The sequence below is a fragment of the Erithacus rubecula genome, assembly GCF_903797595.1.
Source record: "Erithacus rubecula genome assembly, chromosome: 5".
In the NCBI taxonomy this organism is placed as follows: domain Eukaryota; kingdom Metazoa; phylum Chordata; class Aves; order Passeriformes; family Muscicapidae; genus Erithacus; species Erithacus rubecula.
The window spans coordinates 6,048,789-6,119,046 of record NC_136687.1 but is presented as its reverse complement, the minus strand read 5'-3'; the positions used below and the strand labels follow the sequence as shown (position 1 = coordinate 6,119,046).

At 41.2% G+C, this 70,258-nt stretch overlaps 4 protein-coding genes across 8 annotated transcripts; 3 read left to right on the top strand and 1 right to left on the bottom strand.

Annotated features, from left to right (window-relative positions):
- Positions 1–7,711: 7,711 nt before the first annotated feature.
- On the bottom strand, positions 7,712–27,340 carry TACC3 (transforming acidic coiled-coil containing protein 3). The gene is made up of 16 exons (XM_079306590.1): positions 27,256–27,340; positions 23,455–23,635; positions 23,189–23,331; positions 19,794–20,870; positions 18,565–18,664; positions 17,953–18,124; positions 16,901–16,947; positions 15,958–16,091; positions 15,250–15,361; positions 14,409–14,561; positions 12,021–12,097; positions 11,887–11,930; positions 10,789–10,949; positions 9,407–9,513; positions 9,086–9,206; positions 7,712–7,872 (listed from the first exon to the last, which is right to left on the bottom strand). The coding sequence occupies exons 2-16, from the start codon at positions 23,632–23,634 to the stop codon at positions 7,807–7,809; spliced, it is 2,694 nt and encodes an 897-aa protein (XP_079162716.1). The 5' UTR covers position 23,635; positions 27,256–27,340; the 3' UTR covers positions 7,712–7,806.
- A 1,861-nt stretch (positions 27,341–29,201) lies between these two features.
- Positions 29,202–38,837, top strand: TMEM129 (transmembrane protein 129, E3 ubiquitin ligase). Its single transcript, XM_079305314.1, has 4 exons — positions 29,202–29,603; positions 30,632–31,106; positions 33,398–33,557; positions 35,975–38,837. The coding sequence occupies exons 1-4, from the start codon at positions 29,399–29,401 to the stop codon at positions 36,221–36,223; spliced, it is 1,089 nt and encodes a 362-aa protein (XP_079161440.1). The 5' UTR covers positions 29,202–29,398; the 3' UTR covers positions 36,224–38,837.
- Positions 38,838–42,128: 3,291 nt separating this feature from the next.
- Positions 42,129–53,310, top strand: LOC306802414 (uncharacterized protein). Of its 5 annotated transcripts, none has more exons than XM_079306632.1 (12): positions 42,129–42,239; positions 43,733–43,849; positions 45,061–45,165; positions 45,516–45,647; positions 46,329–46,478; positions 47,283–47,417; positions 48,001–48,117; positions 48,518–48,625; positions 49,662–49,775; positions 50,118–50,231; positions 50,964–51,156; positions 52,012–53,310. In XM_079306632.1, the coding sequence occupies exons 1-10, from the start codon at positions 42,187–42,189 to the stop codon at positions 50,221–50,223; spliced, it is 1,137 nt and encodes a 378-aa protein (XP_079162758.1). In that variant the 5' UTR covers positions 42,129–42,186; the 3' UTR covers positions 50,224–50,231; positions 50,964–51,156; positions 52,012–53,310. The 5 variants fall into 5 exon arrangements, with proteins under 5 accessions (XP_079162758.1, XP_079162757.1, XP_079162755.1 ...); XM_079306631.1 differs by having other exon boundaries at positions 47,280–47,417; positions 50,981–51,031; XM_079306629.1 differs by having other exon boundaries at positions 47,280–47,417; positions 50,981–51,156.
- A 1,111-nt stretch (positions 53,311–54,421) lies between these two features.
- SLBP (stem-loop histone mRNA binding protein) lies at positions 54,422–63,068 on the top strand. The gene is made up of 9 exons (XM_079306386.1): positions 54,422–56,097; positions 56,561–56,692; positions 58,332–58,436; positions 58,964–59,023; positions 59,267–59,398; positions 59,928–60,077; positions 61,308–61,392; positions 62,085–62,192; positions 62,760–63,068. Exons 1-9 carry the CDS (start codon positions 56,054–56,056, stop codon positions 62,766–62,768), a joined length of 825 nt encoding a protein of 274 aa, XP_079162512.1. The 5' UTR covers positions 54,422–56,053; the 3' UTR covers positions 62,769–63,068.
- Positions 63,069–70,258: the final 7,190 nt, after the last annotated feature.

Below are 70,258 nucleotides of genomic sequence, written 5' to 3'. Positions count from 1 at the left end.
TAATTACTTTGTTGGTTGCCAGGAGGATAAGGTTCCTATAAATAATATTCTTTACAATGCTGAGAGACTGAACATTACTGTGAGCACACCAAGTAATTAAGCAGACAGTAATGTCACACTTGGACAGGCAGAACAACCAGCCTTGTCTAGAGCAATCAACCTGCTTTGCTCCCTGTCCATCCATGCAAATCAGCTGAAAAACACCTGGCACACATGCAAAGTGCTTTCCTGTAAGTGGATCAGGAGTTCTGGTTAACTGTGAGTACTGGTTTTGGCTGGGATAGAGACAATTTTCTTCACAGAATCTGGTATAGGGCTGTGTTTTGGATTTGTGCTGGAAGCAGAGCTGATAACCCAGGGGTGTTTTGTTATTCTGAGCAGGACTCACACACAGCCAAGGCCTTTTCTGCTCCTCACCCACCCCAGCAGGGAGGAGGCTGGGGGGGCACAAGGAGTTGGAGGGGACAGAGCTGACCCCAAATGACCAAGGATATTCCACACCATGGATGTGGCATCAGGCTCAGTATATAAAGCTGGGGGAAGGAGGAAGGGGGTGTTTGGAGTGGTGGCATTTGTCTTCCCAAGTCACTGTCAGTGTGATGGAGCTTGGCTGTCCTGGGGAGGGCTGAGCACCTGCCTGGGGAAGTGGTGAGTTTATTTCTTGTTCTGGTTTCTTGTGCATGCACAACTTTTGCTTTACCCATTAAACTGGCAACATCCTAGGCCATGAATTGTCTCTCTTCCAATCTTCTGATTATCCCCAAACCTCCTGGAGGGCTGAGGGAACAGCTGCATGGGGCTGAGTAGCCAGCTGGGGTTATAGACCAGAGAAGGATTTCTGGGAGCTGCTGAGCCCCAGTGGGGCTGTGAGGGGCACTTCACATCCCTGGCAATGCAGGGCATGGGGGCTGAGACCAGGCTGCCTGACAAGACCACTGCTGTTATCTCAGACCTCTGAGATGAAATTATCATCATCTGCCCGTGAACTTCTCTCCTCCACAGCACATGAAGATTTTGGGATGGCTTTGTGTACTCAGGAGACAGTTGGACCCTGACTAAAAGTCACACACTGTTTATTGCAGAGGGCTTTGAAACTCTCCCCTGGTGGAAGTGGGGAGCAGTGAGTTCTCTGCAGCCAGGCTCATCCTCAGAGATACCCCAACAGCAACACCAGAGAGCAGCTCCAGCTCTGATTACACTTGCCACAAGTGGCATCTTGCCCAGCCTATGCTGGGATAAAAATGAATAGATGGATTTTAAAAACATGCTTAACTTCCTAGCAGACATGCACACATCATCTGCTTTTGATGTCCTTTGGTAAGACAGCAAGGAGTGAAACCTACAGATATGTGTGTATACATACAGACACATACACATCTATATGTGTACATAGATGAGCAGAAAATAGACAAATATGCTGCCAACATTTCCAGCTGCAGTTCTTTTCCTGATCAGGTTATCATAAATGCTCAGAATAGACCTGATCCTGGAAATTAGGATTAAGTATTCCTAACTCCAAAGCTCTCCAGGAGACTCCTTTTTTTCCAGATGGGAATATTCCTCTCTCAGGAGCCAGCCAAACACAACCAGTGTTTACTCTCAAGTGTACACAGATACTTCCTAATTTATTTTTTGTGTGTGTGTGTGGTCTGAACTGACATAATCTTCTCAGTCCATACCAAGAACTGCTCGTGGTACATTCACACCTGGTACAGCTATTTATCAGCCACACACATTTCTCTGTCACCTCATCCCACATCACCAGCTGGTGTCACCACCTCCTTCCACCTCTGAGCTCTGTCATTATCCAAGTGCTTCCCCAGGGCTCCTCGAATGGGCTTTATGGTTAAACAGGACAACAGTACTTGGGAGAATGAATTACAGATCCCTGCCAGACAAACAGACTCCAGGCTGCACTTTGCATAATTGCCACTGCAGGGAGCTCAGGCTCCAGAGAGGTTAATAACTCTCACTGCTTGTGAAGAGTCACTCCAAGCACTGAAACATCCTGAGCTGGAGTGATGGATTTGTCAGTACCAGCTGCCCTGGGCTCTGTAAAGGGATGCCCATGAGATGCTTCTGCCTGGCTCATGGTCCTAACAGCAGCCACACCTTACAAACTCCTTAAAAGCAATCAGATTACAGAAAACATGGAGTTGTGTCCACTTTTATTTTGAAACATCACATTTTGCTCATTATAAATGTGATGTTTTACCATGTGCTTTAAGAACAGACACATTTCTACACTGCTTGTCACAGGTAATGCAAAAAGCACCTGAAAATTTTAGATCTGTTTTCTCTTTGGAAGGGGGAGTTCTGGGCATCACCTTCATTAAAGAGTTAAATCTACCAGCCCTGCTGTCCCAGATTCCAATGATACTAGAGATGGTCTAGAGACTTCAGATTTGGGACCCAGATATGAGTTCTATTGTTTGGAAACCAACTGCTGATCAAAACACTGTTTTGAAAAGGATTTTATTTATTTACAGAAATCTCCATAGAAACTACAGCAGAGATTTTTTTTTAACCAGATGTGATGCTTCATTGTTAATTAGTTCATCTATTGGAACAACAGCTTTCTTAGCATGAGATCTGGGCAGCTAAAATTTGAAGTGCTAGCTCCAGGCTGCCCCTCAGATGGAAAATATTAGCAGCACACTCAGTTTTTGGAATTGAACACCTCAGGTGTGTGGTGTAAAAGCAGCAGATATTTTTAATCTCCAGACACCTCCATGGGAAAGAGAGGTGCAGAGCACCAAAGCGGTTTCTCCAAGAGCATGTTACTACTCAGCACTCAGGTCCCTGTGCTCAAATTCACCTCTCATCACCATAGTCATCACACCCTGAAATGAACTAAACCCCATCTTTACTGCAATATCCAATAAACAACATTATTTACTGATATTAGGGATTATATCCAGTGACTTTCTACATGTAAACTCTGGGGGCCAGGGTAAATATCAGGAAAAAAATCAGAGTAGCAACAGACGATGCTGTGACTGGGAAAACAAAGCAGTCATGGCATCTGAGTCTCCTCAGCTTAGGAGCCAGGCTGGATGTATTTTTAGACCTCTCTTCCAGCCCAGACATAGCTCTCCCATGTAACACCAACAAAGCCTTCAAACAGAACAGTGAAGCGTGATGCCATGATCATAAATATAATTATCAACTGTCAGGCACAGGCTCTCACAAAACTCCTCAGTGTAAACCAGGCTAACACTTGTCATTTGCCTCCCAAGCACAGGCCAGTTGGCTTTGCTAATGGAAAGAAAGGCAGGGAATGGTGTTCAAAATGCCAAGAGACAGACAACCAATGGAACTTCCTGCATATTGGAATGTTGCATAACTAAGTTTCCCAGAAATGTTCAATCTCTGGACCTATCATCCACTCCTGGTTTGTTTCATTGCTTTTGTTTCTTTAATGCTACCTGCCCATTAAACTGCAGGCAAATCTCAGACATGGGACTTTGTTCTATTTTTAGCTGCTGCATTTCCTGGAGGAAATAATGAATAACTGGTTTGAAGAACTCATTCAAAATGAAATGGTTTCATTGAATTTGACATACACATTTACTTGTATTGAGAGGTGGTCACATAGGCTCTTGATTTAGAGAAAAAAATTATATGGCACTGGAGAGAAGGTGTTAGAAGAAATGAGAAAGTAAAAAGCAAAGTAATTAACTGGGCTGCAGGATGCAATGTTGCTTACCAAGTTTGGAAAACAGAGATGAAAAAACTTAAATGACTCATTAGCTAATTCTGTGCCATCCTGCATTTCCTCCAGAAGAATCTGAAGTTGGCCCTGGCACTGTACAAAAGTCATCAAGATTGGGGCTGAGGTGATACAGGAGTTAGTACTGGAAGGGCTTGAAGATCCTCCCCATGTAGTCATGTGCTCCAAGTTTAAGTGGATTTAAAGAGAAGGAGGGAGGGAGGGAGATTCACCACATTTTCACCATCTTTCCTAAAGCCAAACAAGCCATATGACACTGATGAAGACACTTGGTGCCACAATAGGTGTCAGCCCCACTGAGCAGCCACAGCTGCTTCTGGGCCACTGGGACTCAGTCAGGCAAGCTGGTCCCCAGCCCCAGCAGCTCCTGCAGTGCTCTGACAGGGGGCCCTACTCAAGGGACTGTCCCCTTACACACCCAGAGCCAGCAGAGACTCCAGGGAGATGAATAAAATTACACCACAAACCTCTTGAGGGCAGCAAAACTTAATTGTGAAACCCTCTCACAACAAGGAGAAAAAGCAAATCGGGGTTTGACACAGGTTCTGTCTGCAAACTACAGGAGACTCAAAAAAAGAGCCATCACCATCAAAAACCTGTCAGCAGAAGCTAAAATGCAAATAGCTGATGTAAGCTGCTGTTAATTTTACATGTACTATCATCAAAAATAGGACAAAGCTCATAAGGAACTTTCTTCCACTGGACCAATACAGAGGATTTCGTTTGTCTGTATTAGATATGCTGGAGAGGAAATCTGTAAGAGAGTAGATGCTGTGACTGATGAATTTGTCAAAGTCAAACCACACAGATCTTTCAAAACCATAAAAGGATTAGCCATGTCATGATCTACTGACTTTTAAAGAGATGGAGAGCTCCTCATACAGCCAAAGTCAGCATGCTGAAATTAAATGCTTTTACCATTGGTTTTCTAATGGAAAGCTAGTACTAATTTCCCCTTTCTGCTCTAAGATATTCTGTTTGGTTTTGTTCAGGCAATAAATGCATCCTCCAAACTGAGTTAAAAAAATAAAATAAAAAAAAAAAGACTTCATTATTTCTCCGATTTTCTTCTGTATCTTAATTTTTACAATAGGGAGGAAAAAAAAAATACTTGCTTTGCTTTGGAGGTGTAACTTGCAACCTAAGAAGTAAAGCTGTATGTTCAGTATTCCAGCTGAAGTCAGATTCAGCCCTTGCCTGGTTTCAATTCCACACCAAGGTGATTCCTGAAATTCCCTCATGTGAAACTGGGATATTTCTTTGCATATTTTGTGCTGTCAAAGCAGCACATTAGGACTGGAAAATTGGTCAACATACAACCCACTGACTCTAGAATCAATCTGGAGAGATTCCCTGACTCCAAAGAGGTTTAAGCCACAATTTTTGAACAGCAGTCTTTGGCTGTGCAAGAGACTGAAGTGTGTGCTTGGACCATGATGAACATCCTGCTGAAAATTGGTTTTGGTGGAATAGGAATGGAAATGGCTGAGAAGAAAGTTCAGTACCTTTGCTTCAGTCAAAAATACATCCTCCTAAGTACTTCAACTGGAAACAGGCTGTCTGGAACTGCCATCCTCTGTTTGTACAACACCTGACAACTTTTCATATAACTAGGAAATAAAACGAAGTGGACACAGGCACCAAGCAGTATAAATTTTCTGCCCCATAACCTGCTTGCAGAACAGGCAGCTCATATCAATAAGTAAATGGCAATAATGCAAAAAACAAGACAGCTTAATTCTTATCTTAGTAGACAAACACTAATTAATCCTACTGAAACCCATGTGCATTTTCCACACAACAGTTCACACAAATTGACTAATATGTATTTAGGCACCTCCATTGTAGAGGTGAGCTCTGAGGGGGCTGTCCAGCATTAGGATAGGAACAAGAACAACTCTAAACAAGGAAGGCAACTCTTAGATGATGCTTTCAGGTAGGAATTACAAAATACCAAATTCTTACAGATGGTGTGAATGTTAAGTTTGAAGTGCACATTGCACCTGCAGAGAAAAATCAACCTTTCTGAGCAGTTTAAAATGCAGACATTGCACCTGCAGAGAAAAATCAACCTTTCTGAGCAGTTTAAAATGCAGAGGCTTTCCCTGCTGCCAGCCTTTAGCAAGGACAATAGCTGTCCAAGGCAATGCACTGAAGTTAAGCCTCAGGGACTCATACAGACACAAGCTGCTCACTCATCCTGCTCTGAAACATGCTGAAGCACCATGCCACAAAGCCCCTATTTCAAAGGGCAGCAGCTACATCTTGTGGAAATATTTGGGATTGCAGGCTTACCCCAAATAAACATCCCTTCCTCCCTGAAAAGCTCTGCCCTTTGCTACCCCTCTTTTTATGCACAATGTACAAAGTGAACCTGCAGAACACATTAATGTATTGTAGAACAGCAGCTTCAACCACTCACTACCCCTTCCCCCAGCCCAGTGTGGTTCATCACATCACAGCAATGATGCAAGACCAGGGAGCAAAGCACAGCTCAGGCCTCTAGGATGAATGCTGAGCCCTTGCTAATTGTAACCTAACAGCAGCAGCAGCTTCAGGGTCAGCCTCCTGTGATTTGTGACTAACCAATCCTCAGAACTGTTTAAGGCCAGGCTGCCTGGTACCCCTGCCCAGGACCAGGGGTTGGAATGAGACTATCTTGGATGTCCCTTTCAAACCATTTTATTGCAAATCTAGTGAAAAATCTGTTTCTGTTAACTAAGACACTTCCCAAATTAAACCAATTACAAGATTTCTCATCAGTAGGGCTATCTACAAAGGAACAGCCCAAGGGAGTCCTACAATCTGAAGCTGAGGCAGGAGACAGTGACCTTTGGTTTTGTATACTCTTCTATGCCTCTTTCTTCTCTTCCATCTTGCCACTTTCCTAAGATATAAATTAAAAAGTGCAGCACAACTTCTTCAAGAGCCAGGCATTTAATATCATTGCCACTGCTGTCACCCTCTGACATGAGTGCAGAAATCACAAAGAAAACCCCACAAACCTGAAGCATGTTGATTAACCAGCTTTGATCTATAGGGTGTTCCTGCTACCTACACTGAGCAGTAGCTGCCTCAAAGAGGAATTGACTCTGCACTTCAAGGCACTGCTGCTCATTTTTCTACCTGCTCAGGCATACTATCCTGATTTAAGGGGAGGGCTCCAAGTGCAGCTCAGCACACTCAGCAGCAACAGCCCTTCTGAGGAAGATGAATCTACAAGTCAGGGAAGTGAGGGAACAGCCTTCCAAGTAATTTTAGAAATCAAAAGCTGTAGCTTACACTGAGATAATCCTGCTGCTCTGTCAGGTAATAACAGCTTATCCAAGGTGTCTGCTATTGCCTAGGGCTGACTTCATCATAACCTGTGACCTGCAGCCCACAGCTCTCCACTACAGGCAGGACCAGGGAGATGAACAGATTTTACAGTCAATAGTGTCAGACAGACTAATGACAAGGAAAACCCCAGAGAAGGGGAGCAGCAATCAGTCCTGCCATTAAAGCCTCTGCTTACCTTATCTGCAAAAACAAAAACAAAAACAAAAAAAAAAAAAATCACTCCAGCTCCTCATGATAATAATATAAATAAACTAATAAAAACAATAACCTGAACCCACAAACCAAAGCCAGAGTTAAGTTCCAAAACTTTTTACATTACTAAATACTTTATAGCATTTGTGCAGGTTCAGTTTTACATTTTGTAACTCTGGAATGGCTTTAATTAAAGTGATATAGGAGCACGTGCAATTTAGAGAAAATGCTCATGGCAACCATCCCCAGCAAAGCCAGGTCAAGAGTATAAAACTTGGAAGTTCTTACATATGGAACAGATTGAAGATACACTGATCAAAAGTTTTTCCTTTGAGCAGTGTGTGAAAATGTTAGGAAAGATATTGTTAAGTTCAATTGCTGCTTCCAGAAAGTAAGTTAATAGATGTTTCCTACAAAAGATACAGCCAATAATATGGAAGACAAGTGTGAATCAAGAACTTTATTTTTTTCCCACATACATAAAAAAGTGAACACACAAGACAAAGTCAGAAAATAAACATATTTACAAGACAGTTAAGATATCAGTTTTTTCCCATCTTCAAGATCAAGTCATCACAGATTTTCGTTAATTCTTCAAGTTCTTTAGTCTGTGGAAGAAAGAAAAAGGTGAGCTTCAGGTGTGTCCAATCTAGGTTATAACCTTGCAGTCAGCTGAATTGCAATAAGCCCTGTTTGCCAGTATATGCAATAGAAAGTCCATTTACATGATGGTGCAAATTTAATGTAAAGGACAGTCTACTATGCCAAAAGTCACATGGCATCCTTAGGAGCCTCAGGAAATGAGGCAGAATCCACTACACTGTTTCTGCTTCTTCCACAGACATTCCCATAATATGGGGAGACCAACTGATCCAGGGAAACAAGACTTTCAGGACTCAGCCTTTTTTAGGTACACCAAAATTCAAGACATGGACAGTTTAGATTTTAATCTTCACAAGACACTCTGTAAAATGATACCTTGATACTTTTACTGACATGTAGCAATTTCCAGTTTGTAGAATTGCTTATGGAACAGTTAAACCATTCTCATAAAAGCTCAGAAAGTGTTACTGTATTTATAAGACCAAACCTAGTTCTATGTTAAATGGCTTGTTTCATCTCCCCTGGTACAAGCCCACTGTTTCCTCTGCTATGCAAATTTCAACCATAAACCTGAAGACTCACAAACACAGATTTTTTCCATAAGAATCCATCACCATTATCAATTTTTGAGTTTTTAATACTGGCAGCAACAATGATGCAGTAAAACTAACAGCATGCACTTCCAGCAGTAACTTCTAATCTTCAAAAAGTTTATTCCTTTGAAGGGTTCCAACAAAGGATATGCCTTTACAAAACATTTTAAGACTTAATATTGTTTTATGTTACCTAGGTAAAGTACAAGAATTAGTACCCTAAACTTGAGTCACATGCAGTTAAATATATATTTGTGCTAACAGCTTACAAGTCATGCTCATGGACAAGCTGATCCAGACAGTTATCCAAAATTTACTCCCAGATTCTGCTCTGCATCCTGTGTAACTTAATCACCACCACCTTCAGTGATTCTGGTAACCTCCTGACACAGGAGCCCAGGCTGGTTTGGAAACAAACCTCATGCTCCAAAAAATCTCAACTGTAATGTCAGGACTTGTCTGTATGTTATCTTAGGTTTCAATGCCAGTTTCCAAAAGCCTGCCAGGACAGCAGCCATCACAATGAGGACAGTTAGCAAGGTTGCCTCTAGCCCTGATACAAGGGAGCTCTTACCCTAGTTGAAAGCATGGTTAGAAGAGACTCACCCATGGCATTGTGACTGACCTTTTGTTCAAGGCTCCTCTCCAGAGACTGGCTCCTCATCTGCTCCTTGCGCAGAGTGGCTTGGAGTGCCGCGCTCTCTGCGTCCGCTCTGCTGCGAACCTGCGCGATGGTCTCATTGCATCTGAAACAGGTACAAGCTGTGTCTGCATCCCCCTCAGCACAGCAAAACTCACAGAATCACACTAGATGCTTGTACTTTGGATTAACCATCAAATGAAATATGTTTAAGCCAAGTTTTGGCACTATTGAACCACATTCTGCAGCAACTGTGAGAACTATGTGCCCCACTCCTGGTACTTGCCTTCTGGACATAGTACTTACTGATCCAGCTTTTCTTCAGCATGTGCTTTGAGTGCCTGATATCTCTGCTCCTCTTTTTTAATTCTAGCCCAGAAATCTTCTAAACATTTCTTCAGAACTTCTTCATTCTGTCCCAAAAGCCAAAGAAGTTCAGTTAGCTGTTTAAGCTAGTAGATTGACTGCACCTCAGTGGCAGTATTTGCTCACTGAGTAACAGGAACAACTATGAAATCCCACAGGCCTGTATGGACTAAACTGCCTTCTTTCAACTACCTTGACTTTGCAAACATTTATTCACCCTATTTCCCCACAATGTATTATTTAGTAGCAAACTATAGTAAAGAAGGTCACTAAATCAGACATTAATTGGTTTTGTTTGTTTTGCTCTTTTTTTAAGTCAAGCTTTGTATTAAATTGCAACTGTCACAAGAATAGCTAGAAATCCAACTTCTCCAAAGAATCCATGGAAACATTCAAGCTTTGAACCCTGATGTAAACAAATCCATCACTAACAGCAAGAAAATTACCTGGGTAGTCACATTATGAACAAATTTTATTACCTGTTGCAGGAAGTTGGAACTATTTGAAACAATTGCTAAGACTAATTGTCAGGTTTTAATTTAGTAACTGTGTTTCCAAGCAATGTTTATCTCTGCTCTAAGGAAAGGAATTCTGAACTTAGGGCGGAGATAGAACAGACAAGATGAAGGAAGCCTGACAGGTTAGCAAAGAAGAAACTGAAGTTGCTACAGACACTATGTCTGTTTCTAAAACCTAGACTACTACAAAGCTTCTAACAGTCAAGCTTCTGAGTTTCAGTAAACAGGAATATTAAATGACAGCTGAACAAAAAAATCTGAAGGCACTTTTTTTAAGCACCAACTGAATCAATTTTAATGCATTTCTTGGAATAAGCTCTCACAGCTTATATTCCTCATTAGCTTCCTTCCTCTAAAGGAGCTGCAGAACAAAGGCTTGACTTCAGCTTTAGAGAAAACCCACAAGCATCTTAGTAGGGAGCACCTAATAATCTATTATTCTGACTTGTAATTGCACATCCTCTTCAGCATCCATTCAATATGATGTAGGGGAAATAAGCTGCTCTTATGCAGCAGTTGCCACACAAGTGTCTCTATGATTAACAAAAAAGATGTGTTGCAGCAAGAAACAGCTCACTTCTGTTTGAAGAAACTTTGCCTTCCAAGGTATTATCTTACTTTATGTCAGTCACTAAACACAACAAATTAGTAGTTTTTTATAATCTTTAAATAAAAAAATTAACACCTATTTTTACAGATAGTCCTTGTACTACCTAACTAATGGCTGCTCTAGAAATTTCACCAATTCCTCTCTACTAAACCTCGTTTATTTTGGAAGGTGTTATTTGCATTAAATCATCTTACTTTCTGGTAACCCAGTAACACATCCTTCTGCTTTTCAAATCGTTTGAAGAGATCAGAGAAGGCCTTCTCAGTAGAGTTCAGATCTGAAAGAGCTTGCTGCTTCTCTTCCATCAGCTTCTGCATTTCTTTCTTTAAGCTGTCCTTCTGCTTGTCAGCATGTGCTAAGGAAAGTGGAGTTAACCCATGATAGTTATTGCTTTAGCAGAAAAGCAGTTCCACAGTACAGACAGATAATCCCACACTTTCAATTCTTCCCCTTAAACAGCCTCTCACCTATAAAGACAACATGTCTGTGCTTTTAAGTCTTTGTATCTTTGTTATATATTACCTCACACCAAACTTAAGGCCATTAAACACCATAGCAATGTGCTTGCCAAAAGCATTTTTTCTCCTGCACTGTAGTTAAAATACTCCACTTGAGGTTACCATAACAGGAGCCTCAAATGTTGCGAGAGAAGAAAAGAATCCAAAAATGTTTTTCATTAAACATACACAGCAGCTGGAAGATCTGGAGGAGACTGGGATAACAAGTCAGACTAGCACAGCAGACTTTCAGAAGAGGTTTGTGTTACCACACCCAAGCTATAAGCTATGTTTCCCATGGTCTCAGAGGAGAAGAGCTGGCAGAAATGTGTCCAATTCAGCATTGAGCTAAAAAAGTGTAGCTATGCAACAAGAGCTTCATTGGATGTCTTTGCTAGTTTTAAAGCCACAAACTTGACTAAACCAAAAGCCCAGGTCTGTCCAGCAAGAACTTCTAGTGATACCTAGACACTTAAATTACGCCAGATAATAAACAATTAAATACAAAAGTGCTGACACTGGATCTGTCAGTTTTAATAAGCCAGCAATTCACACTCCAATGGAGAATAAGAAAAAGTTGTGTTCATGCCTGATTCAAAAAGGCATCAGTTACCTATTGAGTGATATCATGGATATATGAATATGCATATAATTGTTAGTCTACTTTGTCTTAAACCTTACATCTATTCTGGAAGCACCTGAAATATTAATCAGAGTACTAACTTCATTTAGTAACTCTGCACTAAGCATGCTCCAGCCCCCCCAAGGCGCTCAAAGTGTAAATATGGAACTTACCCAAAAAGTCTAGTATTGTCTGCTCAAATTCATCAAATATTTTTCTAAAAACCATGAAAAAGAAAAGTTGAACTTAAGTTAGAAAAAGCATCTGGAATAACTAAGTAGATATGAAAGTCAGGATGTATACATACCCCATTTCCCTGTAGTCCATACAAAGTTTATCATACTTCTCATTCAGCTTCTGAATCTCCAGCTCTCTCTCTTGAACCTTTGAGAGTGAAAAGGTAAATTTTTACTTTTTGCACAAAAAGAGATGAAAGATTTGATACTAAAAACAGTCTGAAGGGCAGCTCGGGTATACTTTTATCTTAATACAGAGAGAGAAATAAGTTCTAATTGCTTAACAGAATCAAAACGGTTGAATTACAAACTTGACTTAAAATTTAGAGTAATACATAGATTTTGCATATATGATTCACAGCACACTGCCAGTATCTCTTCAAGTGGCAAGATCAGAGCCAACTCAGCCAACTGACCTCTTGGCTGCTCTCATTCAGTGTCTGTGTAGGTAACTAGCTTGAGAGGACACAGTGGGCTAAGCAACATAAACAACATGCCCTCGAGAGACACACATTTCCTCTTATTTACAGGGCAGACCAAAAAAAAAAAAAAAAAGCACTTCACCACTTCAAAACCTGCTAATATTAACACATGAAAGAACAAATACCAGAAGCCTGTTCAAGATCAAATTACTGTTTGCAGTAACTTATATCCAACAGTAAATCAAGGAATGTGAAAGGGGGAGGATTAAAAGATGCCTCAATTTCTTTGAGAATAATGATACCCATTTCACATCAGCTTAACTAAAGTAGAGCTCTCAGTAACAGAAGCAGCACAAATGCTCTTTGCTAAACACTTTGTGCAAACCCCATAACACAGTCCTCAGGACAAAATTGTGTTTAAGAACTGTAACACCTGATTGCACTGTGTGAGGCCTTCAAAGACAAGAGGCTCAAAATACATAAAATAATTTGGAATTAAAAAAAAAATGAAAACATGATTACTGCTAGTTTTTTCACAAAACTACATAGTAAACTATAGTACACTATTTTTTCAGTATTTCTTCTAGAGCAATCTAATTTTGAATATATTTCAATATTTCAAGTGACTAGTGAAAAGAGAATGTACAAACTACCAAGAGAAGTAGTGACAGCTAAGCTAGAAAAAGAATGTTACTAAAACAAAAGTATGATGATGGAAACAAGTCAGAAACTTGCACTTACAAGCTCAAAAAAGGGTTCAGTAGATCCCAAAAAAGCAAGCTTTCCTAAGTGCTGTATTTGCTCAGGAGGAAAACAGCTTTTCACTTGCCTCCTACTAGCAAGTTGTTTCACAGACCAAAAAAAAAAAAAAAAAAAATTGAAATTTAGTCTGTCTTCCTTTCAGGTTGATATTGTAACTCCAGGCCTTTTTATTTGTGGCTGACTCCAGCTGTTTTATCAGTCACTTTTACAACAGTGTTTGCAGATTTAAAGTAGTTCTTTCCAACACAAAAGCACTTTTAAGACATTAAAAGCTTTACCCCCTGCTATTATATAGATTCTTAGTTTTAGATCAATGCAGTAAAAGCTGTCCCCTGAGAAAGCCACGTTTGTTTTCCTGTCCTAGACAATATGCTGGGTGAAACTCACCTCCTAAATGACAGAAAGTTATTACTAGAAAAAAAAAAATCACTGTACTCTAAAACAAAAAAATAACGAAACAGCAAATAATCATAGATTGTCTTTGTTTGGGGTCCCTAGTGCCACTGCCTGGAGTAAAGCAGTCTGGAATTTTGAAAGCTCCATTTTTGTTGAAGTGAAACAATTAGCTTTAAGGACATTTATGCTTAAATACTCCTCTTACATTATTTAGTCTTTGTAAGGTTACATAACTCAGTCATAATGAATCAAGCACTTAAGTTTTTGAAATGAGTGGATACATAAGTCTTCTTGCACCAGTCAGAAGATGGGCTTTTAAAGGCAATTTCTGCAATTACAGAACAGGCTTAAAAATCTTACCACCTCCTTTTTCCCCTCCTTCACTAATGTTCTTCTCTGAAGTGAGTACCAGATCTCACCTTCACCTTATTAGCTGGACACACTGTTGTGCATGCACATCCCACAAGAAAAGAATTGATGCTAGCACTGAACTGGCACTACAGTTTTAATCTTGTCTTAGGAAAATTATACAAGTCACTCTCTTCCACTGGCATGAAAATGTATTTCCTGCCTATTGAATAAATATCAAGATCACTGACATTAAGCCTAACTATCCCATCTGATAACATGGGCCTTTTAATAGTGACCAGATCTAAGGCATTACATGACTAATAATCAAGTTTATCCTATTCCCTTAAGTGCTAGCTCTAAAGAATTCTATACCTACAGCATCTATCGAGTCCACAGCAAGCTTTTCATAATGAGTTACTTATGTCTGATGAAAAAAACCTGCAAAGTAGAGATTTAACCCAGATAATCCAAACAAAAGAACCTTTCAAGGCTATGCCAAGTTCCACTTTAGAAGAGGTTGCACCATACCTCTCTCTTCACCACTGCAACAGCTGCATCCATGTCTTTTTGGCTATATTTTAGCACATCTATAATAGCATCCACTGCAGTGTTTGTAGAAGTGTCAAAAGAGACTGGAGGAACATTATTACTCAGAGAGTCTGGAATCAAGGGACCAGTGTCCTGTGAAGAAAAATACAAAGTTTCAACAGATTCCTATTGTCATACCATTGATTAGGTGTACACACATTATTCAATTCCAAGTCAAGTATCTCAAACACACAAGATACCTCTAGAACTTTGTTAGCATGAAACTTTCTTACTTTGAAGTCAACCATATAGCTCTAAGAAATACCTACAAGGTAGAACCAGAACTGCTGTCCACCAATTACAGTTGTCAGAAACAAAGCAGATCACACCATGCTGTTCCTCACAAGTGAAAAAGACTATTTCAGGATGAGCTGCTGTGGGCAGTTCTGTTCAAACTATAAACCACAGCTGTAAGAGCATCCACTTTAACCTAAATGTTTTTCATCCCATAAATGCAGTTACTATATAAAGCTTGTTTTTTGTAATTTGACTTGCTTGACTAGAGCATTCTTAATAAGAGTTCAAATTCCCTTAGACCATGTGCAATGGCATCAGTTTCCACAAAAAAAATACTTTTAATACCTAAGAAAACGTTCATCACAAAGTTCAATTTTGACATAAATTTATGAGTATCCTACCTGGTTTAAAACAACTGCTTAAATAAACATTCATCATATTCTGCAATCCCAAAAATATCTGCCTAAGTCTTAAATGCAGAACCTAGGCTATCCCCTTCCCAAACTATCAACATGAAACCTGATAGCATTCCAGACACACTTACAGAAGTTGTAAATGTCCCCAGAAGATCTAGTCCTTTTGGCTTTTCTTCACTCTGAAGACTCACTAGAGGCTTTCCAGCATCCTCAAGCATGCTACTGAAATCAGCAACAGGACTACAAATGAACAAACATAACACCATTAAACTCAAGTGCTGTCTTTCTTTGCAAAGCTCTTTACCAGCAATAGTCTGCCCAGCAGGGCCAGGGCAGTGACTGTCCCCCTGTAGCCAACATTGAAGCCACACCTTGAATCCTGTGTTCCATTTCAGGCATCTCACTAAAAGGACATTAAGGGGCTTGAGTGCATCCAGACAAGGGCAAGAAGCTGTGGAAGGGTCTGGAGCATCAGTCTGACAAGGGACAACTGAAGGGCTCAGTCTGGGAAAAAGAAGGCTCAGGGACCTTCTCAGTCTCTGCAGCTTCCTCGGGGGAGTCTGTAGTGATGTGGGAACAGGTCTGGATCAAACAGCCTCAAATCGCACCGGGGAGGTTTAGATCAGATATTAGGGGGAATTTCCTCACTGAAAGGGGATCAGGCATTGGAACAGGGAAGTCACCAGACCTGGAGTTATTTAAAAAATGTGTGGATGTGGCACTTGGGGACATGGTTTAGTGGTGGATGCCCCAGTGCTGGGTAACTGTTGGACTTGACAACCTGAAAGGTCTTTTCCAAACTAAACTCTGATTTTATTTACCAAGTCAATACCTACCCAGGCTGAGACAGAGCTGTCACGATACTCTCACTTGATTCAATAGTACCACAAACTGGTTTTCTTGGACTGTCTCTCAACAGAGGGTCAAACTTCAAATACAGTGACTGCTTTCTCAAGGCTGATTCTTTGAACTGAAGGGAAAGAAGCATAAGTTGGCAGATCTGCTGCTTCAGAACACAATACACATCCCACCCACACACTAATAATCCTCTGAAGAGTGGGTGAGCCTATTCTTCAGTGGCCAGAGCACTGTTCTCAGGAGGAAAATTACATAAGAACTCTGTGCCCACATGCTTATGACCTTATGTAATATCAAGAGAACTCAATCTGCTCACAAAGAGAATCAAAAGGGAAAACATTAATGAACTATGCCAAACGAGAAAACACTGAGAAGGATGTTATAAGCAGGAAAAGCAGTGTATGCCATTTTCTTTGGTCATAAAATAATAAGGACCAACAATGCATGACCAAAACAATTTCAATACAGTACATTTACTGTTCAGAGATACTCTTATTCCAAGCAGGAGAAAGAATAACTAAGTTGAAATCATTAAAACATGACAAGCCCCACTTAGAGACATATTTCCTGATACAGGTCATAAAAGCAAAGAGAAAAAAATACTTTTTAAACAATTATTCTGCACTTTCAAAGCATCATGTTCCAGCAGTGAAACATCATTCACTTCAGTTTCTCTGCTATTAAAGAAAAATAGCACCTCTGCACACTGACAGCCAGAGACTTTTGATTTTCAGTTGAATTGCTCATAACTCTATCACCTCCCACCCAGCCTCATCACATTCCTTTGGAATAGATAACTATTTCTGTGGACAATTCAAAGTGAAGGTAATTCATGTAAATATTTAAGGCTTGACACTTGAATCTTTGCTTTACTCTCCACACTGCTAAGAAGACACACAAGATATTTAATGTTCTACTTACTGATGAAGACCCAAACTGTTCCAGATAGTCTATGCCCATTCCAAAAACTGGAAAAAGAGGAAACAATACAATGAACATGCAATACCACCAAATTGTCCTACCACAGACAGAAACAAACACATGTGTATAAAGCAAATAAATCCCTGCTCTCATTCTCATGACTTCTAGCTCATTTGTTCAAAATACTGTCTTTCTATTCAGACCTGAAAAAAGCAAAGATTTCTAAGCTACACAAACTTAGAAATTTCCATGTGCTCCCAAATATTTATAAGAATACATAGGATTTAACACAGTTGAATAACTTCTGTTGTTCTGTGGTTAAAGTGACAAGCACACTCAGATGTTGTCACACAGTGGCCCATGAAAGAGCAAGATGGCCAATCTGACCATTACAATTAGCACACAGCTCAGAAGAATGAAGTTATAACCATTTCCCAATACAGTGATTTCACTCCAGTATGAAGGTAAGTGACAGACTGTGCTGCAGTCAAACCATTTGCTCTCCTTCCACACAACACTCCTACCAGGAATAACCCTTCCAAGTGATTAAGTTCACAGCTATGTAGGAAGCTCTCAAAACAAGCATTGTTGTGTGAATCATCTTTGTCAGGAAGATCATTCACACTGCAATATGAAAACAGTAATGCTAAGGCCTGCAGTACCTACAAGACTCACAAACACAGAGCTGTACAGCTTTCAAGTTCTCAATTTACAGTCTTTAAACCCAGAATTTATTTTAAGGGAGCAATTTTTCAGCACAGAAATTGCCACAAACTCTAAAAAGGTAGTTTCTGTACCAGTCTAAACCCCATCCTCACAGGCAGCTGAATTCTAACAGCCAGCTTTTTGAACTTAGCTTAAACCAAAGGAAGTTAGGAACAGGCTTAGATACATTTCCCAGCACTGTTAGTCATTGTGGGTTCTGGAGTCCTTTCAGAAGGGTGGAGTGAGAAAAAACATCCTAGAATCCATAATAAAACTTAAGTAGAAATATATATATACACATTATTGAAACAATACATTTTCAGTCTGTTTGAAAGAAATGCCTTTACCTTCTGATGATGGTCTGAAAAGCTCTTCAGGTTCAGCATTAGCAGTCTCACCTGCTGTTACTTCAATTTCTTTTGCAGACATTGACTTTTTTCCACTGTCACTGGAAACCAAATTATCTTGAGAGGGGACAACATTAGCTGGAGATATTTTAGGTGGGCTCATTTGCTTCTCCTGATGAGAAAAACAAAATCCTTTTAATTGTTAAATTTTTTTAAAATACAAATGAAAATAATTTTACTGACAAACCAGTTTGATCATTAACTGGACAGTCAATATAATAAGAAGTCACAGGGATAAAAATTAAAATACCAACACGGAGCACAGCTCAGAAACCACTCTTTTAAAGTTCACACCCTTATGTTTGTCCTTATATGAAATTGCTGATCAAAAAAAGATACTAAATACCAAGGTACCAATTTGGCTGTCTCTGATGTTACCTCCAAAACACAGGTCTGCACAGTTGGCATTCCTTCTAGAGCTGCTGAAGATGCATAAACACACTAATTCTTAGACAAAACATCAAAAATGGGTTTCACAAGATTAAGTCAATTAAGTCAGAACTGTTTCATGGAGCAACTTGGTAAGAACTAGCTATCTTTCCTATACCTTACCACATCTCTTTTTCCTGGAAGTTCAGCTTCTGCTTGAAATCCTGGCTTCTCTTGTTGAGCTTTTGGCATTTCTTCTACTGAACTCTCTTCAACAATTCCCCTAAAGAAAACAAACAAATACAATAAAAAAGGTAATTAAATCAGTATTTACGTTGCACAGTTCAAATTCTGTATTGCCAGATGAACTGAACAAAAGTAGCTTCTTTGAGAGATTCTACAGCCATAGCACAAGAAGTGTCACAGAGGGTAGGGACGTAAATTTACTGTCTTGCCTGGTGACAACTTATGTGACAAAGCTCTCCCTGCATTACAAGTAGTGTTTCCTGAGAAGCAGAAAGTCACAGCAGCATCACTTCTTTCTACTCACTTAACACTGCTCTTATTTCCATTTGTTAGGCTCGTTGTTTTTTTAAGTTTAAGATAGGTTCTTTAATTAAGAACAGAATTGCAAGCAGCCTGCTCCTCTTTCCAAGGAAATGCAGTGAGTATTGGTGTGAACTTCATTAGAGAAGTCCTGTACTCCACTTGTGCTGTCAGCAATAAGTAAACTTTTCACCTTGGTATCAGGGTTACTGATCATGTTACACAGGGAGCAGAGTGCAAACATTTTTGTCAAATGAACAATTTGTGCCAGGCTCCTTCTGGCAAGCATCTGACTGTCTATAGTGACATTAATAACTAGACTTTCTAGGAAAGGTAACAACACATTCCATCCCCAAATAAAAAGTCTGCATGCTGCCAAAAAAAAAAAAAAAAAAGCTGCTTCAGCTGCAGGTCTTTTTATTGGAGATGGCATTTAGACACCAAGAATATGCAGGGAAGAAACAGCACCTCAGAGTTCAGCAGAGAACACATCAGCCTGATTCCCTCCCATGCTGCACTATGTGCAACACTGCTGCCTACTTCCCTGTTTTATTTAAAGACAGTAGCAGTCACCTGATTCTCCCCACTTTCATCTTGGGGGAGTGGGGAAAGCACCACTTGAACAGTGCTCTTTCCATCTGAGCCTGTATTCTCCCAGACTTAAGAACACCTTTGCCTAAAGCTAGTCATCTCAGGAGTCTCCCCAATTAAGATCTTTGCTGTTGCAACATTGTGTTACAGATTACAAGAGACTCTGCCAGCCTGGGAGGGATGCAGTCTAAGAAGTAGGAATGGACTGCTTTGAGATACTATCTAACTTTCCTCACATGAATTCAAGGTGCTTCTGCATTCAGCTACAGACTCACAGATTTTTGGGTTCTTCTTTCTCAAGAGTTTCACAGGTACTTGGCCTGTTATCCTGCTCCACTGGAAGAGGTTCCCTTCTTGGTGAGGTACTCTCCTGCTCCTCTGGCAGATGAACTTTCTGATGGCTGGGTTTAGAACGCTTGGGTGAGGTGGAAACTTTAGTGCCTCCTCCAAATGGATTAAAGTTTGGATCATCAAGTTTGTCCCAGTCAATCTTATAAGATGCTTTAGGAAGAGGGATTTCATCTTCCACATTACTTTTACTTTGCACTTCAGCATTCTCCGGTTTTGTTTTGGTAATAGGAATTTTTTTGGAAGGTGGCTTAATTCCAGGTCTTATACCAAGTTTCTTAGGAGGTGGTTTTCTAGCAGTGGTATTATCAAAGTCAAATTCCAGTTTTATGGGTTCAGCCTTGGTGACATCAGGCTTTGCTGCAGGTTTCCCTTTGGAGACACCTAGATCTTCATCAGGCTTTGATTCTTGTGAAGAGACTTTTTCTGCTATTGAAACATTCTGAAGCTTTGATTCCTCAGTTTTAAAAGAGTTACTTACATCAGAACTACTGGGACCTAAGCTGCCAGGTGACTGTATAGGAGGTGTAGGTGCCTCTGCTAATACCACTGAATTACCAGTTTGGCTTGCATCTGTGGAAGCAGACTTCACACCCTGCTCAGAGTCACCAGTTGCTTGCTTAGGCAACAGCTTGGATTTGTTAGACTCCAGCTTGCTCAGTGCAGATTCTTTGTCAGAGATGAGAATCTTGTCTTCACTTAAACTCTCTGTACTTGCTGTGGTTGAAGCAAAAGGAACTGCATTATCACACAGAAGAGATTCATTGCTCTTTTCAATGGTTTTCTCAGGGCTGCTAGATACTTTTAGAGGAGACTTTTGCAGATTTTCAGGAGAATGAGGCAACTGTACTGAACTTTGAAAAGGATTGATGTCATTTAAGTTATCAAAATCAAGATTGTAGGAACCTCGACTCTTCACTGGCATCTCATCGTCTGGGTAAGGAGCCACAGTGACCTTCTCTGGCATTTGTGTGTTGTTTGTTTCAGTCTTTTGTTGACATGTGCTGCATTTAAAAAAAAAAAAAAAAGAAAAAATATGACAATTACTTTGCAGGCATAGTTTGAAATTATCTTTAGAAAGATTTGCAGAAGTAGCTTTGCATAGTTAGAGCAATATGACTTTTTTGCAATAAGACAGCTGACAACAAAATATAACAGCAATAATTCAGTTATAACGTAAACAGTCAAGGCTTATGAGCTCTGGTACAGATGAAATACAGGAGATCAACAACTTAGTCAGCTAAAGAGCTACCTGATCTACTCAGCCTTGCTACCTTATGCCAGCCATCCCTGGAGACTGATCTACTCACCATAGCATTTTGACATTGCCATTTGAACACTGCCCCTTCATTAGGCAGTGAAACACACATTGCTTAGGAGCAGTTACTGACAGCAGCCCAAACACAAGCACAACTTTTGGTGCCATCTTCATGCAGATTCATCCGAGTCATGACAGACTCAAGTTTGGGACCAAACTAAGTCATGATTCAGGTTCTCCCACACTAGTCGTTACTTTGGGCAGTCTGGCAAAAAATTTCTCCTCTGAAAGTATGCACAAGCATTTTATTTTTGAAAACAGAACCTGCACTTCAGGCACACTAAATTCTGTACAATAGCAGATCTGAGTAGCAGAGTGATATACAGGAAAACACTTCTCCAGCAAGAGAAAGGTAAGATTTTCTAGCAAAAGATACAGTTAAAGAATTTGTGTACTCACTATTGCTGAGTATTCTACAAGTTCTTGCACTCCACTTTATTTCCCCAAACTCTACATAACTTCTGAAAGCTTAGCCTCAGACTACAGAGAGTTAATCCATTACTTCCTGAAAGAGTATTTCCTCCCATTGTTTTGTCCCTCCATAAAGTTATTATTTCTATGTGCCCTCCTTATCTGCTGCAGAACAGAACACGATTAAAAGCCACTCACTAAAAACGCCTCTTTGATAAACTGGAAAGCAGAGGCGGGAGATAAGGGCTGAAAAGTTCTTCTCCCCCGGTTTGAGCGCCTCTTCCCGGCAATAGCTCAGCCCCAGGCTGCGACTACTCGGGCCCCTCCCACTCCCCTCCAGTGTTTAACCCAATAAATGCCAGTCAGGAGCGAGACACCTGCTTGGAACCTCAGTCACTGTGACGAGTCAAAAGTGATCCTGTTCAGCAACAGGGAGACCTTTCACTCATCTGCTACAAACAAATTCTCACATTTTAAAACTAGAGAGGACACGCTCAGCACAAGCAGTGCATTGATACAATCATGGCCTAAAACACTTCAGTGCTGATCGTTTAGACTCACTTGAACTTTATAAGTACTAAATCTTTGTTTATTTGTGCAAGCAATGAGTTTGGGGCATAAACACCATTATATTATTAAATTGTGATTGCTAGTTCAGAAATAGTTTTCAGAACTAGACTCTACATAGAAATAAACACTTGAAGCAAATTTATATACTTAAAGAACATTTAAGTGTTGCCACCTTTTTCCCTTTCTTCCCCTCCAACAACAAAAACAGAAATCAAATGAAAGTATTGGGTAGTTGAAAATAAACAAAAGGGCGGATTTGCTTGCAGAAGGCAAAACTAAGACCTGAGACTATTTGCTAGTGGGAATTACAGGTGTCAGACGTCTATACTAGTTCAAAGAGGGGCCTAAAAGTCAGTGACAAAATTTTGCATTGAATATTGTCACAACACCTCCAAATTGAAACATTACAGATTTTATACTCTTCTCCAAACAGTTACTATGAGCCACTTCGAGGCTCAAGCTGCTAGACTATAAAGGCACATAAACATGTTTACACTCAAGACAACTTTGTGTTGCTAGTTTAAAGAAAATCTTAATACTCCCTGACTCAAGGAGTCAATTCAAGCTAACCCTTCACATTTAGCTCTTTAGATTTTACTCCTGAAGATACAACAGTACTTAACATACAAGATATTTTACAGCTTCACTTCAGAATAGTTGTATTCTCACACAAAAACCTTACACCTTACATTAAGTAGAGAATATGAAACTGTTTTTTACACAGTATTTCTTCTCAAGCTATTTATCCATACCATAAGTTACCTTAATGAAACCAGTTACAGAGGATTTAGAAATAAAGTTCAATAATTAATATTACAGTCAAGATACAATTTTCTTAAAAGCAATTACTTATTTTTGAAAGAGTTCATGCATTGGTCAGTACTAATTTTGGTCCTCTTGCACAGTTTACATCTTGTTATAGATTAGAAAATTACATTTTAACTACACAGGCTTAAAATAGGAAGAGTTAACCAATGCATGTCCCACATGGCTAACCCAGGAAGCAGTGGATTCACTACTCACTCAGCAGAGGGTGCAAATAAAACATTATCCACCACATCTTCACGGCAATCGTCAAGTGCAAAAGCAGGCTGGAGTTTGTCTGTCATAGCAGGACTCAGGATTTTACGAGTGTGAGGATCTCTTTGAGGAGTTTGAAAGGTTACCTTTAAGAAAGGGGTGGGGGGGAAAGAAAAAGGAAGACCATGAGCATAGTATTTTTTCAAGCACTAAATAGTACATACATTCAATAGTGGAGATCATAAAATAATACAAAACTAAAAGTTTACCTTCATCGCTTTTCCCACATTTTTTGGTGGCAAGTTTTCTTTCTGGGACAGGCGAAGGATAGAAGGTCGCCCTGTGGGTTCCGGTGGCGCAAAGAAAAAGGCGCAGTCCTCCGCTGTTAAATCATCCTTCATGCTTCCTCCATTTTCTCCATTTTCTGAATTTAAAATCTGCAGACTCATTCTAGAACATCAACACACAGAGCGACGCAGCATGAATGAGTGGGTGTGGTCAGCCAGATACACTTTGAGATAATGGAAGAAGTTGGCAGCCTGGCACTAGCCAAGACTAAGAGCTTCAAAGGGAAAGTTGGAAGCATGGAAAGTGCTCACAGGGAAAGGTCGATCTCAGAAGTACCTTAAAGCAGAAAGGCACAGCCCCTCTGCTTTTGGCAGGGGCTTGAGAAGCTAATTGTTGACATTATGCCTTCCACAGCTCACATTCGAGCCTTACTAACTCAGCTGCCTGTCCTTAAAAGGAAACTCTGTCACCTGCAAAGTTTCCTCATTCGCAGCCCCTCAGCCAGTGAGGTGGAGCCCTGTCTTAGCATTCAGCTAAGTAACACAACTGCTTCTGCAAGGGGCAGACGAGACAGATGACAATCATCTCTCTGTTTACTCACATGGTCTCATGACTACACTGTATGCCAGCAAACAGCAGAAACAAATTTGGTTGGTTAATGTGTTTGGGATCAGAGTCCTGGATCAAATTAGCCTTTTCAGGCACTGTCTGCTCATATGCTGCTCTTGTAAAGCACAGTACTTAGGAATCCTTGGCAGGATTAGTACATTATTAGTATGCAAGTCTGAGAAAAATCATGATTAGAAAGGTATTTATGAAATATTACTCTTCCACTGGACATGCACAAGCTTTAGTAAATTGCTAAATATTGATTTATTTGTACTAATGTGAAGGACTTGAAACTAAAGCCTGGGCTGTAACTAAGATCAAGGACAAAAACAAATTAAAAACAGAGAAAAAGCACATTTAAAATACAGCAGGCAAGCCACCATGCTGTATGCATTTGAGCTCTGCCTGCTTTTTATTCCCATTGGAGCCTCTGCTGTTCTTAAAGGTTCAACAGTACCACTCAGTGATGCACAGCTGATTTTGAAAAAAAGAGACAAAAGGTAAGGCAAGGAAGATCTCAGCATAACCACTGTCCATGAAGGATGACACCTGGAAAGTGCAGTTATTTATCTGAAAAACTGTTAAAGTAATTTATTTCATAAAAGCAGATGTATTCTCTTATTACCTGTGCAAGATAGCCAGTATCAAGCAGGAGACATTGGCTTTCTGCCATGTGTAATCATTCTAAGTGATCTCAAATGCTTGATTTGACCAAACATGTAATCCTTAGTTTGTTTTTCCATCATATATTCAAGATTAATCTAGAAAAATCAGCTGAGGAAGTCTATATATGATTGTTATAAAAGTGTCATAAAGCAGTAATAAGAACACCTGGACTGAAAATTTTCAGTCTTATTGCCCCTACATATTAAAATTTCTGTACATAACCCTCCTAACATTTCTCCACTCCTGCATTAATTCTTATGGGAAAATTTGCTTCCTACTCTCCACAGAACTCAGCTGCTTTGTCTGCAAGCCTGACAACAGCACTTTTAATCAGCAATGGAATGCAAACAATAGCTGCAGAAGCAATGGTATGCAAAGCATGCCAGTATTAGCTATTTTTTCATTCCTTCTTTATTCATATTAATGCTTCAATTCAGGTTATTTTTTTTGTGTTAAGTATTTTTACATTAACCATTTGTAGCATTTGAAGTGAACTTTGTTGTTTTCCTTTATTCCAAACTAAAACTGAGACAACAGATGAAGTTAATCTTTACAAACAGGATTTTTTACTGCAATTACTTTAGAAACAAGCCTAGGACATGGTAAAGTTGCCAAGACCTTCTGAAACAAGTTCCATAAGCAGGGCAGGTTTAATTGGAGACTTTTTCAGCTTTATCACTATGCACCATTGCTAAACCAAACAAATTGACACCATATACATATACCACTTTACATATTAAATCTAAAAATCAAATGTCTTTCTAGGATTAAAATATTAAAAGCAATTCATCTTTTTATTTTAAAAAATTGTTAAGATTTGTCAAGATCTGATCTAAATTATATTCTACAAGTTCATTGGCTAGTAGCTGTGATAAAGGGAAAGGGGGTCCTTATTCATATCTCTGTGTAAAGTGGTTAGCATCCAAGGCACATAAATATTATGAAAGGCATCAGGTTTTCCCACTACAGCAAAACAAAGCTCAAGGCCAGGCTGGATGGGGCTTGGAGCAACCTGGAAGGTGTCCATGGCCCTGGAGGGCCTCTCCCTGTGAGGGAGGTTGGAATTAGATGATATCCAAGGCCACTTTCAACCCAAACTTTTCCATGGATCTACCAAGGTTCATAAATATGAAAATGCTCCTTGTTTTAGAGGAATACTTATATGGGCACACTCAGAAACCTGCCATTCTACAGTTAAAAATCAACATAAATCCAATGACATGACGTCAGATAATTAATCCTCAGTTATCCATCATGTGTAGAGTGCTCCAGGTAACCTGTTTAACAAATACTGGGACACACTCTCCAAAACACCAACGTGGTCTCAAATGCCTGAAAAGCCACTGAACATGCAGGGCAGAGATGGGATTTTCCTTCTTAATTATCCTTCTGTTCTTTCTGTTTAATTATCCTTCCATTCTTCTACTTCATTATCCTTCTTAACTCCAGCAGCAGAGAAACAGAGCACTTGTTCATGGCAAAGCAAACTGGTACGTGCTGTGAATATTTCCATACAAACTGACACGTAGCTGACTGATACAAATTTATTTATTTATTTAAGTGCAAATATCTCACTTCAGAAGAAATAAACACTTTCCTGAGAAGCAACTATCTTACAATCACCTTCTCCTAACTGCAGGGGAGGAGAAGCAAGGCCAGGGAAGGCTTTTCAGGAGCTCCATTCCCACCCGTCATAGAACCGAGATGTGTTTTAAATAAAATAAAATAAACCCCCCTCCCGCCCCCCAAACCCAAACCCAACCCTGTCTCAGTCTCTCTCTATTCCTGACTCACCCCGGGGTTCTCATCAAGCCCATATCATCCTCAAAACACACAGAGATTTTCCCAAGAGCCTCACCCCGACTTCAGTGGGGCCGAGCACCTGAACGCCACCCTTGAGCTCCTGCCATTAGGCACAAGTTTCTGCCTTCTCTTCATCCTTAAACTTACAGAAATGACCCCCAAATATATTAATCTGAAACTCACAGAAGTGCCCCTGACACCCCTAGAGAAGGGGGTATCCCCGGTACCCAGCACCCCAAGCACTAATTTCACAAAGGGGTCGCTAAAAGCCCCAAACACCACCCCACCCCAAGCTTACCGAGCTCAAGCTGTGCCACTCAGGGCCCCCATCAACCCCAAACTATCTCAAGCTCAGAGGGGTCACCAAACCTCCCCCCAAACCCACAGAGCAACCCCAGCTCCCCTGTCCCGGTACTCGAGTGCTACAGAAAACCAAGCTCCCCAAGGGGCCCCTTAGCTCGCCCCCACTGTACCCCAAGCTCCCGCAGCGCTCCCCGAACCCTCCAGCCGCACAAAGAGACCCCGACACAGCCCCTCCCAACCCCACACTGCCTCAGGCTACAGAGCCCGAGCCTGTCCCCTCCCCCGCACCGCTCACAAACGGGTCACCGAGCCCGCCACAGCCCCCAGTCTCACAAAGGAGCACCTAAACACTCCGCCCCAGCCCCATATCTCCTCACAAGGGGTCCCCGAGCCCCCCGTACCTGCCGGACGAGTCCCGAGGAAGCTCAGCTGAGGCGGCGCGCACTGCACCCACCACCAACCACGGCCCGTCCTCCGCCGCCACACGATTTCAAACCCAACGGAAACCCCGGCCCGCCAATCAGAGAGCGGCGTTCGAGGCGCGCCCGCCAATCAGAGCAGCGCTCTGCGGAGGGGCGGGGACAGCGCCACGGGTGACTGTTGCGCCCCCCCCAACCCCCGAGTGCGCCCCCGCGCGGGGCGGAGCAGGCACTGCAGGCAGGCACAGTGTCCCCGAGTCCCCAACAGTGTCCCCGTGTCCCCAAAAGTGTCCCCAACAGTGTCCCCAACAGTGTCCCCGTGTCCCCCAGTACAGCCGCGGCGGTGGCTGCCCCATCCCTGGCCGCGTTCAGGGCCAGGCTGGATGGGGCTCTGAGCTACCTGGGCTAGCGGAATTGTCACTGCCCATGACGAGGGGTTGGAATGAGATGGGCTTTAAGGTTCCTTCCAACCCAAACGTTTATATGATTCTACAGTCCCAGCTGTTCTACTTCAACATGCTTTTGCATGAAATCACTGAGAGAAAGCTTGCTGCTTCACAAGCCGTTTTTTATTACTGAACTTCACAGTCCATTCAGCACATTAAAACAGTCCTTACTGTTGAATCATCAGACAGCAACAACGAAATGATTGTTAAAACAATAAACGTGTTAACAAAGTTGTCTTTCAGAATGAAGTAAGATGCAGAGAATCCAAGCATGATTTTTCTGATGTAACCATCCTCAAGAGTCGCTCAACAAGCGTGAATTCCCGATCTCCATCACAGCAGTAGCATGTCAGCCGTCTGCCAGCATTAGGATGTCACATTCCATGGGCAGCATTTACTATTGACTCGGTTTGCCATCAGTAGAGCAATCATAACATCACACGCAGCTTTCTCTGCTGTGCTTTTCCAGTTATACAATCTCGACTTTCTCTAAAAGAGATAAATATGGAAGTCTATGGTTACAACAGGGTTCGTGCAGGGGGTTTCCTACATTCCCTAAGAAACAGAAATCTTGTGGTTATTAGCTATTATTTGTACATCAATAGTAACAAGATACTCCAGGCAGGCCTCTCCCTTTACTGTGTTTGGGGGTGTACGAAGATACTTTGAAATATGCCTCCCTTTAAGGCATTTTAAGATCCTACATCCCTGTCTTATTGGAAAATACAAGACAACATGACATAAAATATAAGGAGAAACAAAGAGAAGCTTTTTTGACGCTTAAATAAACAGGTCATTTCCCTGCTTCAGAAAGACACTGCCCTCATCCAACAGAGCTCTTTCACGTTCATAAAGAACTGGAATCGGCTTTTTCTGCCAAGGTTGTGGAGTGTGACCTGGAGTGAGGACAATGCTGGAGGCCGTGGGCAGGGGCTGGGGGGGCATGGGTTTGTTGGGGAGTTTTTTTTGAATGTTTTTTTATTTGATTTAAAACACAACTCGATTCTATGATGGGCAGGGATGGAGCTTCTGAAAAACCTTCCCCAGCCTTGCTTCTCCTCCCCTGCAGTTAGGGAAAAGGTGATTATGAGAGAGTTGCTTCTCAGGAAAGCGTTTATTTCTTCTGAAGTGAGATATTTGCACTAAAATAAATAAATATATATCCGTATCAGTCAGCTACGTGACAGTTTGTATGGAAATATTCACGGCACGTACCAGTTTGCTTTGCCATGAACAAGCGCTCGGCTTCTCTGCTGCTGGAGTTCAGAGAGGGAGGGGATGGACGGGAGGGAGGGGATGGATGGATGGATGGATGGACGGAGGGGGTGGATGGATGGAGGGAAGGGAAGGGAAGGGATGGATGGATGGAGGGAGGGGATGGATGAATGGATGGAGGGAGGGGATGGATGGAGGGGCGGGTCCGGGCGCGTCCCGCCCCGGCGGCCCCGGCAGCGACCGCGCCGCACATCCGGGGTGCGGCGGGAATTGCCGCTGGAAAGGGGGAATTGCCGCTGGAACGGGGGAATTGCCGCTGGAACGGGGGAATTGCCGCTGGAACGGGGGGAATTGCCGCTGGAAGGGGGGAATTGGCGCTGGAAGGGGGGAATTGCCGCTGGAGGATCCGGGGCTGCGGCGGGCAGTGCCGCTGCCGGGGACCCCGGCGCCCCGCGGGGCGCAGCATGGAGAGCCCCGCGGTCACCTTCACGCTGGCCTACCTGGTGTTCGCCGTGTGCTTCGTGTTCCCGCCCGACGAGGTGCGCTCGGCGGGGCTGACGGTGCAGAGCCTGCTGTCCGGCTGGCTGGGCAGCGAGGACGCGGCCTTCGTGCAGTACCACCTGCGGCGCAGCACCGGCACGCTGCTGGCGCACTCGCTGCTGCCCCTGGGTGAGTGCGGCGCCCCGCTCTCCTCAGAGACACCCGAGCTGCGGTTTGAGTAGGGGCTGGCAGTGAGGGGCTGCGAGCAGGGCCAGGAAAGGGACCTGGGCAAGGTGGACATGAGCCAGCAGGAGGGACATCCCTGTGCTGGGGACATCAGGCACAGCAGCACAGCCGGGCAAGGGAGGGATTGTCCCGCTCTGCTCTGGGCCGGGGCGGCCTCACCTCAGTGCTGGGGCAGCTTTGGGCACCACAGCACAAAAATGACATTAAACACTTAGAGAGTGTCCAAAGGAGGCAACAGAGATGGGGAAGGGCTTGAGGAGAAGCTGTGTGAGGAGAGGCTGAGGGCACTGGGCCTGTTCAGCCTGGAGGAGACTGAGGGGAGAGCTCAGTGCAGTTCCAAATCCCTGAGAGGGGAAGAGGAGGGACAGACACTGATCTCTGCTCTGTGGGACAGTGACAGGCTGAGGGAATGGCCTGGAGCTGTGCCAGGGCAGGTTCAGCTTGGATATCAGGAAAAGGTTCTTTCTCCAGAGGATGTTTGGGCCCTGGGCACAGCACTGTGAGCCTGATGGACTTCAAGGGGTGTTTGAACAGTGCCCTCACACACATGGTGTAACTCTAGGAGTGTCCTGTGCAGGGCTAAGCATTGGACTTGATGATGTTTGTTGAGTCCCATCCAGCTCATCATGTTCTGTGATTTAACCAAGGAATGCTAATTGGTTTCCTTTAGCCATATAATTCTCCTAAAAAAACCCCAAAAAAGTGGCATCTCGCAGATAAATTTATTCAAAAACCAAATTCACAACAACCAAGATCACTTTCTTTTAGGTATATAATTCAGGTAAAAATCAGTGATCTCTAAGAATTTACCTCAGCTTACTTAAGACAAAAGGTTTGAATTTGAAGTCATCCAGAAGTACAGTACCTCTCTTGGCGGTGAACTCACTGATTAGATAACCATGTGATTCAGGGGTATCTATTTTTGCAGGTGCTTAATTGTTTTCTGAAACTAACTTTTTTTTTCCTTGCAGGTTATTACCTTGGCATGTGCTTTGCTGCACCTGAAAAACATCTTTGTTTTTTCTACCTGGCTTCAAAAGAGTGGAAAACGTTCTTCTTCTTCGCCGTTCTCCTCCCAGCAGTCACCGGCGCCCTGGCATATTACTGGTCTCGGAAGGGCTGGAATAATCACCCTCTGGCCCGGACGCTCGCTGTTCACGCTCTCCCACACTCGGGCTGGAGGGCAGTAGCTTCTTCCATCAACACGGAATTCAGGAGAATTGACAAATTCGCCACCGGAGCGCCAGGAGCCAGGGTGATCGTCACGGACACGTGGGTGATTAAAGTGACCACCTACTGTTTACATGTTGCCCAGCAGCAGGACATTCACTTGACGGTGACAGACTCCAGACAGCACGAGCTCACCCCAGACTCCAACGTGCCTGTGCAGTTCCTTACCATCCGAGTTGCCAGTGTCAATCCCTATGTCAAGGCATTTGATATCCGGTAAAACGGCTGCTGGACCTGTTATGTTACATGTGTGCTGATTGATGGTGCTGAGGGAGCACGTTTGTGCCCAATCTGGAGACTCCCTGGTCTCATCCCTTCCTTTCTGGTCCCTGCCTAGTGTTCAGGGCTGCTGTGTGTGCAGTTCTGCCATGCAGTGCAGGGAATGTTGTTTAGAAAGCTTCATACACAACACTGAATACACAACAGATAAACAAAGGGATTTGCCTCTTTGATCCATTCCTTGGGAGAGGATTGTGCTAGATGCAGAAAGAAGTAGCTGGATAAAATTAGGTGAGGGATGGAGAACAGGAATGAAAGGTAGAATTTTTGGTCTTCTGAATTTTGGATGAGGAGAAATAGTTAAATGTCTAAAACTGTTGTTCAACCATGACTTTGGATTGTTTCCTTTTTGCTTAAGGCTCATAATTCCATCACTGCTCAGAAGGGTTCTCACTGAGCTACTGCAAGCCAACTGTCCCTAAAACAAAGAAGAAATTTTGGTCCCTTTCTGATTTATGTGTTCTCATAGCAATAAATCATAACAACTGTGAACTGTTAGGGCTTGTTTTGCAAGAGCCCATGCTGTTTATCTCAGCAGTCTCTGTGTAAGCAGGCTAAAGTACAAGTTCAGCAGAAACCTCTGAGTAGAAGGGTGCTGAAGTCTTTGTTGTTGTGTTATTAGGAGCCATGTTAGTGCTCCTAAAACTGTATTTGAAAAGGTATTTGAGTGTCTTTTTGCTGTAGAGCATTTATTAGGTAATCAGGTAATTAAAAGCAGGCAGATCCCCAGACTTGTAGGTCTGCAGTGGGGCAAGCATGAGAAAGGCAAAGAGGTGATTATGGTGAAAGAAACAGGTGAGCAAACTTAGAACAAGAGGTTAGTTAAGTTAAGCATGACAATGCTAAGAAAATAGACTTTTATAAACCTGTGACAATGGTGACCAAATTAGTATTAAACAAGTAATGATTTTCTTCTGCAAACACTTCAGTGTCAGAGTGGTAAAACTACATCCGCAGCTGAGAAAATAATGACTTGTTTGACAATTCCTTTTAGGGAAAAAAGTCCTAAGCCCAAACTGTATTTTGTCACTAAACAGAATAGCATGAAGAAGTGTGTTTAAAAGCTGTTCTAATAAGATGTCAGTAATAGATAGAATGTAGCAGAAGCATACAGGATTGTTGTATATATCCAGAATCAGAATCAAGTACAGTGAGATGTTTCTGGGGGGGAAAATGGTGTTTTTTGGTTTTTTTTTTTTTTTTGTGCAGGTGGGCCACATTTCCCTGCATGTTCAGTGTGAATTGTTCCTTTGGATATAAATGTCTCTGTGATTTGCATGGCCAGCATCTGTTAAATTACATTATCCTGTAGCAGTAAAAACATTGGAGACCACTGAGGGCTAGAGCTAAGCCAGCCTTGCATTGTGCTGGGCTCTGGGAGCTCAGTGAAGGGTAGGAAAATGAGGGCAATCTTCCCAGGACTTCTCCATGAAAGCTGTTTAATGAGTGGAAGCATTGAGCTGGACAGTTCTGACACTACAGTTCAGAACTCTTATGGTAAAAAGGGATGACAACAGGGATATGTCACTGTAGGATCTGTGTGAGGTCTCAGGTGCCACTTAAGTGCTGTGGGCATCACTTTAATTTACAGAAGCAGCTGGTGTGAAACAGTTTGCTGCATCCTTAAATCAGCAGTGGTTTGTGACCTTTGTGAAATTCCTGGGATTATGTTATGATACAATCTAAAATTGTATCATAAAATCACAGAACCTGATAGATTGACATTCTTCTGCTACTTATGTAGTACTGTATCACCTTTTGATGCCTGCTGCATGATATTGCTAATTTCTCCTAACTAAACTCCTCAGGAGTTTATAACTGAGGATTTAGATATCATCTAGGTAAATAGGCATTAAAAAGGTGGCAGAAATGGTGCCAGCAGCACTTTGCAGGTAATGGATGATTTAATACCTATATTGCTTTTGTTCATGCTGATATCTTCAAAAGCCTTTATTTTTGTATGATGTTTTAGCTGATCTCTGACATACCCTGCTGGCAATCTTACATAGATATGAATGAGGACAGTGTGTTCTGTTGACCAAGTTGTGCCAAAACCAATAACTAAACTGCAGAAAAAACAAGAAAACACAATGCTGTGTATTTATTCTGACTAATAAATACCAGCTTTTCTGTGGATTCATTTCCTTGATGTTCACCTCAGCAAGATGCTGTCAGGGTATTTGGGTGGATAATCATGGTAACATTTTGCTTCATCTTCTCTTCTTCAGGTTGAACTCTGCAGAGTATGGGGAGCTCCGGGAGAAGCTTCGTGCTCCTATCAGCAATGCAGCTAATGTTGTGATCCATCAAAGCCTTAGTGATTTATTTTTAGAAACCTTTACATCTCTGGTGGAAATAAACCAGACATACCATGTTCCAAGCACTCAGGTGAAACTTTCTATCTGTAGGAGACTGTAACAATTATACTTTCAATATAGATGAGTCTGTGATTACTGTGTAAATGATAAATGTTTACCTAGGGCTATCTCTGGAGAATTATTAAGAGAATTAATTGTTGTGAGGTTAACAAAAAGGTTTTATTAAAAAATGTGGATTAAACGACAAATTACGATTAAATTATAACTATCATGTGATTACTGTTTAATAATCTCATTTAATAATTAAGCAGTATTCAGTCAGTAATTAAATGGTAATTGAACAGCAGCTAAACACCCTACTACTGCTACACTTCTAATAATTCAGCTAGTTTGCATACAGTGTTTTAGATCTAATATAAACTGTTATACCTTGCTGCTGTAGATAACAGAGACCTTTGAGAGGTCTCCTACCTTCCTGAGGCTGCCCTGCAGGAGAGCTCCATGGGCTTGGGGGCTGCAGTCACTTAGTGACTGGTGGTTAAAGTGACCCTTGGTGTGGGTATACAGCTGTAGGGTTTACAGTTTCATCTCGTTGGCCCCTGGTAAGACATGGCCTAGATTCCTTAATTTCCTGAGAAGACTCAGCCAAGCACAATTTCTTAGGGTCTGCACAGGCAAGGCTGACTCCAGTCAGGCCTCCTGGTCAGTGATGCCAGAAACCCAAGTGCTCTTTGCTCTGTCAGATGCTTCCCTCACAAATACTCACCTGCTGTGTCAGTAAACTCAGTATTGGGAGCAGTACTGTTTTGAGACATGGAGAGCTAACATAGTGAAATAAAGTCTCCTGTAATAATGGCTACCAAAATGTTACATGGATCAATTTGGAAATGATGATGTTGAACTTGCAGAAGGTTTATGGGGAGCCAGAGTCACAGCTGCTGTTGCTGTTCTTTAGGCAGTTTGCTCCAGTACTTGCTTGTCTAGACAGCCAGGTTTTGCTGGATCTTCTGCTGACATAAACTAATGATTCTTTATTGGGGTTTGCTTTAGTTATAATGATTATGGCTATTATTATATGGTGTTAATTACAACAGCACAGAGTCCTACCTCCAGTAATACTCACAGAGACCTGATCATTATTATACTTGTGCAGCAGTTGGAAGTGTGACTGGAGCACTGTCCAGAGGGAACCAATTAAACCAGTTCTGGTGACCCTGCAGGGAGTCTGTGTCCAGTGGTTCAGCTAATGGAGTGAGGGGTTGGTGTCTTTGGTAGTGTTGTGCAGCTCACATGGTTTATGAGGTAGCTAAAATAAAACTGGATCAGGTGTGTCTGCACATTATTTGTGTGTTCTGATTGCACTGCTAGCAAAAAGAGATGGTCACAATAAAGAGAAGATATCAAAGCTGCTTTCTTGAGAGCATTTAATTTGTGACACATTTAAGTGGCAGCTGAGCTACTGAAGTTGGGTTTGACATTGAGTGATAAATGACATCATAGATGATGATAAGGATGTTAAAAATGCAACATTGAATCTTTTCCTATTCTGAAGCTCCATTAATATGTTGAAACAGTTAGTTAATCTTTCTATGCTAGAATTTTTCCTGCTTAAAAGCTGGGATAAAACCTAATTTCACAAGTTAAAGCTGAGTGGCTTGTGTTCATCTGGATCTGCTCTGCAACCTAGCTGAGCAGACACTTGAGCTGACAAGGAGAGTCTCTGAAGATGGGCATTAGAGACCACAGAGAGCTGGTTTTTGTTCCACCAGATGCATTTTTAACATATTCAGGTCTCTGTGCCTATTCAGTGTGCTGTCTTTTGAGCTTTATCAAGTTCTTGGACAGCTGGAAACATGTGGGAAATGCTAATTATTATTTATTGTTGTAAAACACTTCATAGCAAGATGTTGTCACCACATGCAACTGCAAGTTCATGTGGCATAATTAACTATGTGCAAAATCAGTTATTCCAATTTTATCCAAGAAAAATTAAGTAAGTTTCTGGACCTTCAGGATGAGCATCCTTGTGTTCAGTACAGCCTTGGTTTCCTCATTTATGTCTCTTACTTAGAAAGATGGAAGATAGGAACAGCCATTTGCTATTTTAAGTGGTAAGAACTGTTTGCTTGGTTGGTTTTCTTTACTTTATACTGGTGTGTTTTTTGAAAAATAGTTTGAATGGAAAAAGCTGGCTGCTTGCTTACCTTGCTGTGGCTGCTGGAAGCTCTTCAGAGAGTGAAAGAACATTTATTTTCCAGTTGTTTTCGTTTAATCATTAGTCTCATGCAGCAGTTCTGGGTTTTCTGTTCAAAGAGAAGCTTTGCTGTCATTTGTTAGAGAGTGTTCTAATAAAACCATTTGATATCCTTTGGTGGGGCACTTCTGCCTTGATTATTCTGCCATAGATGATTTTCTAAAAGCCTTTGAAGAGCAATAACAGGAACTTGTGTGCAGTTCACAGTTTTGATGGTTTCTCTCCTCCCCCAGGAGCTGGAGCCATGCATAGGGTGTATGCAGACGATTGCCAACATCAAGCTGATCAAGAGCTGCCAGGAGCCCAACGAGGGGGAGTGCCAGCAGTGCTACTGCCGGCCCATGTGGTGCCTCACCTGCATGGGCAAGTGGTTTGCCAGCAGACAGGACCAGCAGCACCCAGAGACCTGGCTGTCCAGCCAAGTGCCTTGCCCGACTTGCCGAGCCAAATTTTGCATTCTAGATGTTTGCCTAATACGATGAGTAGTAACTTGGGTATGTTTTAACTTTTTTAATTTGACTGTTTCGTAGTGGGTTTGGTTAAAGGCCTGCTAGATCTGTTTCTGAGACTTCATGTTCTACCAGGGTATAAACTCTAAAGGTTTATTTTACAGTGTTGAAAACAGATGTAAATATTTTCAGTTCCTTTCCACTTCTGCCTATATCTGGATTTTACTCACCTGAAGTCAGCTTCTGGATTTTAATTTTGTTTAAACCCCTGTTTTCCTTTCTTACATTTTGGATGGAATAAGGTTATCCTTCTATATTTGAAGTACTGTTGTTTTTTCAGGTTTTAACTTAGGTTAAATTCTTTACATTTTTAAACTTAACTTGGGTTTTGATTCTTTAATAAAGGGCTAACTGAGAAAATTGTTTTGGTTAGACTTCATTGATACTTCTGCTATTCTTTAATCCATTTGTTAAACTATTAATCTTTTCAGTTCTTCTTCAAACAAGTGCACCAGTTGTGTTCCTTCAGCTGGAAGTAGCTACTTCCACTACAGCTGCTCAGAGTTGCAGTAGGTTAAGAAATGTAATTCCTGAAGATTTACAAGTCCTGTAGGGACCTTCTATTCCATTAATTTGCTTCTAGCATACTTTTTGATGGATGTCTTTATTTTAATCAACAACGGATTTGTCAACCCATTTCCCTACATAGTTAAATACTGTTGGTTTCTAGGAACTACATTGATTAGTGTTTCAATGTTCTTTAGGAGATAGGACTTCTTTAACATACATTTGAAGGGGGTGCAGCAAATATCTGAGCTTTAATTTGTAATTTAAAATCACAGGTGTGTCAAATAGAGAAAGAAATACTTTTAAAGCTTTGGTCTACAAGAATAAAAGGTCTTTAATACCTCCCACCTAAATAATCAAAAGGATCTTACCTGTAAATTATGGGCAGAGGTGGCATACCAGTGATTATATGACAACCCCTTGATTACCATGATGGGCAACTGGTTTGAGCAGGAACAGGTGGCAGGATGTAAAAATGGTACAGTTTTGGAAGCACAGCCATGACACATTTCATAAGCCTCATCTGATCTACAGTGAATGGGTGTGAGTGGGTGAATGCACCCATCTGCACTTGGAGCCAGCCAGGAAATGGTTACAAGTGTGGCTGCAAGCAAGAATTCATAGAGGTGTAAGGAACTGAGGACAGATCTGACAGCATTGCTTGAAAACTAACATTTAACTGTTGGTGTTGGATTTTAACTTTGGAATTTAAAAACAATACTCATTTGCCAAAATTCAAACTGGTTGAGTTTAAGAACATTTATTGCTTCAGCATATCTCAGTTGCTTTATATACAACATTTACTATGCAATTAAGTAAACTACCTGTTAATAACAGTGATTTCTCTGTTTTCCATTACCTGCTGTTTTGGTTTGTACAGAGTGAAAATTTGACACTGAGACAGGTTGTGTGGATTTATCTCGTTTTCCCAAAGAGATCTTCAGTGGCATGTCACTCTTCATCTGAATAGAATTAAATTGAGTTCTGGAGTTTCAAACAGATTTGTTGGCAAGTCTGAAAACTAGTAAAAAAAACTACGAGCTAATCAGCAGTTGAATTTAAAATATTTTCTAGTACTTCTGTGGGAAAGTGATTTCCAGATTTAAAATGGTCTCTGCAGGATTTTTTAACCTTTGGAAGGTTCTTACAGGGCTGGTGGTGTTGTCTGACGTGCACCTATCACTACACAGCAGCCTTTACAAATAAACATTTTGTAACATTTGCTTCTGAGGTTTTCATAATGTGGCACAGATACAAGGGAATGGCCCTTGAAACACTTGCAGAAGAGAGGGTAGGGTTTGGAAGCTGTGTTTTTGTCACAGTCAGTCATTCACTTCCTACAACACTTTGCCTGTTTGGAATAAAAATATTTATTGTAAAGATTGTGAAGCTAAAATCATAATCTTAGTTGCAACTAGTTGCAGATGATATACAGACTAAAACCAGGTCAGTTGCCAGTAGTATCTCATGTAATAAAAGCTTTAAATTCCTCATTGCTCTTGCAGTGGAATCTACTCTGAGTTAATGGGAAGTTTTCACTTCAGTGGAACTTTCTGTTCACCCTACCTCTTTTGTCAATATAAAAGTACAACAGAGTAACAGTCATAAATGGTTTATACTCTTGCATCTTTTAATGGTCTATCCACAGAAGTGCCTCTTAGAAAACTTAGTAATAATTACCAAAACAAAAACGTTATGTTAATGATAGTATCTGACTTATATTCCTTAAGACAAGTAATTTTCACCAAGTTTAAATTCTCAAAGTAATTGGGCATGCCTCCAACATTTGTATGCTTCTTAAAGGCTGTGTTAGAGAAACAACTTGTTAAAAAATCCATATGAACATGAAAATAATAGAGTACAAAAACAGGCATTTGTCTTTGTGATAGCTTCAGGTTATCATCCAAAAAGCCACATGTACATACAGGGCCCTTTCTAGAGAAGATCCTCTCTGTTTGCAATAAAGAACACACCACTGCCTCCCACACAGTCTTGATACACTTAAATAGGAGGATAGGGTTTAGAATCAGTTTTCTTACAGCATTTTGTAAAAAAAAAAAAAAAACAAAAAAACCAAAAATCCCAAAACAAACAAAAACAAAATCAAAAAATATAAAAACCCCTGAGTAATGCAAGTGGCTAAAATATTTACTGAAATAATTTTTTTTATTACTGTATATAAATTACTAATAGTGATTTAGTTATGCATTTCCAGCTGTATGCTTTTCCACATCACTAATTTGTGGGTGGGCAGTGTTAGTAATCTGAAGTATATTATATAAATGTGATGTCATTAAACTAAAGACAGCCTGTTGGTGGACTGTGTCAGTACAAATACTCCATATGAGTGTATCATGTGTAGCCTGAATTTCCTGGCATGCTGCAGCTCAACAGCTCTTTCTCAAAACATGGGTCATGGCTATATTATTTATTTCCACAGTTGTATTACTTCTATAATTGTAGTGTTCCAGAGCTTATTGGGAAAATATGTTATCTGTTGTTTTTTAGGTCAAAATAATTTGTCAACCCAAAAAAGACTTTTTTTTTCTTCCAAGCAGGAGATATTTTTAATCCATTATATGAGTACATTTTTTCCACCATGAGGTTTGGCATAGCTTGAAACCAAAATTCCAAGTTATCATGTGATCTCTTCAGTATGAGTATTTTTATTGTGTTGAAACTGGACCAAGTTGCCCAGAGAAGTTGTGGCTGCCCCATTCTTGGAAGTGCTAAAGGGGTTGAACAGGATTTTGAGCAATCTGGAAGCTGTTCTTGCCCTCTGCAGGGGGGTGGAATTAGATGATCTTGAAGGTCCCTTCCAACCCATATCTTTCTCTGAAATTGTCAAACTTGCTAGACTGCAGCTAAGCACTATCCAGTCAGGACAAAGCTCAGTAAGACTGGGGTTCTCAGTGCCATTTTTAAAGAAATGTTTGTTGACTTTTAGCTGTTTAAATGCTCAAGCTCTTACATGAATTACAAGACATTTTCTTCCAAAGACATACTGCAGGATTTCCAACTTGTGTTTTTTGGATTTGGTGGGGTTTTTTGCTAGATAGCCTACCTGTTTAAAATGAAAAGTATCATTTCGGTAGCCCTTAAGGAAAAGGCTAACCACATGCAGTTAATCTTAAAACTCTCTGAAGAGCTGAATAAAAATATAGTTGATTTTTTGTAAGACTTCTGGGTTTAATTTTAAAGTTATGTTTACCACATAAAACTTTACATGGGTGGAAATCAGTCTGGTTTATCTGTATGCAGTGTCTTACCTGATAACATGGGAATAAATACAAATAGGGCTTAAATTCTCCTGAAGGTGCACATGGTAAGTCCTTGGATGGATTTTCCTACTACAGCCTGAATGCAGAGGGTTGCATAAATGGAGGAAGGTGTGTATGAAATCTCTATAAGAACCTCAGGGGACAAAAGGCCTCCAAATGCTTTTCACAACTACCAGATGGGAAGGAGTGACACTGGATGTCATGAAATCAGCAGGGGCAATGAGTTTGTCTTTCCAAGGAAGCACTGCCATGAAGCAATGGTGTGTCCTATATAAAACATTCATTTAATCATGACCTTGCTCAGATTTGTTACTGAGCACCAGCAATAAAGAATCTATCACATTCCTATATCACATTCCTGTTTCCAGAGAACCATGATGTTCAGAAGGCTGGAGCATCTCTGCTATGGAGACAGACTGAGAGAGCAGGAGGTGTTCAGCCTGGAGAACAGAATGCTCCAGGGAGACCTTGGAGCACCTTTCAGTACCTAAAGGGTCTCCAGGAGAGCTGGAGAGGGACTTTGACAAGACCATGGCATGATAGGACAAGGGGGAATGGCTTTAAACTGAAAGGGAGTAGGTTTAGATGAGATACAGGGGGAACAAATTCCTTACTGTGAGGGTGGTGAGGCACTGGCAGAGGCTGACCAGAGCTGTGGACACTCCATCCCTGTAAGGAATTCTGTTCAAAGCCAGGCTGGATGGGGCTCTGAGCCTCCTGCTCTAGGAGAAGGTGTCCCTGCCCATGACAGGGAATTGGGAGTAGATGGTCTTCAGGGTCCCTTCCAACCCAAACCATTCTGTGATTTTATGAAACTGGCTAGCCTGCAGCTAAGTACCATTCCAGTCAGGATAACCTCAGTAAGACTAAAGTTCTGAGTGTCTTTCTTAAGAAATGCTTGTTGACTTTGAGCTATTTAAGGAGTTGAGATATAAATATTGGACCAAGTTATCTTTCAGGTCCTTTTCAAGCCAAATTGTTCTGTGACTCCATTAATGGTATGAAATGTGGGACACATTCCTGTAGCTTGTACATTGTAGCAGCCATCAATCCCCCACCATGTCTAGGAGAAAACTTGCCCCAAAACGAATCCTTGGCTATTGTGTGATGTAACACCGTGATGAGGGAGCTGATTTTAATTTTAAAGCTATATTTATCAGGTAAAACTTTAAAGGGTTTTCCTTGTATTTGCGAGAGGATGCAGCCCGAGAGGGGCAGTGTGAGGGCAATGGTGAAATCGGTGTGAGGGTGAAACACTAATCTCAGAAAATTAGGATTTTAGTTACCTTGCTGAAAATTAAAAGTTAGAAGGGAATAGTTATCTGAAACTTAAATAATTGATTGTCATTTAATGTTTGCTCAGTTGCATTTACAACGGGAAAAGACGAAACTAGTGAGCAGATCCAAAGGAACATAGACAATGCAACCAGAAACTCATTCTTTGGAAAATTAGACTATCCCCGGAAACCATTTGTATTGTCATTGATAGAAAAAGTGAAGAGTTTAGGGAGAGGAAGACTCGCCTTACTTCCTCCTTTCAAGACCCCTCCCCACGAAAACGAACCCAGACTTAATTTGTCAATCACGCATGTTTAATAGCTATTCAAGCTAATTACCATAGGAAGCAGGGGATGGGAAGGGCTGTTATTATGAATATGTATTTGTTTGAATCCTTTGCCAATAAACAGACTTTGTGATCACCTGTCATTTTTGCGGTGCGTATTAGAGGATTACCTCACGCTGCTGTCCAGCGCTGAATAAACATACGCTTTCGAACTTTAAATCGTTAGAGAGTCTTTTGTCCGTCACAGTTGACTATCGGTATTAGACCGATACTCTTATTTTGGTAAATCAAGAGAACTGCGCCCGGGGCGCACAGGAGCGGAGGGCGCTTTCCTCTCCTCCCGTCAGACCGACCAGCCCTCGGGCAGGAACAGCACCGCCCGGCCCGGCCCGGGCGCGCACACGGGCGCAGGACGCTTCCATCTCCTCCCGTCAGACCGACCATCCCTCAGGCACCACCAGCCCGGTCCGGGGCTCTCCCGGCCCGGCCGCGCCTGCGCTCCCCGCGGGGGCCGTGCCGCGCCTGCGCTGCCCCGCAGCCGGGCCGGGCCGGGGCCATGTTCGGCCGCGCCGCCCGCCTCAGCCATGTCCGGCGGGCCGCGCCGCCCGGGCGCAGCGGGGCCGGCCGGGCTGCGCAGGTGGGAGCGGCCGCGGGGGGACGGGGAGCGGGGCGGGCAGCGCCGCGCTGGGCGGGGGAGGTGCGGCGCTGCCTGTCCCGGGGCGGCTCCGGAGGCAGCGCTCCCTGCTCCTCCGGCAGAGCTTCTCCTGCGGCCTCGCTCTGTGCAGGGGCTCCTTCGGCCTCTGTCGGTGGCGAGAGAGGGAGCGGTAGCCGCGGGCAGGGCGTGTGGGCTCGGCGAGACGCCCCAGCCCGGCTGGGAGCACTGGGGCTTGGTATGAGGCTGGAGCGGGCGGGCAGTGCAAAGCAAATACGGGAATGTTTCTAAAACACATAATTTGTGCTTATTATTTCCCCTTACATTTTCAAGCATGTGTCGTAGTGTACTTAAGTTGGCTTAATTTTTTTTTTTTTTTCGTTAAATCGAGTAGTTGTTTAAGGTGGTTATAGAACGTTTTTTTTGGTGCATTGCCTTAGCGAAAACTCACCGGGTTTGGAAGTGACCTTTCTGCCTGGATCTGTGATTCTGAGGAACCTGTTTGTGCTGGGTGTTGTTGGTAACTTGGAGCCCTCTGGGAGCACAAAACTCCCAAAGCCAGGCAGGGTGGAGGAGGAAGGAAATAAAACATAGGTGGTTTACACCGAGTAAAATATCAAAAATCCTTCTTCCTTGTTGAGCCAAGGGCAGAGACCTGGCACGTAGAGGGCAGTGTGTTTGCTGTTACTCACACGCACAGGGTCACGGTGTATTTGCTGTGCAGAGGCTGCAGTAGCAGCTCCTTCTCTCGGAAGGCTGTGGCGGTGGATCTGCAGGTGTGGTCCTTAGCCCAGACACCAGCTCTGGTGTTAGTAGCTGCTACAATTGTGTTTTGTTTAGTAGCCTGTCATTTAACATGTCAAAGCTGCCAGAACCGAGGAGGAGAATGTAAAGAAGTCAGCCCTTAAGCAATCCCTGGCTGAGCTGCCAGTGTGTCGTAAGCACAACTGTCAGCTCTTGTCCTCTTGTGAGGGCTCTGCAGCCGCGTCTGGTCAAAAATTTCCTGTGTGAAAGTGTTTCCACATAAACATTTGGCCTACTTCTCTTTAACCATTGCGTTGAAGTGTAGTTTCTGGACTTGCCTTTTCTATGAGTTTACTACTGGATGGGGCAGTAAATAAATGTCCAGTAATGCACTGCTGACAGAGTGGATGTTGACATATGTCCATAAGTCTGTAAATGCTGGTGGCTGTCCTCAATTACGTTTTTCTTCCCCACCATTTTGTTTGCAAGAAGAGTATGTTTTTGGTTATGTAAATATTAACTGTTTATTAGAAAATTTTGATGTCTTAATTGCATTAGTCAAAGATATTTTCTCAGCAATTGCACTAACACCTTTGTTAAGTATGTGTTGCCTGAATAAGCTGATATGAATCACATACCTGTATGCCAAACCAGATTGTCCATATTTAATTTTTATAGGCCATATTCAGTGATTACCAGTGACTTGATTTCAGATGAAAATTCTTGTTTTCTAGTTCTGTGCAACACCCACACTGCTGGCATCAAGAACAGGAAGGTAGAAGCTGCAATGATTCAGATTCTCTGGTGTTTGAGGAATTTCGGTGTGACCATTTAGACCACTGGCTGGAGAGGTAAGGAATAAGTGTAAATTTATTTTACATCTCCACTTTGCTGCACTCTTCTTTAGGACTCCAAGAAAAGTTTGTTTAGGTTGATTTTTCCTTATAGTAGAGTAGCACAGTTAGGAGATGATTCCTGCATCATGCCTGAAGAAGACCATCCATTTTGCCTCATTGCAATACATACCATAGTATTAGCAAATATTCAAAATGAAAGGGAGAAATGCTGTGTACTGAAGCAGTAGTTAAAGACCTTTATTGCTGAAGTCTTTAATATTAGTGTAAAACTCCCAAAGAAGCCATCTGCTGTTATTTTCACACTTTGCTTATGCATCTTTATATGTAAATGTGGGCAGACTGTCTCTTCACAGTCCACTTGGTATATTTAGTTGTACTGCAGTTTTTAGTGAGCACCTTGGTTTTTTTTCCCCCACAGTCCTGAGGACAATTTGAGATGAGATAGAATTTTATACTTAGGTAATTATACGATTATTTTCTTTGGCTTTTGGATAAACTAAAGATACAAGGTGGAAGAAGTGATTGAGACTGGTATCTTACAGTCTGATAGCAAGGGTGAAAAGTGGTGAGTGCTGAGGTATGTGCAGAAAAATGAACAGAATGTAAGAGGAAATATTTTACTAAGGGAACATGAAAATATTTTTTATGTAATTCATACATTCCTGAGTATTCCACAGTATGACAGTGATTTTAATTTTTTATGGCATGTTTAATACTGCTTCATTAATGGATGAATCTTGAAGAGCTTAGCAAAGGCCTTGTATTCAGGAGCATTTGTCTTTGATGTGGTCATAAAAAATACTAACAGTATAGCATGAGTGTGAGATTTAAGTGGATGTGCCAGCAATGTTTTGTGTTTCTCTTTTGCTGAGTGGATATGTTCATTTTCAGTGTGGAATCTTTGTCCTCTGCTAAAATGACATTGTCAGCTTGGATGGTAATTTCATCTGTTGATGTAAAACCATTTAGGGAAAGCAAGACTATCAGCTAAATCTGCTTCTGTATTACTTACATGACTTGTTAAATGTTGAGGCATTAAAATTGGCACAAGAGGACAGGCTGAAGGTGATTTAGAACTGAAATGGAGAAGGAACATGCCCATGGTTTTACAGTTGAGGAGCAGGTTTTGTCCATTATTGATGTTTCTGCTGATTAAATGTGTTGCAAGCAGCAAACATTAATGTTGAATTCCCATTATTTTCTAGCTCTACAACATCAGAACATTCTAGGCCACTTTCCAGTTGCCCTGGCTGGAAAGGTAGCACTGAAGAAGGCAAAACAATGAGGACATCAAACAAAAAAATGACAAAGTAGGTATTGAACTATTACTGCTTATTGTTGCATTGATTTTAGCAATAACCATCTGATGATCTCTGACTACTTCACATGCATTAATGAAGATTTGAAACTACAGACAGGCTGCTTTGTATCAAGCTGGGAGGGAGTAGCACTGAGAAGCTTTATCTCAAAAGCTACTTGTGTGATTATTTGAGATTCAAATTTGATTAGCACAGCTTTCACTTCTGTGATCTGGTGATATAAGAGTTGTGCTCACTGTCTGTAATTAAGAATAAAGGGCAGTCCTAAAATACATGTTTATGTAACTTCTTATAAAGCTATTAAGTTTCTTTTCAACTTAATTCTTATTTTCATTTTCAAGTTCTGTTTCAAGCGACTGTGCTAATTCAGCTGTATGGGAAACTGATGAAGTGGTCCTGAGGAGAAGACAAAAACAAATCAATTTTGGAAAGAATACCCTTGCATATGACAGATACATTAAAGAAGTTCCAAAGTGAGTTGCACTGTTGCAGATTCCCAAATTAACTCTTACTTGTCCCTCTATGTGTGTGTGTGTAGAATAGCACACAGTCTTAGTTAGTTCTCTTCAAATTCTTCCTGGGTTTTTTGTTGCTGAGGGTCACATTATATGATGTGTGATATCTCTGGGTAATTTGAGTCAGCTGTCCCAGCACTTTTCCTCCTCAACTTAGTGTTCACTGTCACCTTAGTGTCAATGGGGTGGGGAAAGCAGAAGGCCTTGAAGTAATGTCCAAAAATCAGTGTGTTTATAAGCACTGTTTAGCAGTCAATGCAAAACACAGCTCTGCAGGGACTGCTGTGAAGGAAGGTAACTCCATCCTTGGCAGGCTCAGTACAATACTAAATAAAAGAAGCTGCACTTGACTCTGGAAAAGTCAAGTAGAAGGAGCTGGATTTTTTAGAATAATAGTGAAGCAGTATGAGATGTGCTTCTGTTTCATCTTTGTTCATGGGCATAAAGGATCTGCTTTTGACAGCTGTCAGAGTGCTGGACTGGATGAACCTCCAGTCTGACTCAGCACATTATGGTTAACTGTTGCTTTTGTGATCTGTTTTCGATAGTGTCTTATGATATACACATTTCAGTTAGGTGTTTAGAAATACAAACATTTTGTTGTATTGTGAAATAATAAATGTTACTGTGTATTTGCAGGAAAGAGCGAATCCCAGGAGTTCACCCTAGAACTCCCAACAAGTTCAAGAAGTACAGCCGTAGGTCCTGGGACAAGCAGATCAGGCTGTGGAAGATAGCACTGCATGCCTGGGATCCTCCTGCTGAAGAAACCTGGGATCTGAGGCCTGTGTATGTTATATGGATTAAGTCAGGGCTTAAGGAATTAAAGGAGGGCTCTGTAGTTCCTTTAGAGCATTTCTGACTGGGGGAAAAAGACCAGACTCAAAATTGGGAGTCTTCTTGAATGCGTTGTTTGCCATTTGAATTCTGTTAGTCTTCAAGCTGTTCCAGTTATTTAGTTCAAGTTAATCTGCAATCAGATGTTATGGGGATGTGTTTGGTCTGCCTGCAGTAGTACATTCCCTTCCCCTTTGTATTTACACTGGTGGGCACAAGGTAACATTACTTTCTGGAAAGCAAGGGACATAAGCCAAAATTTGGCAATTGTGGTTCCTTGACATTGATAACTTCCCATCTTTCCTTTTCCTGATGTCATTGGAACCATGTCTCCTACAGTGACAATATGTTAGAGGATTTGAGATGTTTTAAGTAGATGGGAGAGAGATTTCTGTGCTCTCTGCAGGATGGTGGCAACTGTGTTCAAGAAGGAAATATTTTATCTTTTCACAGCTTTTAATTTCTGTAACAAGGCTAGCTCTGCTACTTAATGCCACATCATACTTTACAAGATTTGGAATGGTAAATTGGGAGTAGAATAGGCTATGGAATTCTCTTAGCTGTGTTATTGCAATGTGTAAAGTTTTATCTTTGTTGTGATTGACCTGTGGTAAAATTGCAGTTTTTACACCATTTGGGTGTCATATGAGATGAACTCTTTGTTATTACTGCAGTTGAACTATTTTCTGTTTGGAGCAGTGAGCCAGATGGGTAGGTTTTTAAAGCTTTTTTTTTTTTCCCTCCTGTGTTTAGTAGTACAGAACCTTCAGGTAGTTCCCAGGAATGGTTCTGCAAAGATGAGGATGTTTCTGGCTCCTTTGTGTTTGAGGAAAAGCAGAAGAGAAATGAGTGTGAGGATGAAGGCACACAGACTGCCTACACACCTGAGAGGTATGAGAGAAAACTTCTGTGCTTAACTTAGGGAAATAATTCAGTACATGTCAATGCTGTCAGGTTTTTGTAGGAAATGTTTAATGTGGAAGGGCAGTTAATACTCAGCTTTGGAGTTTGACACTTGCTGTTTGAATGTAATCCATCACTGCTACAGAGCATTGAATGAGGAAAAATTACCAGCATTGTGGAATTACCTGATTTAACAGAAGGAAATGCAGTGTTTTTTTCAGCTTCTCAGTTTATACAGTGGAGTAGTGAGGTTTCTTTAACCACTGCTGGAATGTTCTGAAAGTAGGGGAGCTTTTTCAGAAGCAAGAGTCTCCATCCTTAATAGTATTGTGCCTGTCTGCAGAACAGCAGGGAGACTGACTGTGACATGCACTTCCCTGTTTACTGAAATCTCTTGTGATGTGTGTGGAGCTTAAAATGTGAGAGATTTGTTCAGTGTTCCTCTGTGTGACTGGAGAATCATACCTCAAAAGAAAACTTCCTCTGTAGCATATGCTGTTATTTAGCAGAACACTGATAAATGTTTAAACAGAGATAAAAAATGTTACAGGTGTAAAATCTATTTTTGTAGTTCTCGTTCTCCTGATTCTTCTCCAGTATGGAAACGCAGAAAAAGAAACAATTCTGACTCCTCTGTGGTTTCAGAGAGCAAAAACCATTATCTGCAGATACACCACACACTGGAAAGGTATGAAATGATTCTCCATCTGGAAATTCATTGGTGATGTGAACTGAACTTTTGGAATATGACAGATATTTTCCCTTCCCTTTGTTAACAGTTTTAATTTTATCTAAATGTGTGCAGTTTAATGAAGAAGGGAAATCGTGCCAGAGTAATTGTACTGTATGATAGCAAATATTTACAGTGTTCCATTGCAAAGTGGCAGAAGACACAGCACAGGTTGTATTTCATATATAGATTTAGGCAACACTTAGGGTTTTGGCAGTTTGGTAGACATTTCACACTAACCTTAGTAAAAATGTTCATACAGTATGGTTTCTTCTCTCTATTTAGCTCCCTTCTGAAAAATTAAGAGGAACTGTGTTACCACAGTGCATGGATTCAGACATTTTCATTTTCTTCCCAGCCTTGCTGACTCAGGACATCAGGAGTCTTTTTCAAAGTGCTCCGAGTGGGAAGCCTTTGGTGAAAAAGATGAAGTTATGACAATACAACAAAGTATAGGAATAACAAGGTAAATACCCTAGTGATTATGTTATTTCTGTTTATTGCTTATGCTGTAAAGGTTTCTTTTTAATCTTTTCCTTCACTAGTTACTACTAGGGGTTTTTTGTTTGGTTGTTTTTTTTCACCTTCTTACATTTCCTCCATCACAAGGTATGTTCAATGGTTATTTCTGTTCTTTGAGTGTCTTGGTTTGAAACCCAGGTGTTTGCTAAGGAAGGCAGGAGCCTCCCTTGAAATGGAAAATGTAAACCCCCTCCCTCCAAATTATTATAATTTTGAAATTAAGGAGCTCTTAGGCAAAGATATGGGAATAGGAATAACAGTTCTTTACTAGGAAAATTAAAATTAAAATTCAGTAATACAAAAAACCAAAGCACTGACAGAGTCTTAATACAACCTGACACCCTGTCAGTCAGGATGTTGGTATCAGTCACATTAAATGGTGGCTGCATCCTCCTGGAGAGACAGATGTGGTTCTGTTGAAGCAGTGCTCCTGTAGAAGGGTGCAGTTTTCCTCCAAAGGTCCAGTGATGATGTAGAAGGGTCTGTTTTTCCTCTAGAGTCCAGTGGAAAAAAGCTGCTCTAATGTTCCAAATCTCAGTTTTTATCTAGGTAGGAAAGGCTTGGCTCCTCCCCATGGGATGATGTAATTTTATCAGTCATACAGTGGAACTCAGTGGCCCATTAACATAAGATACCTCCCTAGAGAGGAAGGATGGATTGTGGAAAAGTTAAAGAACACTGTCCCACCTGGTTTTAACAGATGGTGATAGAATACATACTTTGGTTACATCCTGCATTGCAACCCAAGACATTGAGTTTACTTGGCTTTTTCCAGTCCAATGCTCCATCTGTTGCTTTCTGCTAACTCTGCCATCCCAGGTATGCTGGAAAATGATGAGCCCCTTTCACACTGCCTTGTGCAAAAAATTGGAAGTTTGCCTCTCACTTTCTCAGCCTAAGAGCTGGAACTTCCTCTCTGTCTCCCTAGAGATTAAGTTGTTTTGTAATGACAACAGTGATAGTTGTTTGTTTTTATGCAGTGACCCAATTCCAGCCAGCTGTTCTTCAGGATGGAACACTCCAAAACAGAAGAAATCCAGCTTCTTTCTGCCTGACACCAAGACTTGCAGAGATGCAGACTGCAGGCTGGAGAGGTATCAAGTGCAGCTCATCAGTTGGGGTTTGAGGGGTATTTTGCATATTATTTTAGAGGCTTAGTTGCTTTCTTGCTATAATTCAATCCAAGCATTTATTATAAAAATCTGGTTTTAATTTTTATTTAGCTGTTTTTTACTATTTGTCTTAAGGATGTGTTGATCAACATTTATATGTCGTGTGGTAAAATTCTGTTCTTATGTTTTCATGCTATAGTCTGTGTTAATGTAAATGAATTGTAGCTGTATTTAGTATTTAAAAGTTACCATAATGAAGGCACTCAGTCTTTGGGGTTTTTTTCTTTTTTTGTTTTTAATTTTTTTTTTATTTTTTATTTGTAGGCTTAAACTATGCAGCAATTTATTGGAAGGACATCAGTCAGAATACCCTGACAGAGGATGGGAAAGTGCAAATGCTGAAGATACAATATTGAGGAAAAAAATTTAAATACCAAGGTGAGTTTGTGCTGACTACTTATTTATCTGTTGTTTCAGTAGCCCATCCACAGTATCATTCCACAGAATCCAACTGTTCAGTTCAGGCAGATCAGTTTCTCTTTTATTTCATTAGTGTTTTGCCCCATCCTCCTGCACTTAATACAGCACCATGCTTCAGACTTAGTAAACTGAAATTGTTACCCATCAGCCAGAAAATGTGTTTTTATCTCTCAAATGAAAAGGGGCAGTTTTTTTAAGTACTTCAATAGCAGCTTTTCTGCCTCTTAATATCTTTGTGATGAAGTCACACCTTGGCATTTGCAGCAGTAGAGTTTAGTGAAAATTTTCTCTTGGACTGTAGCTTCCTGTGGTGCATTAATAGGATAGGTGGTGATCTGGGTCAAACAGATTTTATTAGCAGTTAGTCTTTTGTGTAGTTTGATTGTCTTTGATCTACTACATTTGATGCAGGCTCTGAAATTTATGTGGGCTAGGACATAAATGTTAAACAGTGATCTTTGAATATTTTGCCTTACAAAACTCTTTAAGAATATGGCCAAAATTAGTTTTACACTTAGAGTTTGGACTATAGCAAAGTGAGGAAAAGGCAACTAGAGCTTTTAAAAATTATGCTGATGACATTTTTCTTTTCACTTTATTGATTTTTCATTTTAAATTCTTAGAGCATGAATAAGATTTAACATGCATTCACTTTTCTAAAGTGCTAATTCAATATTTGAAAATATCTAGTCTCTCTTTGTATATAGATGTATTGAAGAAGGAATTTCTCCTGTGACAGAAAAAGACTTGAAGAATAGGTATGTAGTCTGAGATCAGCAGATGAACTCTTGGAAAACTGGTGCTGTCATGTAGGATCTGCACTGAAAGAGGAAGAGATTTACAGTCAGCATAAGTGCAATCAACATAAGGTGAAATTATTCAGGTAAAAGAAGCATTTCTATGTTACAGTTAAGAGCCTTTCTGGTTTCCACATAGTTGATATTTAGCTTATTTTTTGCAATGGTCTTTGTTGTACATGAGGCTGTATTAAGGAGTGTGTATATCCAGTGGGTTTATAACCACTTATTCTAATTGAAGAAAAAGCTCTGTTAGATGCAGAATGTATAAAGTGAATTAAATACCTTCTCTGTGGTGCAACACATTAGCTTTCTGGGATGGAAACAGTATTTAGAGCAACATTGCCTTTAACCTTGGCTTTTAGGTGTGATGAGCTCTAAGTCAAGGGTCAGGAGCTTTATCTGTGGAAGTTTAATCTTGCTTGATAGAATTGCTTGGTAGAATTCCACACTACCTTCCCTTTTGCTAGAAGAAAAATTCTCTTTTAAACAGGAATAAATGTGAATTCATCTGGTTGCTTTCTAGGGAAAAAAATGTAGTCAATAGGATAGTTAAGAGATGGTGGAAATTTTTTAATTAGAATTGAGATAAAAGCCTATTTTATGAATTAATAATGCATTTAGATGGAAACAATGCAAGGGGTTGGGAAGAATAGGCTCAGCTGCTTCCTCTTCTCTGTCACAAATACTTCAGAAATATAGATTATCTAGTACTGTGTTTTTTCAGCAATTTCTGTTCTCAAAATGTTCATCCTAGCTGTAACAGTTCCTATAGTGTGAACATTGTAGATTTCTCCTTTATACTGTGCTATAAGCTCACCATATGCAGTGCTCTCTTCCATTTACTGCTACTGTAATGCTAGAGCTTAAAAGAGGAAATGTTTTGTGTTAATGCCTGGATATAGCATTTATAAAATGCTGTTACCTGTTTCTTTGTTTAGATTTCTCCAGATCATTATAAGGATAGATTGTTTCCTGCAAGCTGTGCCTCAAGTGTAAAACTTCAAATTTCATGGAGCCTGTGCTGCAATGACAATGGATGTTCCTTAAAGCTTTCATAAGGACATTTCTGCTGTGCCTGTGCTGGCAGGTGACATGCATCATATTTCAAAGGCTGCTTCAGGTGATGGATCCTGCCATTCCCTCTGGAGAACTTGTTCCTCAGAGTGTGCTCATGTCTCACTAGTGAACTGGTCCAGTGTCGAGTCAGACTGAAAAATGCAACCTCTCCAACCAAGGAACCAACTCTGCTCCACTGGACCAGAATTGGACATCCAGCCTGAAGAACTGCTTCAAAAGAATGTAGATGATTTCAGCTTTCCTCCAGACATTAAAGGCAGGCTGTTCATAACTTTGGGATTGGGTGATCACCCATTTGGCCTATTTACTGTTCTCTGAAATGTATTAATCTGGCATTTACCTAAGGCAGATGAGAGAAGAGAAAGGAAAGGTAGATGGTTTATCAAAATTAGTTCCTTGTCTTGAAGGGGCTGAGTGACTGTTAGAACAGCAGCACAGTTGAAATATCTGGATTTTGGTTTTATCTGTGTTGGAGCCTGACCCAAAGAGCCATTCTACAGTTAAAGAGTAGGAGAGGATGCATTCAGTGCCTGTTGTTCCTACAGCTATTGGGGATGAATTGCAGTATTTGCAGGTGTGGAGCTGCTCTTGTCCAGACTAAGGATTGTGATGGTGTTGGGATAGGCTTTCTTTTTTTTTTTTTAAACTCTGCCAGCACTGTGTGCAGAAGTTTTAAGTGAGAGCTGTGGCTACAGTGGTTTAGACTAAATTCATGTGCCAGTTAGAAGAATTTTACAGTCCTTGTGTAGCATGTACTGGGATACCAATGTCTGCTAGAGCTGAGTTGTCTCTCTGCAGGAATTTGGTCTTGCTTTCCCATGCTGTGGGGCTGGCAATACCCAGGGCCAATAACCCATTGGGCTGCTGATTTGGAAGTAAGCTTCTTCCTCAGAAACTACTCTCACTCCCAAAATGTTATTTCCAGGCATGCTCACACAGTTTTTTCCTAACACAAGGTTGTATCAGTCACACACCACAGAGCACAGAGCGTGTGTACAAGGGACACATCTGTACAGCACTTTTCTAAGGGGTATTATTTAGAACCTTGTCCAGTGTGCATGTTTCCTTATAATTTATGGTGATTGTAAATAAAGGAATGTGTTACATTTTTGGCAATTTGCCTTTATGCAGAATAATTAAAGACTTTAAATTTAAAAATCCTTGTTGGTCTGCTTTTGCAGTTATGTTGTCAGTTTGGTTATAAAATGAATATGTGTATTCAGCAGTCCTTTCATTTTTATTTTAGGGTGTTTCATTTGGTTTAGGTAGTGATTTTGGATTTTTAGTCCTTGCTAAAAGAGGAGTCTTCAAAGATTAAGATTAGACTCTTGAAGACAGTTCACAATTCTGATTTTGTCCAGCCCCTCAGTTTGTTTAGGGCATTGTACCTTAGAGGAAGGGAGCAGCTGAAGTCCCATCACCCATTCTGCCATGGAAAGGTGTCCTGCTGGAGAAGATGCTAGGTGAGAGTAATAGGCTGCCCAAAAAATACTTAAACTCATTTTAAGTATTTTATGCGTATTAAGAGCCCTTAAACTTTTGCCTGTAAAGGACAGAGCCTGCAGTGAATTTAGGGACACATCCATAGGATTTGCAGTTCAGCAGTCCTTAAAATATCTTTTTATTTCTTAGTTGAAGATACTAGACTACACATAGCACAACCAATCTGCCTGTGGCAGTTAAATTTTGGGCAGGTTTATTCCCTAATCCAGAATCTGTGTGCTTGAACAAGGGAAGGACTGAAACAGAAGATAAAGTTTGAGGTCTGCTAAAGTCATTTCATGCAGTGCTTCCACTGGTAGTAGAATCATCCTGTATTGTAATTAGTAACCTCATTAGTAGAAACAGAGCAGTTGAAACTGGAATAGAGCCTGTCCATGCACTTGTTTACCTACCCAAGGCTGTCTGACACAGTTTACAACTGTGAGGTAAGTGAAGCAGAAGTCTGGCACTCCGCCCCCAGTTTTTCCTTTAATTTTACCCAACTTAATTAAATCTCCTCTGCATAAACCTGTGCTCAGTTTGTAATTAAGCCAAAACATACCCTGAGCTTCATCAGACAGGTTTCAATTTCTCCCTAGAAGTGACAAGCATCTTCTGTTGGCAAGCTTCCACTGGGAGAATCTCCTTACATTACAGATGATACATTATCTGCGCTTGTGGAAACCATCCTTCGCTGCCAGTTCTGAAATGCCAGGGTTGTGTGTGCTTAGTTTTGTTTGTAAAACATCTTTGAGGTCACAGCTGAGGATATCTCTTCCCCTTAACTGCTTTTCTATAGGATTTTTGCTGACAAGGACAGAAAGATGCAGTGCAGCTGTAATCCCTGAGCTGTCTTTCAGCAGATAGTTCTGCTGGATAAACTGAATTTATTTTGTAGACAGTGTGCTGAAAGTACTGTGTGGCTTCCAGGCTGTAGCTGTTCTCTGTCTGCCTTGCTTGGGTGTGTTCAGGTAAACTTGCTGTTCTAGCTGAAGTCAGAGCCAGGCTGAAGGGAGGGGAGTTTGTTTGTGCATGTTTTGAACCTCTGCTGTACTTCAAGCATGACATTGGTTCAAGAACACAGTTCTGTTTTCCACAGTAGTGTGTGGGAGAGGTGCCAGCAGAGCAGACTTTCCTGCAGGAATGTGGATGTTCATGCAGATACCACACAGGGGATGTATGATTTTGTACAAAATGTACTACAGTAAGGCCAGGCAACAGGAATGGAATTTTCAAAGCAAATCCTTTCATGATGACAAGACTGAGGTGTATCTTTATTAAAAAAAAAAAAAAAAAAAAAAAATCAAAACCAAACACTGCCTGTTATTGTGCGCTCAGAAAGTTTCTCCAAAACCTTCTTGATAGTTGCTTTTGTGTTTTAAGCTGATTAGAAAAACCCACCAAAGAAATTTTTATTTGCTATTTCTGCCAGCTGATTTACCAGATGTGGTACTTGGTGATGTGGTTTAACAATGGACTTAGCAGAGCCTTGTTAGTAATGGTTGTACTTGGTCATCTTAGAGGGCTCTTCCAGCCTTAATGAACCTGTTACTGTAGGGCTTTTTCTCTCTTAGTAACCCTGCGATTGTAAGGCCAGAAGAAAATCTCTCTGAAGTGTCCAGTCCTCAGGCTGCAAATGTATTATTGTTTAAAGCTGTTTTTGTTCTGCTAGAGTACTTCAGCTTATTTCTAAATTACTTTCTAAAATGTGAGTGTATGCCCAATAGTAGGACAAATGGGATTTATGATTAAGTAAAAAATCTAGAAAGGTCCACGAACCAAGGCATAGCCATCTCATGTCATTACCTAACCTTCTGCACTATTGATATAAAATTTAATGCCATGTCATTGCGAAATTTAGTGGTAACCGTCTGGCGTGGGGTTGGAACTGGCCCTTGAAATACCCTGTGCACTTCATCGACTGTAGAACCATGCAGGGAACCTTTAATATTTAAATCGCGGGAATTTTTTTTTTTTCTTTTTGTTTGGGCTGGGCTTTTTTCCTGTTGTTTCACGTGAGGCGCGCCGCCACCGCGCGCCAAAACCGGGCGCCGCCGCGCTCGATTCTCCCGCCAACACGCCCCGGGGGTGGGGCCGGGCGGAGCGGGCTGAGCCATTACCCTGGCGGGGGGGTGCGCGGTGCGTGTGAGCGTGTGAGGGCGCGGGGCCGCTCTGCGCTTTCCCGCTCGCCCCCCCTCCGCACCTGTGCCCGTGGAGGCGCCCCGCGGGGAGGGCGGAGCGGGCGGTGCCGCTCAGCGCCGGCGGGAGATGCGAAGGGGCTGAGCGGGAAGGCGGCAGCGCTTGCTGGGCTCTGCCTCACCGCCTGCCAATCCCTCACGGCCCGGCTCTCCTCCACCGCCCGCCGCAGCTCCCCGCGCCCGGCTCTGCCTCCATCCCTCCCTCCCGAGGATCCCCCGCGCCATGTCTTTCCGCCAGAGGAGCCCGCACAGCAGCACCCAGAGCAGGTAGGCCCGCCGTGCTGAGGGGGAATGGCAGCGTCCGGGCCGCTTTCCACCCGCGCTCCACGGGCCCCGCGCCGCCCGGGCCCCGTTCCGTTCCCCCCGCGCCGCCCGGGCCCCGTTCCGTTCCCCCCGCGCTCCCCGGGCCCCGTTCCGTTCCCCCCGCTCTCCCCGGGCCCCGTTCCGTTCCCCCCGCTCTCCCCGGGCCCCGTTCCGTTCCCCCCGCTCTCCCCGGGCCCCGTTCCGTTCCCCGGGGTCGCTCCCCGCCGTCCCGCGGGCCGAGTTCTCTGAGGGGGTGGGGGGGGCGCAGAGGGCCCTCAGAGCCCCTCATGAGCCCGCCGCGAGTGGCGTCGCCTCTGCGTTGGTGGGAGTGAAATGGGTAAATTATTTCACCCATTACCGCGGTCCGTGAAGGAGGTTAAAGCGCTCAAGCCCAGCTGGGTGCTCGTGTGTCGCTGTTTGTCCCCAGCCCGCAGCACGCCCCGCGCTGGGCCCAGGCTCGGAAACGCGGCGCCGATGGGAAGCGGCGGAGGCAGAACGAGCCCGAATCCTCCGTGTTTGAGGAGAACAAGCCCAGGCCTGGGGACGGCCGGCTGGACAGGTGAGCAGTGGTGCCAATGGCAGCCACTTCCTGCTCTTTGCTCACTAGGAGCTGTCGAGCTCATCCTTGTACTCAGTTTTCCAAGCCCTGCCTGTTCATCAATCGCTCATCAGCCACGAATCTTAAACTAGGGAAAAGGATCGAGTGCAGTGCTCTTTTCTTGGAGTCAGTTCTTAAGAGTCAACATTTTTCATTCTTACCTCTTGAAATATGTTCTTGATAATTTATATCCTATTTCATACTGTCTACTGCTATTTATTAAGAATTAATACTGTACAGGCCCATTATGTTTGTAAATACAGGCTGTACAAAGAGTTGTGGTAAAATTAAAAGCAATTACAAAAATTAAATTCTTAGAAGTCATCTATTTTATGTTTCTGAAGGGAGTACACACCACCCTGAGAAGCTGTGTTATATTTTAGCACATTTGTGGGCGATCCAGGTTTGCAGTCACCTCATAATGCTGCCTTCAGTGTTTCCCATCACAGCTAGATTAAGTATTTTATTTTATATCACATTTACAGTCTGAGCTATTCATGCCACAGTCTCTTTAGTCACTTTGATCTGTGGTAGCAGTTGTGGCCACAGCCCAGTTGATTACATCAAGGTTTCTAATCTAAAATGGGGTAGGTTGTGCCCATCCATTTTCCTTTGCTGATAAGCAGGGAACACATTGGTCAGTGGCTCAGGTTACACTATCCAGAGTAGCTTAAACTATTTCCAGGAAGCATGGTTGAACAGCAGTACAAGGGTGAAACTTCACAGCTAGTTTCAATAAGCATCACTTCTGTGTGTCTTCCAGTATTGAATTGTGCAGAAACTGAAAACTGGTTTCAGTTTGGATTGAGTTCTGAGTGAAATTTTTTCTTCCTCTGCCAAAACTACCGTTTGTTTATGCCAATCCAACCATGTCAAAATTCTCAAAAATAAAGATCAGGATGACATTGGGTCATCTTGATAATCCCAGCATAGGTGCAGAATCACACAAGTATTAAAAGCTGCATCACAATGTTGAGGAAAAAGCTCAGTTGGGCCCAACTTGGATTCTGTTTGTTCTCTGCCATGGGAGAGCAATAACTGAATGTGGCTTGTGTTCTCTGCAAATCTAGAAATTGGTATAAGCAAAACTTAAAAATCCTTGGAGCTTGAACAGATCTTTGCAGAGGGACGTGTACTGTTTGCTATGGATTTTTAGTTTTGTAAAGTTGGTAACTGTGTCTTGTCTGAAAAGAACTTTCAGTTTGAATTTGACAAAACATTCCAAGTTGTACAAACCAGTTTGGGAGCAGGGAGGGAGCTGGAGCTGGTTTCAGTGCAGGTGGATCTAATTCCCCAACTCCAAGGGACATTTTTGCACAGAAGCATGGGCTGGATTATCAAGCTACAGTGGTATGTTTCAATAGATATCTACATAAATTTTAAGAAAACCCAACACAAAGCACACAACCTCAAGGTGGAACTCACACCTGATGCTTAATTTTACAGTGATTTAAATTTTAATAGAACACAAGATTTTCACAGCCATTTTGAGTACTGTAAATAATGAAGGGATCAGACTGTGATTGGGGAAGGAAAATGCAGTAACCCAAATTTTTAACACAGAGCCTTAATTTGTTTTGTTTTGGTTTTTTTTTTTTAGTTTTACAACACCAGAAGGTCCTGGACCCCTTTCCCGGTGTTCAGACTGGGGAACTGCAGTGGAAGAAGATGAAATGAGGACTAACATTAACAAAGAAATTGCAAGGTACCCCTGAGTGTTTAATATGAAGTGGTGAGAGGAAGAGAAATGGAAGTTGTCTTGTAGAATCTTTTTCAACTTGTACTTTTAACATCACTATTGTAGTAAAATCAGGCCAACCTTAGCCTCTTGTCTGCTGCTTTTAGATCAGCTTTGGGTTAAGTTCTGCAGGAATGTCATGTGATGCTCTCTGGAAATTGGATGTGTATCCCTAAATATCTCCCTTTTGGAAGAAGCTTTTCCTGAATCTCTTAGATTGAAATACTTAAAATACCCTCTCACTGGTGACTGGTGTTTTGTATCATTGCTATAAGAAGTTGCTTCAGGGAAGATAGTCAGGAAAAGAAATTATTTGTATCTTTATTGTTTCTAAGGGAAAACTGAAACTTCCATTTCATAGCAAAAAGGCCTTTGCAGTGTCTGGGGTGTTGCTGCTTTTCTGAGAAGATAATTCAACTTTAAGCTGTTACAGTGCAGCCTTCATGTTCCTCTTTGTGTATATAATTTCTTAAAACTGATTTGAATTCTTACAGACACAGAAGAAAACTCCTGATAAATGAATTTTCAAGAGAAAGGAAGTCCTCCTCAGGAAGGTAGGTTGAATTTCTAGCTTAGCTGAGGAAAATCTTGAAAATAGAATTTTCATTGTACAACATTGTTTCTTAAAACACACAGTTTAAAATAATTCACCTAAAGTTATTCCAATGCCATGGTTTAATAACATCTGAGCACTTGTTTGAAAAGTTTTAACATGTTTATTTATAGCCTTTTACAAGTGGGTTTGAGTGTCCCTGGTTTTCTGGTAGTCCCAAGCCTACAATGTTTTTTTTCTTCAGTTCTGATTCAAAGGAGTCCACGGCAACAGTAGAATTTGAGACAGATGAGGTGGTTTTGATGAGAAGACAAAAACAGATAAACTATGGAAAAAACATGATTGCATATGATAGATACATCAAAGAAGTTCCTAGGTAAGCTGCTTGACTTTCTAGAAAAGTAAATGTTCATCTGCAAGTCATACCTGTTCTTTATAAGCACATTAATGTACTAGACTTGGTATCCAATACACAGTCAAATAGAAGGCATCTACAAATTAAGCTTTTAAGGCATTTTTGAAATGTTAGATCACACTAACAATCAGCTGAGATGTGGTTTGGGATTTTTTTTTAATGAGTCTGTACTTTTGAAATACCTCATGCTGCTGAAATGAAAATGAAAGTTCTTTTGGATGTACTTGTCAATGAGAGGGGAAAAATCTGCTTTTTGCAGTCAGTTTTCTCATGAGTTAACTACAAGACAAAATGAGCTACAGTTGCTATGGAGCTTGGAATGAGGTTTTCAGACATTATTATTATTATTATTATTATTATTATTATTATTATTATTATTATTATTATTATTATTATTATTATTATTATTAAATCAGCTAACATTTAAAGCTATGTTATGTATGTGTGAATAAAGCAGTGATAGATTTTTTCCTGTCTAATATCTGCCTAGATGCCATCGTGTACCAGGAGTTCATCCCAGAACTCCAAACAAGTTTAAGAAGTACAGCCGTAGGTCATGGGACCAGCAAATTAAACTGTGGAAAGTTGCACTGCATTCCTGGGATCCTCCAGCTGAAGAAGGATGTGATCTGCAGGAAATGTATGTACAGACTATTCAAAATGCTTTAATAGAAATTATAATGTGGAGTTTCACGTTTAAGAAATAAACATCACCCTCAACATAGTTCTTTTTGAGACAAGTTAGTGAGTGCTGAATGTTTTCACTAATTATTTATCCACACTTTGTGCTGTTCGCTTCCCCATCAAAATATCCAATAGCTTCTTGGTCCTTGTCCAGTGTCCTTGGAAGGACATATAAATAGATATATATATATCCCTCACTTTTTTAATGGTGAAAGCAGAACCAGTTCTGCACTGCTCTATAAAATAATCACCACACCATTGACATGAGCCAGTTCTTTCAGAGCAATCTTAAAATTATCTGGTAGGAGCAGTGCTGGAGAGTTCTCACTAATGGCAGGTCTCCTGAATCTTGAGCTTGGACCAATCCAGTGCACAAGAACCTGCCTCACCCTTCTCACTTGCTAGTTGAAGGACAGTGGTACAAAATGTTTCTTGAGCAGAGAGGGAGAATTGTGAACTCATCACAAGGTATCACCAAAGCTCAAAGCACGGCCACAAGTGTTCACATTCCAAGCCTCTAGAAGATGTAGAGTGATGCCCTAGTCATTTTCCTGTGTAGAAAGCAATGCACAGCAATGTGTAACATAAAACTAGCAGTACAGGGTGAAGGGGACAAAGATGGAGCTTAATTCCTCAGCAAGCAGTTTTGTGTTGGTAGTTTTTCCTTAATGAAATGCTGATTTTAAAAGTAGTGCAGAGCACCAGGATCTAAAAGCAAAGCTTCCTTTTAGCTTCCCTTGCCATCAGTGTGAGAGGAGTTGGTACTTCAGCCAGAGCCCTGCTGTGTGCATTGGTGTTGAAATACTGCCTTCAGATGCTGGGGTCTAGGTCTGTGTATGGTGCATATTAAATCTTTGCAAAACAGATGGATGAAAACCTGGGGAAAAAAATTCCTTCCTCTCCTGTAACGTTTGCATTGAGGCATTGCTTGGGTACTGGGTTTTTGTCTTTGACAAGTTGCAGTATTCAGTCTCAAGACTTCCAATTCAGTCCTTTGCCATTTTGGCAGTACTGAGCTGTCCTGCAGTTTTGTTTGCTTTCCCCAGTTTGTCACCACTGTCTCTGTGGTCTCTGTAGGACTCTCTACTCTCCTGGCCATTTTATTTCAGAACTAGACAGCTAACTGTATCTTAACACTAAAAAAATCACTTTGCTTTATGCTACATTCTTTGAAATGATTTTGCAGTTTTCCTGTTGATCTTGGTGAGATGGAGACAGAATCTGTTGGAAGCAATTCTACTGAATCTCAAACGAGTTGTCAAGATAATGATGTAAGCATATCTGTCATTTGCATAATTGTTTGTTGATAATTGGTTCATTGCTTAGAATTGTCCAGAGTAGCCTGAATACCTCACATCATCTACTTTGTTTAGGGACTGTTTATAAAGCTGAGCAATCTTGAAATTCAAGTCTTTTCCACCTATAGCCATTATCTGTCTGTAATCTTGGGTGTAGGGAATTAGAACTTAAATTATCATCTCTAATTAAAAATATCCCATTTTTTCATAGCCTACAAAAGAAAATCTGTTAAAGCAAATTGGTTTTGAACTGTAATGTACAGGTGAAATGCTACTTTAGATTGCAATATCTAATGTTAAAATAGGGTGGAATTTCCTTGTCACACAAAAGTAGGCTCCATTTATGTCCAGAAGCACTGAGCAGTAAAGATCTAAGAATGCTTTTCTTACTAGATCTGTTTTTCTAATGTTAAATCTGCATAATGTTTTAATGTTTGCCTGTGGAAGTCCTTAGAACACTTGCAAGATATCCTCAAATGTGGTTGGATGGGCAGAAGCCTTATATCTCTTTAATCTTAAGACTAGTATTGAGTTTTTATGGTCTTTAATGCATTTGTAATGCATCTTGTTATAGGGTGGTCTGAATGGATTACATAAGTTAATTGAATTACCTGTACTATTAATCTCTACTTAAGTAGTAATTATTAATTACCTTTCCCTTTCAGGATACCTGTTCTGGCACTCCCACCAAAGTTAGACATGCTGACTATCAAGCAGAAGGAGAATTTAACTTGGAAGTGTGTTCAAGTGAACCACTGGATGAATTTGATACTGTGAGTTAAATAGTCTTGTGCAAACTGTTTTAGAGAAAGTTTCATTTAAATTTGAGAGGTTAGCTTGATCCATAACCTGTTAATAGTAAGAAAACTTAAGCAAAGTTAAAGACTGTTCTCAAAGCTGTGATTGGTCTAGATACTCCCCAGACCTGACTTATGTAAAATTGCAATTAAGTTGTGACTTCTTGTTGCCTTTTAATTTATGTATATCAGATTTTTTTATAATTGTTTTCAATAGAAAAACTACCAAGGGCAGTGCTATCCTCTAGTAATAGTAAATAGCACAGCAAGGTCTTACCAATTTCCCCCCACTCCCTCCCCACTGTTAACATGATTTCAGTTGTCCACTTGCAGATCAAGAGCCAAGTAGGGAGTTTTTTTGTTGGTTTTTTTTTTATGTTACCTTGCTTTTACATCTGGCTCTTGTAAAACACATGACCTGAAGTAATGCATGTGGTACAGAGCCATGTGACTGATTAGTGCTAGTAAACCCATCTACTGCAGTTACTGTAAGATTAACTATCTTAAAAAAAAAACAACTTTTTTTTTGCAAAAATGTTTCAGAAACAATAGGAAGTTTAATACCCTCGAGAAACTGGAAGTCAACATGGTAAAGTCTATGCAATAATGTTTTGGGTTTTTTTAGAAGCAGCAGCCTTAATTTGAAATTTGTAAATAGTCATCAGTCATTTATTAATGCAGTCAAGAAAACAATGTCTAGGGAAGGTGCTTGATTCTTTCAGTTTTCTGTTTTTAAATGTAAAACTGTTGTAAATGTTAACAACTGTACAGATTTTCTGCTGAGAGCAGTTCGTGTTTGTTGCTTTTGTGTGGGATGTTGCTGGAAAATAAACAGAACTGCATTTACTTTTACACACGACTCTTCATTTCCTGCTCACAGTGCTCTGTGGATAATGAAATGCAGGGAAATACTGAAAACCAAGTGTCTGAAATTGGTACTAAGCCAGGATACATCTGTGTTAGCACCATCCTCTGACTTCGAGGAAACCTTAATATCTATTTACTTGGCCACCAGAGTGAATTTGAGACAATTTAGTAGATGTTAATAAGCTGGTTGCCAAGTTCTCTTTAGGAAAAAACTGCTAGAAGAGCTGGGTGAGCACTTTATTCTTCTTTACTAACAGGGCATCATTTACAGTCACTTCACCTGGTTTTGTCTCTTAAAATGAAATTTCTGGGTGTGATGTTACACCCCTAAAACTCATTACTCAGGGGAGTATCTTAGCTAGTAATATTGCTTACAGCTGTCTAATTTGTTAGGCACTTTTGAAATCGGGTAGCTTGATCTGATGGGGAAACTTCCAAGAGGAAGCAGTGACATTGGGATAAGGGTGGTGCTAAGCTCTGAGGTTAAGGAGACAGCCCTTCCTAACATGTATTTTTTCCAGACAAGGCAACAAAATGGTAATGGCTTTCTGCCTGGACTGGGCACCCTCTGTTCCTCCCAGATTGCTTTTCTCATGTCACATTTTCTGGCCACGCTGTTGCTGGTTGTTGTTAAGTATTTTTGGTGTGTCAGTGTGTAGTTGAGTATCAGAACTGCCAGTAGAATTGCTTTTTTTTAAAAAGAAGTTTTTCTATCCTACTGTAGCTACCTAAACAGGTTGGATCAGTGGGATATTCAGGAGATTGTTAGAGTTCTGAGGGGTAAGGTTACTTGCACCTGGTTTTGAAAAAAGGAAGCACATGGGTTGGGGCAATCTCTAGAGCACAAATGCAGGCTGGGGGATGAACAGATGGAGAGCAGCCCTGAGGGGAAGGACTTGAGGTGGGTGGATGAGAAACTTGAAGTGACTCAGCCATGTACACTCACATGGCTCAGAAAGCCAACTGTGTCCTGAGCTGCACCAAGAGCAGTGTGGCCACCAGGGCAAGGGAGGGGACTCTACCCCTCTGTTCTGCTTTTGTGAGACCCCACCTTGAGTGCTTCATCCATCTCTGGGGTGGAATGTGGGGAAAACATTGTGAGGAGTACTAATCCCTGGGCAGCATTCAGGGAAACAACTGGGATGCACTTCTCTCTTGGAAGAGAACACACAAGAAATAATTCTCCTTTGGCAAATGTCTTGAGATGCTTTTAAATTTCTGCAGAGTAATTTATTAGTGGTTAGTCCATAATCTGGTGTATAATTTGAGATTAATCCAACTAACCTGCTGCTACTCAGACAAGGTTCTTAGCACAGGCCCTGGGATGTGACCCTCTTGCATTATCTCTGCCTTCCTGTTCATGACCCTGCCCTGCTGAGATGGGTGTTGCTTTTCACTGTGCTTACCCATTCTGTTCCATCTCTGGTCTGTCCTGGCACCCTTCAGTGTGCTCTATCACTTCTGCTTCAAACTGTAAGGTTCAATGTCACTGGTTTTTGGGGGTTTTTTTTGTTAGTTTATTCTTGTTTTCTTTTCCTGTGATGTGCTCCAGCTTGTTTACAGTTATCTTAATTCTGTTGATCTCATTAAAGCAATCTGAGGTGCTTTCAGTTCTGTGTAGCACACTCACTCAGGAACCAGGTGGGGATGATCCAGACTAGAAATGTAGCTGGTCTGGGTTCTGTTTGTGAAACAGGCTCAGTTTGTTACTTTTTCCTGAAGGAGCTGGCTATCCACAGTAATGTCTTCACTACAACAATTCCCCTTTATCTCAGTTACTTAGGTCACTTAGTTTTTATGGTTGATATTTAAGGAGAGCACCAAGTTTGTATGTTTTTCCAAAGGTACTGAACACTAAATTGGAAAACAACCAGTTTTTTGCAATAGAATCAAGCCCTCTAGTGGTTAAATGTGGGCTAACCCCATCCATTAAGGGCAGTATCTGGTAATAAAGGAAAAACAATATCCATATGTTCAGTTGTGCATAGTTGCATGCAGTGGAGTTTGCTTCAGATGGAGAACAAGCAAGTACTGCAGTCAAATTTTAGCCTTATTAGGTTAAATTCCTCTAAAAATAAAAATGAGCAGGTTGTTCTGTAGGCAGCAGAACCTGTCAACCTTGCTTTTTATAGACCTGTTCCTTCTGGTTTGTGTTTCTCTTACTCCCTTCACACCAAGCCCTGTCCCCTTTCAGCATCCTCATGCCATGCCTGGCTGACAGCAGTCATGGCTGTGGCTAATTTAAAGCTCCATCTGTTTTGGCTGGGCCATTGGTACACGTGTGTGGGTAGGGTGGCAAGCAGAACATTAAAGAGCTGAGCTGTCCCAGCTTGTCCTTCACTTGGGCATTAGTTGGATCTTCCTTATGTGACAATTCAGCTGTTGTCACATAACCCTATGTAAATAAACATATTTACCTTTCTGTTCACTACCTGGACAGCCAGTTCAAAAATTAGAAGTGACAGAGATTTTGGAAAAGACTTGCCAGTACAACAATTCAATGCTCTAAGAAAGGCAAGCTAAAAACCAGCTTTCTTCCATGAATCCATTTTTAAGTCCAAAAAACCATTCAAACAACTTTCTGTTCATGTAAGTATTTACTGAAGTTATTTTTAGGACTATCTGTTTTATTGTGCTCCTAATGTAAATAAGAGCATGTGGACAACAGCTATGTATGCCTGAGGATGGATCTGTGTGGAAACCTGGAGGATCAGACACTTTATCAAAACTGGGCTAGTAAAAGACTCCTTTTAAAAAAGAATTTTGACCTTACTTGAAGTTCTTGCTCTTCTTTCTTCTATATGGTTTCTCTCAAAGTTAGAAGATTGGTTGCTAACTGTTGGTGGAATACTAAGTTTGAGTGCTTCCTGACAACTAGGGGTAAATTTGCCAAAGTATTATATAAATAGTTAAGAGATTGAAATTACTTTGTGAAGTGTCAAAAATCCATTTTACTTTCAAGGAAAGCAGTATAGTTAGAATGTAATATATACACTTCAGTTAGAGACAGTGGTAATGCTGAACAGAATTTACCCCACTGTTTAGTTTTGTGGCATCTGGGCAATACCTAAACACAAAACATACAAGGAACCAAGATGCCACTGCTGGCCCCATTTTTTTTTTTGATTACCAGTCCTGTTCACTCTGAGCTTGTCACCTCTTGGATTGTGTTCAAGCACAAGAGAAAACTAATTTATCAAAAAAATGCTGATTCATACATTCAAGAAATTTTGAGTGAAAATTAGGAACTTGTTTTGTAGGTTAAAGTGGGGCCCAGCTGTCTGTGTTGGGACATTTCCAAGTGTCTATTGAGAAAGTTTCTGGGAGGTACAGGAGTGGCTCTAATTATTAGCAAAAACAATGTTCCCTTTTGTGTTTCTTTAGAAAGGGGCTGTTCCATTTCTGCTGAGAAATACTTTGTTTTCAGAAATATGAGTGCCATATAGAGATGAAGATTTGGGTCTGCTCTTTCATTCCACTTTCATGTGCTGGAATCAAAGATACTTTGGAGCACTGCAGAGGGCAGTAAAAGTGCATGTTTAATTACAGGCACACAAAAGGGAGCTCTGAGTTGCTTTACATTTGTTGTAAATGCCAGGAATCTAATTATACTTACTGATTCTGACCTCAGGAGCAACCCATAGTCCCAATAAAGCCCCTTCAAGTCTGTCATCTTTCACTGTTCATTCCATTTCCAGTTTCACTTGATCTTAAGCCCATTATTACAAAGAATGAAAGATAATAGTAACTTAACAGCAGACAGAGGAAAAATGGACTTCAGGGGGGAGAAAAAGTCCTCCTGACAGTACAAGCCTGCTAGCATTTAAAACCCTTAGTGATCTACAGTGGAAGTATCTGAAAATGCTTACTAAATTGTTTGAACTTCATTTTTGTGAAGAACAGAAAACTATTTTTTCCTGAGGGGCTTAGATTTCCCAGGGAAAAGTAATTTCAGGATTTTATCCACAGCTGACTAACTTCAGAATATTCCTGGATGTTGAATCCATATTCCTTGATATGTGTTAGAAAGTGTTTGTCTCATCCACCTACCAAGGCCTCACTGCTCTGAAAGTATTGCTGTCTGAGCTAAGGCTGCACCTTGTAGTTGGAGTGTTGGATGTGAAATCATAGCAGGGAATTAGCAGCAACTGAAAGGAACGTGCTGCTGAGGTTACCACGTGTGTGCACAGAGCAAAAAACATCAGAAAAAGGAAAACAGAGAGAATCAGTCCCAGCTAAAGACTGCTCATAGCCTGAGCAGCTGAATGTTGAATTGCAAGGGTATGACAAAGCTAGAATTGATAGTTATATCAGGAATAAAATGTCATTTTGGTGGGCCTCTGCACTAGAGCACTTATCTTGAAATAAAAAAGACAAAAAATTAAGCCAGCCCGGCTTATCTGGAAGCAAACTCATGCCTCAATATGCTGCTAGAATTTCTGGAACAATGTACTCCAATGATAAGACTAGTAAGAAATGTGCAGTATTGATTAACAAAGAATAGCCTGATAATGTTTAGAAGAATTTGATACTAAGTCTAGTGACCTGTCAATTTTCCAAAATAATTCTTTTTCTGACATTTGAGAGTCAAACTCATTCTTAGTGGTGAAACTAAACTGGGAGGAACTATCTTGATGCTAAGGCATCTTGATATATAAGGCATAGAGGTGAGGCTTTACCTGATCCTTAATCTTATTTTTAGTTCTGATCATACCTTTGAATACTTGCAAAGAAACATTAACTTTTCATTCTGATTTGGTCATGTTTTCCTCCAAATAGTAAATTTAGATACATCAGTTACTGGAATTTATATACATATATGTGTGGGTATGTATAATATTTTAAAAATATTCTGAATTGTTGACAGAAGTGCTTCCAGTATGAGTGGATCCTATTATTTCTCTGAATTCTAATAGTGCCATAGACTAAATAAGACCTAGTGCAATTTTGCTGTTGGGGAACTAAATGGCTGGATGGATGGAATTGGAGGTTTTGCAAATCATAATCCAGTCTGGTTTAAGTAGTTGTGTTTAAGCAGTTCCTCAGAAAGTCTTTACAATTGAGCAGAAACAACCTTCTCATGGTGTAAAAAAAATATCTACAGACAGTTTTGTTGTTTTTTAAATTAAAAAAGCAAAACTATCACTGGGAAAGTTAGATTCAGATCCTTGATATGCCTGTTTTGGGAAAGCAGCTAAACCAGGGACTCACTTCCCTGCAGGCTCTTAGCTGAGGACCAGAGTCTCCTCATGGTCAGAAAATAGTCCCAAAGAACCTGCCTGTAAAAACATCACAAAGTCTATGTTTTTACATCAGTTCACAAATTATTTCTGCCAAGATATTGCCTCAGAAAAACTCCACAGCAAATCTGAGATGAATTTTCAAGCTCTAATTCAAAGAGGTGAAGTAGATTTGGGTAGTGTGGAAGAAGATAGACTTTGCCAGCACAAATCTGTTTCACTGGATCCACAGTTAGAATTTAGGCTGTTTGCTGGAATTCAGCATAAAGTTGTCTGTTTGTTTGTTTTTATATTAGTGCAGTATTTTAAAGAGTTATTAAATTATGTCTCTAAGAACACCAAGAAAATGTGATTTCTTTCATGGTGGAATGTGGTTTTTCTTGCTTTCGCAGCCTTTCTTGGTTTGGCTGTGATGCATTCATGAGGGAACAATACCAGCAACTTTGGAAAAATGTGTTTTACAAATTAAAATGTGTATTGATGAGGGGAAAAAAACCCCACATTCTTGCTGGTCAAATAACTATGTCTGGCTGTTAATAATAAAGTAGAGCCCCTGCATGAACTTTGTTGTAAATCAACTAATAATAATAGTATATTAAAGCTGAGAACAGTGTTTTTCTTTCAGAGTCTTGCTGTGAGTTCTGCTTTTCACAAGGATGCAGATGAAAAAGGGATGATCCCTTTAAGAGTTTGATAGGTTAAGTCACAAAATTCATATCTCACACACCAGGCAAAAAAATATGCCAGCAACTGCTGGGAAAATGACAACTGCAGTGTCTGATCGCTTGTCAAATCAATGAGGCTTTTCTCTCCTTTTGGTGAGAATTTATTTGCAGGGGTTGGTGAGCTGAGAAAATAAGATTCCTGACCTAATGGTCACCCCCATTGGTATCTCATTGTGGAAAATACTCTCTGCTGCAGTCCATTCAAGTGATTGGCAATGACAGCTTGGATGGATATTGTCAGTTGACAGGGCTTTGCACTCCCTGTTTTAAAAATGATGCGAAAGATCCCTTCCCCAGCATGCTGTGCCACAAGTTGGGTTTATGAATGAATGGATGAATGCATGCTTCTCTCCTGTCATCTGCAACAAAAAACAAAAAAAAAATATTCCAATCCCATCCCTGAAATGATATGCTAAGTAAATTCACACACATGCATTTAACACGCAAATGGTGCCCGAAGGCAAGCTGAGCAAGCCCTTCCAAACACTGGGGCTGTATTTTTTTTGTAGTCATTAGGAATTTCATGGAAAATGTGAAACTGCCCATTTGATATGGAAAATCTCCATGAAAAATGTGAAATTCCAGTGTTTCCAGCAAGGTTTTGCTGACAGCTCATGCATGGAGAATAGCCTGAAAGACATGCATGCAATTAAGGGATCCATATAGGCGAGCTGGGGAGAACAACACAGGCAGTGGGGGATGTGGCCTTTGCTAGGGCCAGCTGGTGTCTGCTCCTGGACTCTCCGAGGGCACCAGACCATTGAGAGAAGTGGGGCGAAAGGGGAAAAAAGAAAACACAGAAGCTGCAGAGAAAATGAACCAAGTCTGTCGGAGAAAATCCCGGAGCTCCTTGGTAACTGTCCCTCCCTGCACCCCCCGCTTCGGGTGCCCTGAGATGCAGCTCCCAGTGTGACACAACTTTGTTATTTTCACAGGCATGAGAGTAACCATGCAAATAACAGAGGTGGTGGGGAGCTCAGCCTGGGAGCCAGGTGCTGGGCTGGGAAGATGAGGATGAATGGTTTGGGAGGGAGAGTGTCCAGCTTGTGCTCTGTAATCGTGTCAGGCCACTGCCTGTCTGCAGCTGGGGAGATCCTTGAGATTTCTTTGCTCTTTCTGAATGGTTTAGCCCTTCTGATGCTTTTTCCCACTCTTAAAAATTGGGAGCTGGTTAAGGGATAAGGGGTTTTCACCTCAGTATTTTGATAAG

Coding starts and splice junctions, on each gene's coding strand:
- TACC3 (XM_079306590.1), bottom strand. CDS start 23,634: ATGAGTCTGCAGATTTTAAATTCAGAAAATGGAGAAAATGGAGGAAGC. Junction 18,125..18,564: donor TTCCAGGAAAAAGAGATGTG/GTAAGGTATAGG, acceptor TTTTCTCATCAG/GAGAAGCAAATGAGCCCACC. Junction 15,362..15,957: donor ACAGCTCTGTCTCAGCCTGG/GTAGGTATTGAC, acceptor GTTCATTTGTAG/TCCTGTTGCTGATTTCAGTA.
- TMEM129 (XM_079305314.1), top strand. CDS start 29,399: ATGGAGAGCCCCGCGGTCACCTTCACGCTGGCCTACCTGGTGTTCGCC. Junction 31,107..33,397: donor GTCAAGGCATTTGATATCCG/GTAAAACGGCTG, acceptor TCTCTTCTTCAG/GTTGAACTCTGCAGAGTATG. Junction 33,558..35,974: donor ACCATGTTCCAAGCACTCAG/GTGAAACTTTCT, acceptor CTCCTCCCCCAG/GAGCTGGAGCCATGCATAGG.
- SLBP (XM_079306386.1), top strand. CDS start 56,054: ATGTCTTTCCGCCAGAGGAGCCCGCACAGCAGCACCCAGAGCAG. Junction 59,024..59,266: donor AGGAAGTCCTCCTCAGGAAG/GTAGGTTGAATT, acceptor TTTTTTCTTCAG/TTCTGATTCAAAGGAGTCCA. Junction 60,078..61,307: donor GGATGTGATCTGCAGGAAAT/GTATGTACAGAC, acceptor ATGATTTTGCAG/TTTTCCTGTTGATCTTGGTG.
- LOC306802414 (XM_079306631.1), top strand. CDS start 42,187: ATGTCCGGCGGGCCGCGCCGCCCGGGCGCAGCGGGGCCGGCCGGGCTG. Junction 42,240..43,732: donor GGGCCGGCCGGGCTGCGCAG/GTGGGAGCGGCC, acceptor CTTGTTTTCTAG/TTCTGTGCAACACCCACACT. Junction 47,418..48,000: donor ACTGCCTACACACCTGAGAG/GTATGAGAGAAA, acceptor CTATTTTTGTAG/TTCTCGTTCTCCTGATTCTT.